General features: G+C 44.7%; 1 protein-coding gene across 1 annotated transcript; it reads right to left on the bottom strand.

Annotated features, from left to right (window-relative positions):
• Positions 1–17170: 17170 nt before the first annotated feature.
• Positions 17171–56238, bottom strand: CTNND1 (catenin delta 1). Its single transcript, XM_041004037.1, has 18 exons — positions 56150–56238; positions 43720–43836; positions 41622–41910; positions 37469–37621; positions 36518–37053; positions 32282–32745; positions 30854–31037; positions 29498–29615; positions 28614–28767; positions 27753–27821; positions 26899–27026; positions 26646–26796; positions 25624–25816; positions 25189–25303; positions 24365–24452; positions 18191–18253; positions 17765–17868; positions 17171–17387 (listed from the first exon to the last, which is right to left on the bottom strand). The coding sequence occupies exons 3-18, from the start codon at positions 41814–41816 to the stop codon at positions 17223–17225; spliced, it is 2880 nt and encodes a 959-aa protein (XP_040859971.1). The 5' UTR covers positions 41817–41910; positions 43720–43836; positions 56150–56238; the 3' UTR covers positions 17171–17222.
• Between the last annotated feature and the right edge of the window lie 15851 nt (positions 56239–72089).

Below are 72089 nucleotides of genomic sequence, written 5' to 3'. Positions count from 1 at the left end.
GGTCAGTTGACATTGCAAGGGCGAAATCGACATCTCAGAACCATCACAACCACCTGGACAGAGCCCTTGAGGCATGTGCCACATCGGGACTATGGGTTGATACAGGGCGGCTGTTCCCCTCCCCCCAAGTATTTGGGCAGGCGGGAGGCTAAGTATGGCTCTCTCCTTATTTCCCCTCTCCCCCCAGAAACAGGAAGAAATAGAAAATTCAGGAACAATGATCACACCCTCTTTTCCCTAACCCTAGATCCTTCCCACGGTGATCAACCTGTAAACATTATCTAAAATGAAGTAAATTATTAAAAATAATAATAACGATAGATGCTTCCTCTGGCCTGTTTAGGGTCCTGGGGAGTCATAGTCTTTTCACTTCTTACTTTAGCATATTAGTCCATCTGACTTGAAAAACCTCATCTGCTCCAACTGATAAAATCCAATTTGCCCTTCTAACTAACTTAGGTATCACTTCCAAAAAAACCTGCCCAAGCTAAGTTCACCCTCTTTTGAAAATTAAAAAGATATCACATTCACTTCATGAATTCACTAATTTACTGTCTCCCTTCCTGGAATGGGAGCTCCTCAAAAACAGGAATAGCTTTAGATCCTAGCATCTGTCTGAAGTAGTCACTGAACAAGTAGCTTCGGGATGAATGAATTACGAAGACCCTGAAGTTTCATTTAAGGAAAAGCGGTTTCATGTTAGTGGCACTGTGTTGAACGCAGGTTGCAGAACAAGTGGCAATGAGGTGACTATCACCAAAATACCAGTTGCCAGAAGTCAAGACACTCCATGGAATAAAAGGTGGGACCAGAGTTGAGTTACCACGTGTCCACAACCAGACTTTCACTCAGGTCCAGAGAGCACAGCATGGAGTCTGACTTCTCAAACACAGAGAAGACGTGATTGAAAACAGCTTGAGCCAGGCTCCTTCCTAGGAATTCCATCAGAAACAAGTTAGAAGCAGGTTGTAGCCTTCCAACAGCTGGTTAATACCCCCCTCTTGTCTATATATTTGTTTCCTGAAGTACCAGGGCTGTGATGGTTGGCAGATCAACCCCGATCATCAAACGAAATCTGGGTTAGAACAGACAGAGATGCCGTGTGGTGTGGTGCAGAGAAGAAGGAAGGACAAGATGTACACCACCTGTCCCTGTGAGCACACGGCAGCACAAGGTCCTTTCCCACCTCTTCTGGAGGGGAGGGACAAGGAGTGGGGCACGCTGAACCATCCAGGGATGGCTGCACACAGTGGCCATATCGTCTGCTCCCCCTCATCTCAGCACCAGGAGCTGTGGAGTGAGGCTCCCACCGCGAGGTCTCCTGAGGAAGTAGGCTATGTAGCCTTGGTCACAGAAATGTAACTCAGAGGCCTGCAGAGATCAGGTGTAACCAAAACCACAGCGCAGACTAAAACTGGTAAAGTAAGCTATGATGACGAGAGGAAGACAAATCTATGTGCCAAAGCGAAAAGATGTCCATGATCAATTTCATGGGAAAAGGTCAGTTACAGATTATGAATAGTAGGCATCAACTCAACCCATTAGAAATTAAGTCTATATTGTATAAGCACACAACGATATCTGGAAGGATATCTAGTAGTTAACAGTAGTTACCTCTGGGAAGTGACATCAATAGGCAGAATCTTCATCTCTCTCTCATACACTTCAAACCAGCATTTTTTTAACTGATGATTCAACAAGGTACTTAGGGTGTGTTCTAAGGGTGCTGATACTGTTGCTGGGGGTGGGAACACCTAGCTGCCGATGGTCTTTGCCAGCAGAGAGCACCTATGCGTCATCACCAACACCCACTGTGCCCTGTGCTTGGCATTTTATTGCACTAAGGATGAAAAGCTAATCTAGGAGGACCGGCTCCCAGCTTTTCACTGGAACCTCCTATTAGACTCCTAAAAGCCTGGGCTGATGTGGTAACAGGACTGTTGGTATCGGGGTGATCCACAGAGCAAGGACAGGAGTAAAAGGATATGTCAGGACTGTCGGTGCTGCCAGCGTTCCGAGACCCCTAACCCGAGTGGTCAGGACTCTGCTTTGCATGGAGGACTCCCTGTCGGGGCAAACTTGCATCATGTGGTGTGCTTCTACATGCCACAGGTTGCAATGTGGTTCTGTGCTATTGGCTCACCGCACTTAGGGCAACCATCCTCTGAGCAGAGAGCCACAAGGCCAGATTTGTGACTTGTTTTGTTTCTAACATTCTTTAAAACATGTATTTTTTTAAGATATATTTTTTTTATTGGAAAGCCAGATATACAGAGAGCAGGAGAGACAGAGAGGAAGATCTTCCTTCTGCTGACTCACTCTCCAAGTGACTGCAACAGCAAGAACCAAAGCCGATCCGAAGCCAGGAGCCAGGAACTTCTTCTAGGACCCCCATGCAGGTACAGGGTCCCAAGGCTTTGGGCCATCCTTGACTGCCTTCCCAGGCTAGCCAGATGGGGAGCAGGGTTGCTGGGACACAAATCAGCACCCATATGGGATCCCAGTGCATGCAAGGCGAGGACTTTAGCTGCTAGGCTACTGCACCAGGCCCTGTTTTTAACATTTTTAAATACTTTTTTTTTTTTTTTTTTAGAAATCTATTTGAAAGACAGAATGACAGAAAAGAAATATCTTCCATCTACTGGTTTACTGCACAATGACCCCAACAGCTAGGGCTGAGCCAAGCCAAAACCAGGAGCCAAGAACTCCATCCTAGTCACCCACGTGGGTGACAAGGACCCAAATATTTGGGATAGCTCCCACCACCTCCCCATGTGCATTAGCAGGATGCTAGATCAGAAGCAGAATAGCCAGGACTTGAACCAGCACTCAGATCTGGGATGCCAGCATCACAAGTGGAAGCTTAACTTGCTGTGCCACAACACGAGCCCCGTCTCCAGACTCGCAACTTACGACAGGCTTCCGGGTTGCACAGTATGGAGTTCTGGGTGTGGAGTGGCAAGAGATGTGCTGGAGGAGAAATGAAGGAGAAAGCAAAAAGAAGGATCAAGGAGGAAGCAAGAGGGAAGTCGAACAAGTGGGATGGTTCAGGACAGTCAGGCAGACCCAGAAGTAGGAGCTGGGCTGCTTTCCCTTTTGCCCGATCGATAAGGTGGTCTGTCAGGGTGTTGGAGCGTAGTGTTACGCCAGAGGGAAAGAAAGTCTAAGAGAAGACTCAATCCACGTCCCTTGGGCCCCAGGTCAAGGTCCAAAAATTATAGGAAGATTGGTAAGAAAATCAGCATATCATGCAAAGATTAAACAGCAAACACCAAAGCAACCCCTTCTGTTCTGCTGTCAGCAACTTCTCTTTAAACAGAGAAAAAAATGCAAGTTTCTTTTAAAAATAAAACAAAGACTTCTAAGCCAGGCCATTTAGTTTCTCAGGACCTCCTTTCCCGTTGTAAATACTTGTGTGCCACTCGGGTTCAAATCTAAATCTTTGCACTGTCACACTAACGCAGCCTAGGCTGCACACTCCTGCCTGAAAGTACTATTTATAGGTTGACTCTCAGTGCTGTGTCTAGAATCCAGGCCTCTCTGGAGTTCCAGGGCCGCACAGCCAAAAATGTTCAATGGGTCTGTCACTCAGACACATCAAACACTTTACTTGTATTTAAACTCCTTTTCCCCCACCCACTCTTCTGTCTCGGTCACTGGCTGATAGCAAATCAACCTGAAAACATCTTTATTTCTTTGCCCAGCCTTCACCTGACAGTCTGAAGAGTCTACCTTTGAATTTGAGAAGCAACCTAGGTAAGCGGCTAGAAACAGCACAGGACTTAGATCTGCCCGAGCGTGACCTAAGCCAAGACACTTAACTGTTTTCAGATTTCATTTCTTCCAACATAAGATGTGGTAAATGCACACAGAACTATGATGAATAGAAAAAAAAAAAAACCACGCACGTGAAGCCTTTAGCACAGAGCTAGTCCACAGATATTTGCTATTATACGTCCTTGTAATTCTTCTCTGTATATGATGAAGATGAAGATTAAGCGCCAGCGTTCAAAGTATGCAGAATGTCTTACAAAGGCAAGCTCTATAATCAGCTGTTAACTATCATTACTGGACAGGCCTGGAATTAAACTTTTCTCTCTCATTATGCCCTATGTTCTAAAGCCTTGCTCCTTCCCCAACACTCTGTAGCTAGGGAGATAGCTAATTCATCACTCAAAGCTCTTTGCCCTCACTGTGAAACCATTTGTCCTTGAAGTTAGAGACTGGAGCGCTCAGTGTCTCTCTCATCAGTGAAGGGCCTAGTGTTCAGCAAAGTAACCAGTAAACATATTTAGCTTTTACTCATTCTTTCCTTCAACTAAACCCCTTCATATCTTTCAACGGCTCTCCATGAATATTATTTTGCTGTCTCCCATAGACCCATTCGCACACATCATCTATTCATCCACTCACGCCTTGGTGTCTCGTGAGGAAGACTTCTGCCATTCTGGTTCAAAGAAGTCCATGCATCAGCCCAAGCACTACCAGACTTAATGAACATTTGTCCAAAATCTCATGCCTTATTAGCAGAGTAAGAACTCTTAATTCGGTTCCAAAGCCTAAGCTTAGTTCAGAGTGGTTTTATGCACAGCATTCTGAATCGGTTAGCTCAATAATCTATGAGCTAGATTTTAGAGACACTAACTCCAAAAGAAACCTAAAGGATTAAAACACTGGTACCTGAATGAGACATTAATAACAGAACTTGGTGCTAAATAAAAATGTAGGCCTTGCATCATTCGTGTAGAAACCCACTAAGCATACCATGCAGGAGAGATGTCTGCATGGGGTGTGTCTTTTTTGGTGACGTTCCTATAATCCAAACGTGGAATCATTATTCCTGAAAAATCCCTTCCCAGGGCCTAGGCAATGATTTATGACTCAGAACAGACCTTTGATCTCTCCTTTAGTGACTAAAGAAAGGTCCATCTCCCTCATGTCAAAGGGAAGCTTCCAGGCCCAGCTCTGTGAGGCTCCTCAGACAATGGATAGTTTGTACCAAGGGTCAACAACTTGGCCAGCAGGAAATCAAAGCTTTCTGTGCACACCTCTCTTTAAGCCAGACTGACCAACCCACAGACCAGCCTGCCAGGTTTCATTTCGATAACTTTGCTCTTATGGAAATTCTCAGACCTGTTCTCCCATGTCCCCACTCTTCCCTCCTGTTTCTGCACGTACTTTCAGCACTTGCACCCTGTGGACTGTAACATCGTAGATGGAGTAGGCCCTGCACACCTGATGACTTGCCTGCAAGCTGAGCTTGTTCCTGTTCCAACTCTCCTGTCATCTGCCTTCCCCCCTTCTACTATGTGTAAATCCTATGCTTTATCTCTTCCTCAGTGGTTGTTTTAACAAATACATATTGTTCCACAAGTCTTAATCAGTACATTCGAAAACTGGTATTCTAGTTATTCCTCAACTTACAAGCTACCGTTATCCAAGATGGTAGTTCTTGTTTACAGTCCAATCCTATAAAATACATGTTCCTTCTTGAATCTGACTTTCCATCTGTGATCAATTTTTCTTCACCTCAATGACCTTTTATGGGTGGAAACCTTGCTGGGTCTGCGAATGTTTTAATAAGCCTTTTCCTAAAAGCCAGTTTCACTGAATGTAACCTTCTATGTGATTTTTTTTTTCTCTTACCAAGATGAAGATATGATTTCAATGTTTTGCCTTTTGTTGGTGATGTTGAGTCATCCATCTGGGCTGTATACTTACACACTCTACTTTCCTCCAGCTGCCCAAAGCCTTTCCTTTGGTTTTTCTGCTTCTTGCCTTCATGTCTGTGAGTTATTTCATCAGTTGGGATTGGTTGAATTTCCTAAATCTGAGTTTTAGTGCCTTCCATCAAGTCCGAAACACCTCCAGTCATTAGCTCTGAATATTGCCTCTTGCTATGGCCTCCTGCCAAGGCTCCAAATCTTCCCACTCCATTACCTCTTTCATCCTCTCTCCTGTTTTCCAATCTTCCTCCTCTTTCTTCAGGGAAAAGTGAGGTGGAGTAGAAACATTATCCAGATATTTTACTGAAAATTAGTTTCTAACTCACTCTCTCCGTTCATTGAATCTAGTTCAGCTATCCATTGAATTTCCATTTCAAATGCGTTATTTTTCATTTCTAATTCAAAAAGTTTCTTCCCCCGAAAGCTGCAGGGTTTTCATCTCAGTTTTTAAATTGTTTTACTTTATTGATCAGCTTAATCATGTGACAGTGCCAATATCTTTAGATCGACTTCTGCATCTTTTCCCTATTTTTACCCATGCTGCTTTCCTTTTTTCTCCTTTTGAGTGAGACTGCTCATTTTCTTGGAACTTTACTTATGGGAATTGTTTTGAGGCTTTCAAAAAATTGTATTTGCTTTTGAAAATCACCCTGGCGCATCAACAACTGAGCATCACTTTACATTCCCCACACAGAGAGCCTAAATTTAGACTTCAACACCATAGAGGGTCACTTGCACTTAGAGTGTCTCGGGAAAGATACTGAATGTGCACCATGCACCTGGCACCAAGGCTCAGACAAGCTGAATCCTTCCTGGCTGCCCCTCCCATGGAATCCAATTCTTCACCTAACACTGAGGGTTATCCATATTCACACAGGAACTGCTAGAATCTTCATTTTCTGCTCCCCGTGCTCTGTGCAGTCAATAAAGTAGAAGCTTCGGGTCCGTTGAGTTTGGCAACAATGCTGAGTTAAAGCCGGCTTCAGCAGTTACCTCCCAGAACTGCAGCTTTTACTTCATCTTGAGGATCTGTGGATTCTTTCATGACTACTCAGCAATATGCTTAACAGCATTTTTTTCTTAACCTATTTACCCAGCATCTCAGTTGCTTCTGGTACAAGGATTTTTCAAAATATCTAATTCACCATACACAAACCTGAATTAATTCCAAATAGGCATACTGTACTATCTTAGCCCCAATTCCCACAAGAGTTGTACAATTAAAATTATCTTAAAGGTAAAGGGGAAAATAGATATGAGATAAAGATAAATAATGGGTTAGAAATGACTCAAGCTTTATCACAGATATCCTACAACCCATTTTTTTTCCCCAAAACACAAATGTTTTATGGCCTACCTCTAGTGTCCATTAGCATTAGTGCTATTAGAGATATTAAGGTAATAATTTGTGTTTTCAATGAAAGTAGAATGTCTAGCCTATTCAACAACAAAGACAGAAATGAACATGAAAAGGAATGTAGCAGTTTACAAGATATTTCTAAAGCACAAGCAGCCAGAGAACCCTTACAATTACAGCAACGGAGATACAAGTTCTTGACTCAACCCACTTAGAAAGCTGCCTTTCATCATACAGACTCAGATTATGAAGAAGAGAGAGCATTATTTTCATTTTTCATAGCTCACTCCCTACAGTTTCCCTTCCATCCGTGTGGAACAACTAATGAACTAATGCTTTAAGTGATATAGTCAAATTCCAGAAAAGCCAAGAGCTCTTAGCATTACATGAGGGGAGAATCAAGATGGCTGACTAGGGTAAGGACACATTTAAACAGATGGAGAAACATTAGCCAGTTTAAAGAGGAGAGGGCACATTCTAGGAAATAGGAGGACAAAATGACAGTGGAGGAGCACCTGGAAACTGATAGACACAGGAAAGCAGCGGACACAACGTGGTGTTGCAGTGACTGATACCCCACTGGCATTCAGCAAGCAACGATCTGAACTGCACCGGCAGCCAGAACTCCACCATCAACAAGGTGGGAAGGGGTGTTCACCGGGAGCTCAGAAAGTAAACCCAGACAAAGAACTGTCCTTCCTGCTGGTCTGGTCTGGTCAGGAGCAGGGATGTAACGGCATGTCACAAACAGGCGGTATAGGAACAAGGTAGGTTTCACAGCCCAGTCCACCCTCTAAAGCCGAATCAGGCGCCATTTTGTATAGGGAGGCTAAGGCTAAGGTCAGGACTGTGCATGCACTAAGCTGGGAGTGAACTTATTTCTGGCTCAGTGAACTATAACAATGTGGCATCCTATAGGTTCCACCCAAGATAGGCCCAAGTAGTGCTCAGACCTGACAGCCATCAGATCTAGAAATCTAGTAGTGGCTCATTAGATGCCATTTTGTACAGTGTGGAAAAACTTTAAGACTGCAGGGAAAACAATGAGCTGTACATGTACTGGACCCACACAGAAAAAAATACCAACTTTGGCATCATTCAGGTCAAAATAGGTTCTGGCAGGATCAACACCACCAAAAATCTAGTTATATGGGTCACCTGTGTCTCCCTCATCCTGGGAACTGCTCTAAAAAGTAGTAGGAAAAGGTTGTATAGACAATGGTGCAGCCTTAGCACGATATCACAGGAGGTAGACACTGGTGATCCAGGAGCTGGGGCTACAGAGACCATGGATGAAGTCTAACACAAGAACCCAGACCTGGAACTTGCTGGAGGGAGTGGCACAAGTGACTGTAAACAAAGAGATGTGTACCAATTACAATAAGTAAAATCGAACTGTAGACCTGTGGGTGACACAGCTTAGAAACCTGCCCCAAGGTGGAGAATCTAAGAAGTACAAGTACAATGACCAAGAGCAAAAGAGGAGACAAAGACACAGTGAATATTACTGAAGACTCCCCTGCAAAGAATCAAAAGCTTTTGCCAACCTCAGAGTTAACTGAGGAAGATATTGAGAAAATGGGGAGTGGGGGAAAGGATACAGAATTTAAAACACTTGTTATAAAGCTTCTTATCAACAAGAAGCATGTAATACAGTAATTCAAGAAATTTAAGGAACTTGTCACACAGCAAATGTATCAAATGAAAGCTGATATATCAGAAATTAAGAATACAGTGGAGCAAATTAAAAGTACAATGGAGAGTCTCCAAAATAGAATGAAGAGGCAGAAGAAACAAATCACAAAAATAGAAGATATTTTCTGTCACCAGGAGGAAATAAACAAAAAGCTGGAAGCAGAGCTGGGTCAAGCTTACAAAAAAATTGAAGAACTGAAAGATGCTATTAAAGACACGGGGGAAGTGGCCATGATGGCCATGGCTCGGGGAACCCTCATTCCGATGCAATGCTCCTCAACACACACTTGACCGTGTAGGCGAAGTCCGCAAACCCGACAATGACAAACAAGTTCACCATGGCACCACCCAGGCGTCCTGGTGCCAGCGGGCCTGCTGCAGCCCTGCCAGGTGAGGGCTAGTCACCAACACATGCCTATTGAGGAATGGCACCCCGTTCCAGCCGTGGTGCAAATACGCATCTGGAAATACGTTCCGTAGGGGCAGGCTCTGGGTCCTGCTCAGGCAGTCCTGTGCTTTCTGCTTCATTTCCTCCACACCATCGGGGAACAACTCACAGAAGAATTTATCTTTCAAGTTAAATGCTAAGCTCTGCACAGCCAGCTGTCTGTTCGTTAAGTCTGAGGTCTCCACACTGCCCAAAGTTGGGCCCTTCACCATGAAGCTCAGGAGCCCAGTCAGGACGGTGGGAATTATGGGAGTTCCAGAAGGTGCAGAAAGAGAAGCCAAGATTAAAGCTGCATTCAATAAAATAGTAAAGGAAACGTCCCTGATCTAGAGAAAGAATTGGGAAACAACATCCAGGAGAGGCATAGAACTCCCAACAGGGTAGATCAAAAGTGATCTTCACCATGACAAATGAAAATCAAGTTCTCTTCAATCGAACATAAGAAAAAGATCCTTAAATGTGTACGCGAAAAAAAATCAACTTGACATATGAAGGAATGCCGATTAAACTCACAGGAGATCTCTCACAGGAAACTCTACAGGCAAGAGAATGGAATGACATATTCCAGATTCTAAAAGAAAATTGTCAGCCCAGGATAACATATCCAGCAAAGCTTTCTTTTGTCTTTGAAAATGAAATAAAATTCCACAGCAAAGAAAAGTTCAAAGAACATGCCTTTTCCAAACCTGCCCTACAAATGATACTTAAAGATGTTCTCTTGACAGAGGAATATCAACTACCAAAGGCAAATGTGAAGAACATTCCAGCAAAATAACAGAAGACTAAATCAATGAACAACCCATTGCTAAAATGACAGGACCAAATTACCACCCATTCTTATTAACCCCAAATGTAAATGGCTTAAATTCATCAATCTAATGTCATAGATTAGTAGACTGCATTAAAAAACAAAGCCCATCTATTTGTTGCCTGCAGGAGATGCATCTTGGCAACAAAGATCAGTAGAAGCTGTATCTCATGGATTTTGACTTTTTTTAATTTAGTTTCATCTCTTCAAAACACTTTCTTCCTCATTAAATTCTTCAGTGACTCATAGATCATACAGTAGCATCATTTTCTTCAAGAAGGTTCTTAATTTTCTTTTTCATTTCTTCAGTGACACATTAGTCATTCAGTAGCTTGTATTTAACTTAATGCATTTTTAATTTCTTTTCTTCCTGTTGCTGACTTTTTGTGGCTTTCCATTTAAGGAGATGTACAGTAACCGTGTAATGGAGACTATCAAACCCAGTAGCATGTTATTTAACTTCATGACGTTGTAAATTTCTATTTTTCTTCCTGTTGTTGATTTTGTTTTGTGACTTTTATTTAAGGGGATGTATAGTAACTGTGTAATGGAGGCTATCATATCCAGATGTGAAGATACAATGCAGTATGCATCTCTACTTCCAGACTAAAGATGAACTTCCAATGAAACTGTTTACAATATGACAATAGGATGGACTCTCAGCCATTGTCCTTGCCCGCAATAATGGACATATGACTGTTTATGAAGAACTATACTAATGATATAGGGGAACCCAATGTGTGGGGGATAAGGCTTGGGGAGTGGGGTAAGAGAAATCCCAGAGCCTATGGAACTGTATCATAAAATTATAATAATTAAATAAAGGCAAAAAAGAGAATTACTGGGGGGAAAATCTTTGCTTCTCACAACCTATTTTTCCTTATGTGCCTTGTTGTAGGTTCTCCCTCTGGAGAGCCTTGGGATTCCCACAGACATCCAGACACAGTTTTCTTGGATTTGACTCATGGAACTACTAACTTGAAGAATTCCATGTAGCTAGAAATGATTTCAGCCCAAGTCAGTAATTCTGGGATTATTTGCGTCATGGAGGGCTCCAAGTAAATAAAACATGCATATGTATATATCCATACATGTATGTACTATGATTCATTTAGTTGAAAGGTCAAATGAGAGAAATTTTCCATCTACTGGATCACCTCAAAACGACCACAGCCAGGCTAGGCCAGGAGTTGAGTCATCTTGTGCTCCTTCCCCAGTCACGTTAGCAGGAAACTGAATCATAGAAGTAGCTAGCATTCCGATATGGGATGCCAACCATGTAAGCAGTGGTTTAGCCTACTGCACAATGCAGGGCTCAGAGTTAAGGGCTAATGCTCCCTCTCAACATTCTAGGCATTCACTCACAGAAAATGATTTCCAACACACATCTTTTTCTTACCACTGTCCCAGTACTTGTGTCTTAAGCAATGAATGAATTCCCTTGAGGAGTACAGACCCATAGCAGGTGTCTGAAAACGAAAGTTACATTAACAAGTGCACAGCTGACAAGTCTAGAGCCTCAAGCAGCACACATTTCTAAGATAATGAGTTCAACGAAATTATCTAATTAGCCACTTGTTCTGCTCTCCTCCTCCCTCCAGGCAGATGCTGATCCACTTGAAGACCTCCTGGCTGGGACAGTGACTAGCTAGCAAACAGAATGACCCACTGGTGAATCAAGTCAACATGAAGCATGACTCCTCAAAACGAATAGAAGCTGCAGGGGCATGCTGCCTGAGAGGAACAGTCCTTTTCTCTCACCGGGGAAAGAACTCAATTTCAAACACCTGTTAGCGTTTGTCTTTTCTCATTGTGCGTCTCCAACCTTTTCAAGGTTGGTCTAATCACACTGGATACAGCAACAGTTATCACCCAGAATTTAGTGTGAGGACAGTCTTTCTACGTCTACTTCATCTACTTCGAGTTCAGGGAACTCAGCCAGTATGCCAAGTTGTATCAACATAACCTGAGTGATCTACTGAGACTTCTCAGACTATTGAATCCAATTTTAGAAATGAAAACATGCCGAGGGCAAGCATCGTGGCTCAGCAGGCGTCTGCACTGGCATCCCATATGGGTGCCATTTCAACTCCCAGCTGCTCCATTTCCAATCCAGCTCCCTGCTAATGGCCTAGGAAAGCAGCAGAGGATGGTTCAAGTCCTTGGGCCCTTGCACACATGATAGAGACCTGAAATAGGCTCCTGGTTCCCAAACAATCCAACTCTGACAATCATAGTCATTTGGGGAATGAGCCAGCAGATGGAAGGTCTGTTTCTCCCACTTTCAAGTAAAATAAAAAGATTTTTAAAAGAAAATAAATGAAAGCTCGGCACAGTGGTCTAGCAGCAAAAGTCCTCGCCTTGCACGCATCAGGATCACATATGGTCACTGGTTCGTGTCCTGGTGGCACCACTTCCCAACCAGCTCCCTGCTTGTGGCCTGGGAAAACAGTCAAGGACAGCCCAAATTTGGGATCCTGCACCTGCATGGGAGACCAAGAGGCTCTGGCCACTTCAGATCAGCTCAGTTCCAGCCATTGTAGCTGCTTGGGGATTGAATCATCAGTCGGAAGTTCTTCCTGTCTCTCTTCCTCTATGTACAGCTGACTTTACATTAAAATTAAAAATAAATCTTACCAAAAAAAGAGAGAACCTGGCACAGTGGTCTAGTGGCTAAAGCCCTTGCCGTGAACACACCAGGATCCTGTATGGATGCCAATTCTAATCCCAGCAGCCCTGCTTGTTGCCTGGAAAAGCAGTCAAGGATGGCCCAAAGCCTTGGGACCCTGTACCCATGTGTGGGAGACCTGGAGGAAGTTCCTGGCTTCAGATCTATTCCAGCCGTTGTGGTCACTTGGGGAGTGAATCATTGCACAAAAGATCATCCTCTCTGAATATCCGACTTTGCAATAGATTTTTAAAAAAAAAATTTTTTTTTAAGATATAGGGCCTCTAGAAATCATTCTGTTTAGCATCTCATTTTAGATAAGGACATGAAGAGGTTTCTAAAAGATCATAATCTATATAGGATTGTGTGTCACAATCTCTGTGGAAGGGATCCATCTGTCTCTCTAACCTCAACCTCTACAACAATGCCTTATATAGTATATATAAGGTGCTTGGCAAATATTTATTGAATGAGAAAACAAACAGACCACTGAAGGCTTTGTAGCTCAATGCCAGTGAAAAATTGACCAGGAAAATAAAGGACTCTGTTGACCAGCTAATAGATTTTTCTAACTAGACATCCCAGGGCCAGTGCTGTGGCATAGCAGGTACAGCCACTACCTGTAGCACTGACTTTCCATATGGGTGCCAGTTCCAGCTGCTCCACTTCCATTCCAGCTCCCTGCTAACGCTCCTGAGAAAGCAGTGATGGAATGACCCAAACACCCACATAGGAGACTCAGAGAAAGTAGCTGCCTCCTAGCTTTGGACCATTTCAGATTGGGTCATTATAGCCATCTTGGGAGAGAACCAGCAGATTAAAGACAGCTCTGTCTCTTGTAGCAATCCCAAGTGTAACTACCTTTAACTTCTGTGGAAAACAAACTCTGAATAGTTTTTAGGCTTTATGGTTCATCTTTCCAGTCTGATACCATGATTGGTGAGCACAAATCAAGCCTTTAAAGCTACGGCTGGGGTCAGTGCTGTGTTATTGCAGGTAAAGCAGGTGTATTTCATACAGGCACTAGTTTGAATCCCAGTTGCCCCACTTCTGATCCAGCTCCCTGCTAATGTGCCTTGGAAGCAGCGGAGGACAGCACAAATGACTGGGCCCCCATCACTCATGTGAAAGACCCAGCTGAATCTCCTGGCTCCAGCCTGACCCAGCCGCAGCCATTGTGGCCATTTGGGGAGTGAACCAGTAAAGGGAAGTCTCTCCCTTAAAATCTTTAAACATTAAACAAAAGTAACAACTACAATGTTTAGATTTCATAATCTCACTTGCCAAGAATGGTTTCATACCCAACAAAATGAGACGGGACCATATTCAGGAACAGCTATATAATTTTAATCTAAAGATTTGGGCATACAGAAAGCATTTTACATAAATTCTCTTGAGTTTTTTTTTTTTTTTAAATTATGACAGAAGATGAGGGCCCCAGAAAAATAAGTCTCTTTCCAAAGGTCTGAATCCTCAGCCTCTGCAGTAAAGACAATCACTGATAATCCAAGTATTATCTTATCACTCACATATCTGGTAGGATATCCATTGTGAATTATCAAGTTTCTGGTAGGATGTCCAACCAAATAATATGGCTTATCAAATAAATAGGTCTATTGCTTTCTAACTAAAGCACTGCATACACCCTGACAGCAACACTGTGGCCCAGGGATCAAATATTTACACACACACGTGTTTAAGTTCTGTATTTTGCCTAGCATTAGAATGGCAGTTGGGCTTGGTAGCTTCTAGTCATCTCATGAGTGTTTGTTCAAGACGGTCATTTATTACAGTGGACTTCACTCAATGTCAGTTTTGTCAAATGTACCAAGTGAATTCCGGTGACTCAGGAAGTCACTGACTCTATGCTTCAATCACCTAGCTTTCGTTTGCAATAAGCTCCCCAAGCTCTATTCCTGCCACATTTAATTTTCAAGAATATTCTGAAAAACAAAAAAATTTTTTTTTCACATATGATTTTAAGAATATTTTTTGATTAAAAAGTTGGACTGAATTCAAAATAAACCATCCTGGTATAACCTCCTTCTGGGTTGTTCTGGAAAGAAAAAAAAAAAAAAAAAAAAAGACACTGACATATAAGGAGGTAACCAAGATGAAAAGAAGGGAAAAGATAGCTAGAAGTGAAGAAATGACACAGACCCCCCACATACACACTTTAAAAACTTTATTTATATAAAAAAACTCATTTGTTTTTAAAAGCATTAACAAGAGAGAAAGAAAATGAGAAAAGATGGAGCAGAAGGCATGCCCCTTAGTAGTGTTCAGTGAGAAAGTGGGATTTTTGGTTCTCTGAAATTGAATGCTTAGTGTTTTTATAAATCAAAGAAGGAAAGAAGGGAAAAAAAAAATAAAAAAGAAAGAAAGAAAGCAATGAAAGGTCCCCAAAAGCCCATGGCTGTTGTATTACCCACATCCCACCGAGAAAGAGAGCACCAGGAAAGAAGCAGAGGAGGAAGAGAAACCAAGAGTGGAGCAGGTGGGCTGGGGCAACTTCCCCTGTGAGGAGTGCTCTGGGGGTGGCAGAGAATATGAGGTGGATGGGAACAGGAAGGAATGGGAGGGGGGAAACAAATAAGGAATTTCAACATATGGGGAAAGGGGGGAGGAAGGTTGAGTTGTGCACTTTTCTCCTACCCCATAGCCTCAGTATGTAAGGGGAAGAGGAAGAGAGGGATAAAGAATTCCAGTTGCATTGAACAAAGTTTTCAGATTAAGGGGAGTAGAGGGCAAATAAGGATTAAAAACAGAACAAACAAAACAAACAAACAAACAAAAAACCCCGCATAGCAGCCGCTTCCTCTAGCCCAATCTGCTAATACACAGCAAAGCGGGAAGGGGCAATCAGGAAAAGATGGCTTCCCTACGACCCCTTCAGAGATGATGGGAACTTGTGGGCAGCCAAGGAGTAAGTGTCATAGCACTCACTCCTCCCATTAACTTCACTATGAGATTTATCAGAATGGGATTTTATAAAACCCCAACCCTATGCTGTTGAGCAAAAGCTTGCTATGGCTAAAATCAAAAGCTATGCCAATCCCCAATTGAGAATCTGAAGTTCTCTACCTCTTCTCTTCTATTTCTGAGGGCCAATAGTGGGCAAGAAAGCAACAAAATATAATCTGCAAAATCATGAGAAATGAGACTGCGGAGGTAAAGAAAGGCACATGGAAGGGAGGGAGGAGATGCACCCCAGGCCAAAGGCACAGAGAAGAGGCAAAGCCAGGGGCAACCCCCACCTTGTCAGGGTAAAGGGGACAAGAGTTATGTACATCAAGTCCTTTAGTTGGCCAACCAATCCAGGGAGAAGGCAGGGGACGATGGGACAAAGAGAAGGACAAGGGGAAACGGGACAGAGGGAAGCCAGCTCTGAAGCTTTCTGCCAGTTTCGGACTAACCACTTCACGCGCACTCCCACTAGCTCCTCCTAGAGGTTCCTCTTCTTTCCAAGATAGCTTTTTGCTCCTTCACAACCAAAAGTCTTCCTTGACATTCTCCTCTTTTTATGGCCTCTTGCAACTGGCCAGGCCACCTCAGCAGACATGTCACAAGGTGGGAGACGAGGGACACGGACAGCCTCAGTGGCAGCACACCAGAACTGGCATGAGGCTTGCAGGAGAGATGGAGTCTGTAGGTCTTTGATGGCCCCTGCCTCACCAGTGAGGAGAGCAAAATTCCTTAATCCCAGTTCTAGAAGACCTTCACTTACTCAAGGGCCCTTGCCAGGTGGTAATATGCCAATGTTGCCAGCCTTCTTTGCTTCAAAAACAGCCATTAGAATAAGGGAAAAGCTCACACTTCCTCTTCTCCAAAAGGGAATAAAGTCCCTTCCCCACCAAGGGGGAAAAAAAATCTTGATTAGGAATCATCAGTTTGTCAGATTGCTGGACACTGCATATATTGCATATAAGTTCCAATTCTTCTCCATTGCTTCCAGTGAATATTTCCACTCCCTCCCTCCACACAAGGCTAAGAGTTCAGGGAGAGTTGGCAAAAATAGCTAATCTGCAGCAGTTCCTCAAAATACGCAAATAACTGAGTGAAGCTTCTTGAAGAAATTGGAAGGAATGGGGGTGGAGGTGGGCAGGACATTTAAACTTCACTGGAAGAAGCTGGGAATTGATAGAAAGAAGGCAGCCACTTTGGGCTGAAAAAGCGGGAGGCAGCCTGGCAGTTGGCACAATAGTCCAGCGAAGAAGAAAAATCATCAGTCCATTTCACCGCCAAAAATAAAAGTACATATATTAGAAGCCTGGATGGAGCGGAGACGGTGGCACTAAATCTTCTGCTGTGGGGAAAACAAGAGAGAAAGCGGGTGTTAACACAGCTGAGAATAAAGAGACCCGAGACAGGACGGCTGGGTAAATCTGGAAGAAAAAAATCAACACACAATAAAGAATCAAGGCAATCAGCGGCTGCATGTCCCCACTTGTCAAGAGGCAGTGATCAGACACAGACAGAACCCCTGAGCCCAGCAAGGCTGCGAGCGCGCTCTGATGACATCAACATGATTGACACGAGGCTGACACACAGAGGCCTCCTTCCTCAAGTCTGATCTTGGGAGTGGCTGCAGGACATACCATGGGGGGGTAAGACACTTGGTGCCCCTCATCATCCAAAACCAACATATCCAACTCTTCCTCCAGGGATTCCTGTCCCTCGTCATGCTGTGAACACATGCAGTTTGTTAGTGCAACAGTACAGAAATGGGAATGTTATATGAGTGTGTGTCAAAGTCCACATACTCAACCCAAACAAGAGGACAGCAGGAGGACGTAACACTGAAAGAGGTAGACAGGAAGATAACACATGAGATCAGTCAGTGTCAGTCATACCAGCAACATTCAGACTTCCCTCCCTCCACCTTCACCACAGAATAACAGCCCGAGAAATCCCAAGAAAAGTCAAAAACCTCGCTTTTTACTGAAAACATCAACCGGAGAGTATCTTTCTCTTTATACTTTTTTTCCCCCCTATTTCACAGAATATACAGCTTCAGAATAGAATTCGCCTAGATGGACAACAGTATATAAAGAGAATTTACCATCAATGGTGTTCCCTTCAATGGCTCCATATCACCCAGATCCCCAGACCGATCCAGTGTTCTGTTATGGTCCCCTCTCTCATTCAGTGTGGAGTAATTGTTATCTAGTGAAAAAGTACATAGAAACACATTATCCTCTAAACTACAATATATATCCAGCAAGTCACTATAAATTAGTTTTGTTGGACACAAAAAGTCATTAAAGCCTGATGCTCCTTGAGTCTAATAGGAAAGACAACATACATAAAACGGAGAGTGTGACACGTAATGACAAAGATAACTGAAGAGATCTGTTTGCAAAGAGCACTGGAAATTAGCAAAGGGAGACTAAAGTAAACTACAATCCAGTACGATGAAGAGTGAGGATGCTAGAAAAACCCACAGACCCAAGTAGCTCTGTATCCTTAGCAGGCATTAATCACCTACCTAGTGATTTTGTGTTAGATCCCATATTGCTCATCTGAATCTCTTCCCGATCAGGTTTCTTATCTATAAGGAGTCAGAAAGTTATCCAGGTCAAAAACCAACCCTTTAAATTCTACGTACATCACAACAATTTCTCTCTGGTCTGTGGAAAATGGCAATGCGTAACGCCAGCCCCCAAGGGCCCTTTAAAAGCAATCCAAAGTGGCAGATGTTGTGGAAAAGTAGATTAACCCACTGCTTGGGCATCTGTGCCCCATGTCAGAGTGCCTGGTTAGAGTATCAGCTACTCATAGCTTCTGGTCCAGCCTCCTCTGATTGTATCTGGGAGGGTTCTTGCCACCCCTGTGGGAGACCTAGATGGAATTCCTGATTCCTGACTTCAGCCTGACCTAGCCCGGGTTGCTGGGCACTTTTGGAGTGAAACAGATGAAAGATTCTCCCTTTCTCCCACCTCCACCCTCTCTATGTGTGTGTGTTACTCTGCTTTTCAAATAAATATTAAAAAAAAACTAATAAGGCGCTAGCACTGGAACAGCTAAGCCACCTCCTACGATGACCTCATCCCACACTGCTGTACTGACCAGAGACTCAGCTGATCCACTTCTCTTCTTGCTTTCGGCCAATGCCCATGGAAGGCAGCGGGTGACGGCCCAAGAGCTTGGGTCCCTGCCACCACACAGGGGACCAGGATTGAGCTCCTAACTCCTGCCTTCAGTGTGGCCAAACCCTGGCTCTTGCAGCCATTTGTAGAGTGAACCAGAAGATGGAAATACAATCTCTCTTTTTTATTCTCCCTTCTATTTTATTTATTTATTATGATTAATTTTCCATTTATTTTTATTGCAAAGTCAGATGCAAAGATGAAGACGGAGAAGATTTTCCATGCAATGATTCACTCCCCAAGTGACCACAACGGCTGGAGCTGAGCCGATCCAAGGCCAGGAGCCAGGAACTTCTTCCAGGTATCCCATTTGGATATAGGATCCCAGGCCTTGGGCCGTCCTCAACTGCTGTCCAAGGCCACAAGCAGGGAGCTGGTTGGGAAGCAGGGTTGTAGGGATTAGAACCAGCAACTCCCCCTCCTCCCCATCTATTTCATAAATAAATCTTTAAAAATAACAAAAGCAGGGCCCAGGGCCATGGCCTAGCAGCTAAGGTCCTGCCTTGAACGTGCCAGGATCCCATATGAGTGCCAGTTCTAATCCCAGCAGCCCCACTTCCCATCCAGCTCCCTGCTTGTGACCTGGGAAGGCAGTCGAGGACGGCCCAATGCCTTGGGTCCCTGCACCCATGTGGGGGACCCAGAAGAGCTCCTGGCTCCTGGCTTCAGATCGGCAAAGCACCAGCTGTTGCAGTCACCTTGGAAGTGATTCATTGGACGCAATATGTTTCTCTCTGTCTCTCCTCCCCTCTCTATATACCTAACTTTGCAATAAAAATAAATAAATAAATCTTAAAAACATTGCTTTACACTTCCACAAGCCTTTTTAAACTCTGTCTTTACAAAACAGCTGGACTTTCATTTCTTCTTGTATTCACTCTATTATTTCAACAAAAAAGTCCAGACTCACACAGATAAGAAGCTGGAAAAGGGAGGACAATTTTAAGATTTTTCTCAGTCAATTGTGAATATTCTCCTGTGATGAACTACTAATATTTAAAAAGTAGTAGTTTCAGAGCCATCATTGTGGTGTGGTAGATAACATCACTGCCTACAACACACATATTCCCTCTGAGCATGGTTCAAGACCCTGTCTGCTCCACTTCCAAACCAGCTCCCTGATAAGACACCTGGGAAAGCAGTGGAAGACGGCCCAAGAGCTTGGGATCCTGACTCAGGTGGGAGACTCAAGAGAAGAGCTCCTGGTTAGAGCTTAAGGAGCCCCAGCCACCTGAGAAGTAAATCTTCCCAAGATATGAAAGATTTGTTTTTCTCTCCCTTCTCTATAACTCTTGTCTGTAAATATTTCAACAACACACACACACACACAATGAAGGCCAGCAGTGGCACAGTTCCCGGAACTTCCAGTTATGGCTCCAGCACCACAGAGGTGCCAGTTCAAGTCCCAGCAGCTTCACTTCTGATCCAGCATCCTTCCAGTGGCTCGGAAGGGTAATAAAGGAATATGCTAGTCCTTGGGCCCCTTTTCCCACGTAAGTGCCAAGACCTGGCTTCAGACAGGCTCAGTTCCAGGCCTTGTGGCCATATGGGGAGTGACCAATAAATGAAATACCTCTCTCTGTCTCTCCTACTCTCTGTGATCCTGCCTTTCCAGTAAAAATAAATCTTTAAAAAAAAAAAGCAGCTATTTCTTGTAGCAACAAATCATAAAATCAAAGAAACTCTTCATATTCTGTTAAATTAGAGTCTATCTACCTGGCTGGCACCCTAAGTAGATTAAAATACTCATACATGATTTTAAAACATCAGGCACTGGTTACTTCAAAATACTGCCTTGTAAAAATTAATGGCATACAAGGAGACCACGGGAAATTGGACTACCCTTGTACTTATTTGCAACTTTGGATCCCCACCCTCTCTGGCAATGACCATCAGGGTTGTGCTGGAGTCCCCCCACCACCCTAAAAATAACAACAAAAAATTAGAATAGACAGTCAGAGAACAACAAGGAAAGCTTAGAACCAGACAGGAAATTGTCAGCTTGGACTCACATATGCCTTACTAGGTAGGACACAAAGATTAGTTACACCTCACTAAGGTATTGAAGCTTTCTCTGCACACCCCTCCTAAAACTGTTCTGCACCTCAACTGTTGACATATGCCTTGTTAAGAGTTATAAGCCAGTTTGGACTATCCTAAAATCTGCCAAGTTCAGTAAAAATTATGCTTCAACACTATAAACTGCTAAATATAAAAATGAAAATAGACACAAGACAGCTGAATAGTACCCTATAGCCATTTTAAGGTGTATAGCAGCCAGTTGTATATAAACTAAAATTGAAATGTCAATGAAGTAGACACAGGATATGGTTAAGCACTTCTATTTTCTAACATATGGGTCACTCAATACCATGTCAATTAACTCCACAATGTTGTATATTGTTGTTATGTTTTGGCTTTTCATTAGACAGGATGATATTCTGCTAGCTCTAGCTTCAGACCAGAGATGGTCTCCCCAAGAAATTGTTGAATTTATCTGGACAATAAGATGCTGGACTCTATGCATGGTCCATGTTTGCAATGAAAGAATCATGACTGGATTTGATTTGTAATACTGCAACAAGGTGGAGAAATGTACCATGGGGGGAAGGCATGGGGAGGGGCTGGGAGAATCCCAAAGCTTGTGAAACTGTATCATAAAATGAAATGAGATTTTTGGAAAAAAAAAAAAGGTCTTAGATTGGTTAAAAAAAAAAAAATTAATGGCATAGCCAGAGGTCATGATTTTTATCTACAACAAGAGGTTAGAGGCCGTTGATTCAATAAACTCATGATCTTTAGAAAGAGTATGACGACTGAGGAAGAAATGCTTCCAGTCCATGTGCATGCCCTTTATTATCTATGATTAACTTCTCTGTAAATCTGGAACAATAAAAAATTATCTTCTGAAATAGTAAAGAAAAAAGCTATGCTGATATTTTAAATATTAACATATATTACATATCAACACAACAAAAATAAATACATTCCCGAAAATCATGATTCCCACTTAAAAGCTCAGGTGGCAGATACTTCCAACCATTGTCCTCAACAAATGCTAACTATATTTACTTCTGAGAAAATGTCTGTCAAATATCACATCTGAATCACAATTGGTCTGCCAATCTTTTTTTTTTTTTAATTTATTTATTTTTATTGGAAAGGCATATATACAGACAGGAGGAGAAATAGAGAAGATCTTCCATCCAATGGTTCACTTCCCAAGTAGCTGCAACGGTTGGAACTGAGCCAATCCGAAGCTGGGAGCCAGGAGCTCTTCTGGGTCTCCCTCGCAGGTGCAGGGTCCCAAGGCTTTGGGTCGTCCTCGACTGCTTTCCCAGGCCACAGGCAGGGAGTTGGATGCGAAGTGGGGCCGCCAGGATTAGAACTGGCACCCATGGGATCCCAGTGTGTGCAAGGTGAGGACTTTAACCACTACACTATCATGCTGGGCCCCTGCCAATCTTATTTTCAAGTAAAACTTGTGTTCTTGGAGCGGGCACTGTTTTGAGCTAGAAAAACCACCGCCTATGGTGTTGGCATCCCAAATGGGCACAAGTTCAAGACTCAGCTGCTCCACTTTCAACCCAGCTTCCTGGATGGAAATCCAGCTCTGTACCCACATAGGAGACCCAGATAAAACTTCTGGCTCCTGGCTTCAAATCGGTCCAGCAACAGCTATTACAGGAATTTGGGGAATGGATCATCAGACAAAAGATCTGTCTCTCCCTCGCTCTGTAATTGCCTTTCAAAGAAATACATCTTGGAAAAAAAATGGTGTTACTAAAGTGCAATAAGCTACTGCGTGCAGTATCAGCAACCCATAGCAGCTTGACAATTAAAATCCAAGGTGCTCGACTTCCAGCTCCCTGCCAAGTTGCTTGAGGATGCTGTAGAAGATGACCAAGTACCTGGGCCACTATCACCAACATGGGCTACTGAGAGTCCTAAGACTCTCGCTTTGACCAGCCCCAAGCACTGTGGCCATCTAGGGTGTAGACCAGTGGATGGAAGATCACTCTGTCATTCTGCCTTCCAAATAAATAACAAATCTTTAAAAAAAAAAAAAGTAGGGGGTACTCCACTTAAAAACTAGCTATCAAACAGTAACTGAAGCTCAGTCATACACATGCTTTCCCTCAACGCCACCATTTTCAGTATGTGACAGAATGCTTGTGAGTACTGTCTGTATCAGCAGTATGGAATATTAAAGAGATGCACAAGGGTAAAAACATGAAATTAACAGTTTCATCAAGCATATTCTGTAGTGAAAATGGTTTTTTGATGCTTTAAGCACCATGGCAGCAAAGACTACAACAAATGTCTCAGTTTGGTGACAGTGTCCAGATTTATGCCAAGCCACCAGCTAGCATTGCTGCTTCTGTACCATCTGCACAAACACCCACAGTGGAGACTCAGTGCAGTGGCACAGCCAGTTAATCCTCCATCCTGTAGTGCTGGCATCCCGTATGGGTGCCAGTGCATATTTTGGCTACTCCACTTGTACCCAGCTCCTTGCTTATGGACTAGGAAAGCAACAGAGCCTTGGGACCTTGCACCTGTGGGGGAGACCCAGAAGTTCCTGGCTCCCAGTTTTAGACTGAACCACCCAGCTCCGCCTATTGCAGCCATTTGGGGGAGTGAACCAACAGATGAAAAGCACTCTCTCCCACTCTCACTTGTTCTCTAACTCTGACTTTCAAGCAAAATAAATCTTTTTTTTTTAAAAAAAGTGGCCAGATCCAGAACGACAGCATAGGAGCTAAGTCCTTGCCTTAAACGTGCTGGAATTCCATATGAGTGCCAGTTCTAATCCTGGAAGTCCCACTTCCCATCCAACTCCCTGCCTGTGGCCTGGGAAAGCAGTCGAGGACGGCCCAAAGCCTTGGGACCCTGCACCTGTGTGGGAGACCCAGAGGAAACTCCCGGCTTCAGATTGGCTCAGCTCCAGCTGCTGCGGCCACTTGGGGAGTAAACCATTGAACGGAACCATCTTCCTCTCTCTATATCCACCTTTCCAATAAAAATAAATACATCTAAAATGGAGATCATTGTTATTTAAAACAAAAATGGCCACAGTGTGTGGACCCTTGGACCACATTTCCTGGGCTCAACTGTTACTGAGGTCAAATCCAAGCGTCATTCAGGTCACAAGGGTCATAATGTACCCTTCATGCAAAAATAAAAATTTACAAAACAAAACACATTTCATCTCTTAAAAGAAAAGGTAAGTGTTCTCTTGGCAAAAGTGTTTAAAATATATATATAACCCAAATCAGTGAATATCTCTGGGTAACAGAAATGCATCTCATGTAAAAGTGGGGAAAAATACCTTCCTGTTTCATTTTGATTTCTAATGCTGGAACTTGCCTGTTTCTGAGTTACAACCTCAGAGCAAAGTATTATTCACCTTCCTCAAAAGACTAGCGCATTCAAAAATAATTATATACCATAAGTTAGTAAGCCCAGCACGAGTGGTTGCAAGGACAGGGGCTGGCCCCGGGATACTGTACCTGCTTTCTGGTTGCGATCAATGAGAGGGAGAGTGCTGTCATCGTATGAATGACTGCTCTGGCTTCGGGAAGCATGATTCAGGTTCACCTGGAGGCACACACAAAATGCAATAAATCACTAAATGCTGAATCCACCTGTAACTTACTCCTTAAGGGGCATAAATCTCTGGGTTCCTACTGTCAAACGTAACTCTTATTTTCTGTTAACGATCTTTCTCTATCTGTTTGAAAGGGAAAGCCACAGAGAAAAAGAAGCCTGCAATAGCTGGAGCTGAGCCAGGGCAAAGTCAGGAGACCAGAACTTCACTCAGGTCTTTCAAATGGGTAAGAGACCCAAGGATCAAATGTACCAGATGAAAATCTGGTACAGTCTCGGGACACTAGCCGGAAATTGAACTGGGAGCAAAGGAACTAGGACTCAAAAACTGGCACTCTGATATGGGATGCAGGCGTCCCAAGTGGCGGTTTAACTTGCTGTGTTACCATGCTCATCCTTTTGATACAATTCATGAAGAAGCCAAGCTGTAAGAGTTGAATACTCTACATAGTAAAACAAATTGATACTATGGCTTCCATTTATGTTTCACAAAGTCATACACTAGAAGGAAAGCATCTTGGAAAATGACAAACTCTCTAAGTGTAGCACAATTGGGAACAGTCACAAAGGCCATCATCATTACTCATCACTATCAACATTCTGAGGACATTATAACCCAGAGAGTAGAGTTGCTTCAGAGGAAGAATAGAGATAATAATTTCTTTACTAACTGAAAAAAATCAAAGCCAGAATCATTACCCTAAAACCAAGAAAAACAAGGCTGTACCTGGAAGTCCGATTTCTTCCACCCTTCCTTCTCCAGTGGCTTGCGCAGTTCTTTATACCCCCAGATTGTCTGTAGCACAAGTGCTGCTGCTCGAACTTCTTTTTCTGAACGATTCCTTTTGAGGAAAGTAATACCATATAGGAACTCAGAATCTACACCTTCTAATTGGAAGGTAGGAATGTAAGTCGCAAAATAGGCCAAATAAGTTTTTTACTAAAAATCCTGTACTCTGTTGAAAACAACAAGACGGCATAGTTCGATATCATATCAGAGTAAATCATCAATTGCTGGGTCAACATTAAGACAGAAAAAGCAAGCAGCATTATTTCACAAGTAAGTAAATAAAAACCTAAGACAGCAAGGCAGGAAAGCCCCTCTGCAGCCACTCCCTTGTCTGCTCGAATTCCTCCAGCTGTGATTAAGTAAGCAGCTCACCCTGATTTGTTGATTAACACCAGCTTCTCGATGCCCTGTGTCTCTCGGAGCTTTTTGGCGGCCTCCAAGTTCTCGGCAATGACCTCATTGATGGTGTTCAAAACAGAGACTACAGTGTCTTCGGAGAAATTCCAGGAGGAATTCTGCTGCCCCCCAGGCAGATTCTTCACCAAGTTAGGAATAGCATGTTTACCTATGGGAGTAAGACATGAACAAATAACACTATTTGATGATGACAAATAACACTACAATCTTTCAGATACTCTTAACAAAAATAGAATGTTGAATACTAAAATAATTCAATATAAAAGAATCATTTTGAATTTTAAAAAAAGTAGGTAATCTGGGCTGCACCTCTAACTTATTATTTAATATAAACCCATATAAAATTACTTAATTTCCATGACCCTCAGTTTCCTTATCTGACACGCAAAGTTACTTCAAAGCTGTAAAGGTTTAAGTTTGTTCTGGTACCAAACAAGTTTTAAATCTAAATGCCAGTTTCTCCTAATACATATTTCCCCTGGATTATTTTTGTATTTTAAAAATGACTAATCTTTGCAGGAACCAGCATGGTGGTGCAGCAAGCTAATTCTCTGCCCTAAAGCACTGGCATCCCACATGGGCACTGGTTTGTGTCCTGGCTGCACCACTTGCAATCCAGCTGAGCTTATGGCCTGGAAAAGCAGCAGAGGACCCAAGTCCTTCGGACTTTGCACTCATGTGGAAGACCCAGAAGAAGCTCCTGGCTCCCAAATTCAGATCAGCTCAGTTCTGGCCACTGTAGCCGTTTAGGGAACGAACCAACAGATGCAAGACCTTTTCCATCTCTCCTTTTCCCTATATAAAATCTGTCCTTCAAATAAAAAAGGCTTTATGAAGACTCAGCAAGGGCAAAAAAGTAGCATTCTATTTTTGCAGCCCTCACTTCTTATCCTTTCAAGAACTAATGAGCTGTTATACTCACTAACCCTTGAATTCACAAGCTGTGGAGGGCTACAGTCTTGCACTCAGTTCCTTACCAATCAGCTCTTTGTTACGGGCATCCACAGCCAGGTTTCTCAGTGCTCCAGAGGCAGCTTTCACGACTCGTTCATGTTCATTGGTCAGTAGGTCAGCTATGGCAGAAAGAGCCTTCTCCTGACGCAGAGCAGACCGGATATAACGACCATACTAAAAACGCCACATGGAAAGAGGTAGAGCCAATTAAAAACAGTGGCCAACTAGTTACTTAAGTTCTCCCATGTCCAAATCCATTGTCTAAAAGATTCTCACCGTCCAGCGCCCAGCGCACAAGTTCTGAATGGCTCCAGCTGAGGCTTCTAGAATAGCAGGAGTCTTGCTTTCCTTGAGAAGGGAGATGTATATGCGTATCACCTCTGGCTGAAATAAGAGCTCATAGCCTATACAAGGAAGGGCAAGGAGGTAAAGGACACTAGTCAACGCCTACAGTCCAGCTCTGGATGCTCAGAATCTGAGATTACTGTTCTGGGTCGATGGCCTTTACCATTCATCCCCCTAAACTCTCCCATCCATTCAGGCCTGACACCATGTCTTCTTAACTATGAATCCATGCTAACAGGAGCACAGATACTCAAGTCATCACATTCAACTCCTTCTCCTTTTTCCCCGCCTCTTCCCTCCCACAGTGTACTCTGGCCCTGGTCATTCCATAGATTCTTCATTCCAAATAAATTATATTTTTAACTTGGCCCAGTCATTCTGCCCAGCTTTCCCATTATTAAGTAAAAGGGCCCATTACACACATAACATTTAACATTTTCATAACCATGGAAACTTTGTGAACTTCAGACCCACTGTACTAATGAATTAAACAGCGAGAAAGATTTCTTGTAGCACCAAGGAGTAAGCCCCAAAGATAGTAGGAGCCACTGAGGGTGACCATTAGGAACTTACCTCACTCTCAAGGAACCTGAAGCATTGCCTCAACAAGCATTCCTCTGTAATTACTGCTATCATACTAGTTTCCTAATGATTTTATTCCCAATCCTTAAGTAGAGAGACTAACAAACACATCGCCTGCAGTCTGCTGTCAGGCTCCTAGCACCACGTATCAGTGAACTATGCTTTTGAGATTTCCAGAGACAAGGAAGGAGAAGACAGTCTACCTCGAGCAGGACTGGTCCTTTTAGGGAAATCCACTGTTTCATTTACAGGCTCCTCGGGGGGTTTCTTTCCTGTGGAGACGAAAAGAGAGGAAAAATAAGAATTAAAAGCTTAAGATAGGAACATTGCAGCTGACAAATTTTTCATTCTTCAGTCAGATTCTTTGGGTCAGGGATGCATCAAAGGGGGTAGGTTCCAGTTTGTCCCAACAGGAGGCTACACAGAAACAAGGACAGAAACAGGCAGCAGCAGGTAAGCAAGAAAGACAGCCCCCATTGCTGCTGTTACCCTGAATCCTGAAAACAGGGCCTGCTGCCCAGGAACGGCATGCCAAGAACCACCAGCTCAGAAGAGCTAAGGTCTTCCTCAACTGAAATTTCCCGACATGCATCCACAAGGAAGGAAGGGTTAGGCAAGGAAATAACTAGGGAAGCTAAAACCAAAACATGCAAATTAGAAGTAGGCAAGCGGCTTAAAAGATTCCACTCACCTCTGGAGAACCACTCATCTTCCAGTGTGTCACCCAAGGTAGCAAGCAGAGAAGAGAAATCAAAGGAGAAAAATGCAGGACAAAGATGTCAATAGAGTCATGGACAAACAAGCAGGAAAGCACAGAAGAAAAGATAAACACGGGAAATACAAAGGAGGAATGGGGGAGAAGGCCGCGGATAAGTTGAGTTCTCACTGCTCAATACCCAGTCACCAATACCTAAACCACCACTACAACCACCAGAACACCACCACCACCACCACCACCAAATGAACAAAGCATACAACACAGGAGAAGCAGCACCACAGCAAAAAGACACCCTTGACCAACAGACTTCCACTGTTAGGCAAAAAAACAAGAAACCACAACTCACCTTTGCCCTTCTTGGCCCCAAAGCAGCTGGCAGCATGTGGCCCAGTATTGTTGGCAACGTTGGGAGGTGCCTCCTGATAACGCTCTGCCTGTGGGATCTCCCGGTGAACTTGATAGGACAAGTTTCGAAGGAGGCAAACACAATTCTCCACAAGCTTAGGGACACAAGACAAACGGCTCAAACAGAGAAGTGATTTGCCACCAAATACATTTTTCTATAATTCAAGTATTAAAATAGCAATCTTCAAAAATATAGCCCAATTCTTCACCCCCCAGATTTCATTAAAAGGCTATAGTTTGTGGCTGATGGAAGGTCCAACAGCATTTATTGCCTCCTCCCACTATTTGGTGCACCATGTAGAAAATGTACAATACTGGAAGATCCAAGCAGCTTTAAAACATATAGATGAATGACATTCTAAACTGTCTCGGAGCACTGTAAGTTAAGCCACTGCTAACAACACCAACATCCCATACAGGCAACACTCTGGGTCCCAGCTGTTTCACTTCTGATCCAGCTACCTGCTAAGTTGCCTGAAAAAGCAGAAGATGGTCCAAGTCTTTGAGCCCCTGCTACCCATGTGGGAGATCAGGAAGAAGTTCTGGCTCCTGGCTTCATGCTGGCCCTGCCTATTGTGGCCATATGGTAAGTGAACCAATAGATGGAAGATCTCTCTCTCTACATCTCTCCTCTCTTCCATAATTCTGACATTCAAATAAATAAAAGAGAAGAAAGAAAAGATAACAAAAGAGGAAAAAGAAAAGAAAGCATCTTCTTCTAAAATGAATGCCCACTGGAACATCACCCAAAGTCTTGAAGGACAGGTCTGCACCACATTTACTCCAAGGTTACAGTGGGTAGAACTCACTTGACGATTAACTTACCTTGCTGTCTGAATCCTTCTGTCCAATCTCAGCCTGAACAATGAAAATAAGGGCATCAACCAAGCCATCACATTCCCGAAGCTTCCGGCGAGCTTCACTCCTCTCTGAGCTTACATTCCTAAAGGGAATCCAGGAAAATATTCAAACAACCCAAATCCCAATTGTCTCTTAGCAAGCCCTTCAACATCTATAAACTTCCTCAAAACCTCCTCTAGTCATTGAAATAAATGGTGAATATCTATTGTAAGGTACTACAGTTGACAGAAATTTAATTGATAGTCCCAAACCCAGAAACTCTAATAGCCCTATAGGTGGGTTAGAGGTTAATAACAGAAACAAACAACAGTAATTCAAGATGAAATAAATGCTTCTTGATTGGAAATATAAATGAGGCATGAGGGGGTACATTTGAAAGGAGGAAAAACTATATTACATTGATAGAATATACAAATAAATTACATAAATGCAATTTGCATGCGGGGTAAATTTCAAAGAAGGAGATTATACTGCATTTATAACATACACAAAGAAGAAATCAGGAAAACATACCAAAAAAAAAAAGGCATTTGCATGTAGCCTACAAATCATAAGTAAGGAAAAAAAAGGCACTGGCAGATGTAAGAAATACTTTCTGGGCTCAGCATGGTACCCTAGCAGCTGATGTTCTCAACTTGCACACACTGGGATCCCATATGGGCGCCAGTTCTAATCCCAGCAGCCCCACATCCCATCCAGCTCCCTGTATGTGGTCTGGGAAAGCAGTTGAGGATGACCCAAAGCCTTGGGTCCTTGCACCCACGTGGGAGACCTGGAGGAAGCTCATGGCTGCTGGCTTCGGATCGGCTCAGCCCCAACCATTGTAGTCACTTGGAGAGTGAATCATCAGAAGATCTTCCTCTCTGTCTCTCCTCCTCTCTGTATATCTGGCTTTCCAATTAAAAAAGAAAGAAAGAAATATTTCCTTCCTTATCCATACCCCTCCCTCCTAATACTGTACTCCTTTTGTTGCATTTATCACAGTCTGACACAAAATATAGCCAAGAACAGGGACAGACACATAAGCCCAGGCCCAGTCAGGCACCTTGTGTGGTAGGTCCCGACACATTTTGATCAAATGAGATGAAGTCCAGAAGTGGCACAAAAGAATGAGGTATAGTAAATAGCAATCAATTGATATAAGCAGATGTGTTGAATGTGTAACAACTCAGCAGCAGCAAACAAGGACAGGATGGAAATACAATACATTATGCAAATATGAATGGAGGTTAAACAACAGGCTAATGAGTCTTTATTTTTGAAGAAATTTAAGTTCATCTTCCAAAACTCAATCTGCACAATCAAAGCCACTACCATTACCTAAGGCAGCCAGCTGTGTTGGTGAGCACCGACTCCCACTCAATATGGCGCGGTTTACAATCTTCGTTAGGTTCTCTTTCCCAACCAGAATGTGGGATGATTACTTCATCTGTCAAAGCGTGCAGTGCATGGTCCACAATCTCCATTTTGATTGAGTCATGGGATGAAAGATTCCACAGGGTTCCTAGCAGGAACACAAAAGCACATAAATATCAAAGAAAATGCCCTGTTTCATCACTTCCCAGTCTTTCCCAATGACCAAGTACCCTGTAGTAACATTTGAGCTTCTGTCTGTGGCCCATACAAACATATATTTCATGAAATAAACGTTTCATAAAACAATACTATCTTGTCTATCTTTCCCACAGTTTCACAGTCTGAGCACTAGACATTTCTGGACAGATAATTCTTTCTTGTGGCCACCTGCTCTTTCTGCTGCTGGATTCTTCACTGGCATCCCTGGCTTTTACCCACTGGACGACTGAGGTAGTCTCTACTGCTACTGTCAAATTATGACACCCCAAAATCTGCTGACATTACGCATGTCCTGGGAAGGCAAAAACCACCATAAACTTAAAACCAATGGTCCTTGCCATTTTTCTTTCCTTCTCTTGGAATGCTACTTATAATTCACAAAATCATGTTCAATTCATAATAACAAATCACACCTCACAACATGAAAAATCACTGTTCTAATTAAAGCAAGTACCAAAAGCTCAAATGTTCACATGGGCCAGGCAAGTAAGTCAAGAGAAACAGATATTTTTATTTGAGGATAGGACAGAGATCAACTATCCAATGGCTAACTCCCCAGATGCCCACAAATGGTGGAGGTTGGCCAAGGACAAAGCTGGGAGCCAGGAACTCAATGCAGGTGCCCCACCCAGGTGGCAGGAAGCCAGTCACCCGCGTTATCATCACTGCCTGCAGGATTCTGCATCAGCTGGGAGCTGGAGCCAGCGCTGCGGCCAGGAACCTAACCCAGGCTTAATCACTAGCCTGCATTCCTACCCCCTGCACACTCTGTCTTAATTACCAGATCATGGATTTTAAAACCTGACATTTAGCTTCCACATGGGGAGAACGTCCTATGTGGCAGCAGTCAGTCACAGAGAACAGAGCACGTTATCAATTATGGTAAAATGGAGAGCACTTGCTCCAAAATCAGCTCAGAATAAATGAATAATGCCAGGCTGGCAAACAGCCCCATTCTTAACACCACCACCTGCTCAATGGATGCCAGAATCTGGAGCGGTAAGTGAAATCTTTTGAATACTAACATTAGCAAATTCTAAAATTCAAAAACCCTGATGCAGACACATTTGTAAATTGAATCTGATCCAGTTCACAACTTTCATTAACGTTTACCCTCCAGCTCTCAAAATCTTTATACAGTTACAGTGACCCTGAGGTAGCAATTTTCCTTACCAGTAATGACTTCAGTAAGGTCCATGTCACGAGCCTTTCGGAGCAATCGCACAAGGGCAGGGACACCATCACAGTTTTTTATAGCGATTTTGTTATCTTGGTCACGGCCAAAAGAGATATTCTTCAGCGCTCCACAGGCTCCAAGGTGTACCTCCTTTTTCGGGTGGTCTAACAACCCCACTAGCACTGGGATGCCCTTGAGTCTCCGCACGTCGGTCTTCACCTTGTCGTTGCGGTAGCATAAGTGTTGCAAGTATGCAGCTGCGTTGGATTTGACAGCATCCAGGCGAAATCCTAGCATGGCGATCACCTCGGGCAACTCTGGCTGTCTCCAATTAGCAGGGGGTGGCCCTCCCTTGCGCAAGCTATCCAAGCTTGCCAAGCTTCCTCGCTCGTGCTGGGCCAAAGGAGCCCAATAGTATTGATCCGAAGGCACCTCCTCACCAATCATATCTTCATAGCTCCTGCAAAGTTTTGGAAGAATCAAGAGAAAAAAAACATACATCAAATCTAGATTCCTGAAACACTCCATGAACCTTTACCTCCAAGAAAACATAAAGCTGAATTACACTGCATAAATGACATCCTGATCAAATTCCTTTAGAGGGACAAGAAAAATTAAGGTAATTTCAAATGTACCTGTAATTGGTTTAAAGCTACCTTCTTTTGTTCTATGAAGTTTGGTGGCTCAAATCCTTAAAAGGTATTTAGTAAAGCTGATTGCAGAGAAAGAACCAAATCCTGGTAATTACCATTTACTTTTCAACAGCTACTACCTTCTCTAGATAGATTAAAATAAAGCTTCCTGAGTGAGCAGTTGTGGTAGTGCAGGTTGGGTTGCCACCTATGGTACCAACAACCAATACAGGTCCTGCTTCAAGTCTCAGCTACTCCACTTCTGATTCAGCTAATAGCAGCAGGTCCAAGTGTTTGGGCCCCTGCACCCATATTAAAGACCTAGATGGAGTTCCTGACTTCTGGCTTTGGCTTGGCATGACCCAGCTCCAGCCATTTCAGCCATTGGGGAGTGAACCAGCAGATGAAAGATCAATTAGGTCTAGCACAATGGCTTTGTGGTTTAAACCTTTGCCTTGCACGCACGCGCTGGGATCCCATACGGGTGCCAGTTCTCCACTTCCCTTCCAGCTCCCTGGTTGTGGCCTAGGAAAACAGTAAAAGATGGGCCTTAGGACCTTCCACTCGTGTGGGAGACCTGGTAGAAAAACCTGGCTCCTAGCTTCAGACAGGCTCAGCTCTGACCATTGCAGCCACTGGTAAATCTGACTTTCCAATAAAAATAAATAAATCTTTAAAAAAAAAAAAAAGGCCCATCTTTGAGTCTGACAAGGTATACACTTGAACATAAATTTTCACAGTTCAGCCCAATTTCTTATCTACTACTCAACAAATATTTGCCATGACTTTCACCTTCCATTTTTCTAAAGGCAATCTTTTCAACTGTATGGAAATATTACATGTAGGATGCCTAGCCAATAAGAACAAAGACAAAGCAACGGAAGGTGAGGGATTTTTAAACCAGTCTTTGCTTCAGTACTACCAACCACCACTAGAGGGTGAGTCTATCACACTATTATTTATTCATAAGCACCAGGAAGAAGGAATCCATCCCGTTCTCAGTGAGTTCATCTCCGCAGCGCCACAGGAGAAGCTACTGTATGGAACTCTACAGATAAGACAGGTGTTTGTTCCACAAACCACTCCTAGTGCCACCAGTGACTCAAACAGGCAAAGCATTTATTTAAAAAGTAATATTAAAATCAACCAGTGTTATTCTAAAATAACATTAAAACAAAATACAGGTTTTATGGCTAAGTCCTGAAACAGGTTGGGTTTGTTTCTCCATACAAGAAAAAAGAATCAAAGGATCAGGAAAAGGTTAACATGGAATCTTTATCAGTGGATCTTGTGCTTTACTGGGTTCTTCAAGCTCTGTTCTGAGCACCTATTCCTTTTGTTATTATTTTAATATAAACATTACAAAAGCAATTACCATTCCAGATTTTGGTCACTTGGGAGACTTCTGTCTTTCATGTCCTTCTAATGTAGACAATAGATGAGGACTTTTTTTTTTCATTGTTGTATAAATAACAAAGCTGTATTCAGAAAGATCAAATGACTTGCTTAAGGGCACATAGCTAGTGGCTGAGGAACAACTAGAATCAAGATAATCACTGCTTTCTTTTGAGTTTGACCTTGTATTACTCTTCTAGGGCTGGAACAGGAAGCAGCAAATGTACTTGATGGTCAACAGGTTTAAGTCCAATGCAACAGTGGAACAGTTCCAAGAACCAGGCCCCAACCCTCTCTATGTCGACTACTATAGGAGGAAAAAAAAAGACCTAACCACGCATACTCAGTTGGGTCCAATTATACTTTACTAATGAGGAAGTCAGGAAAAGCAGACTTACACTGGAGCCAACACCCTGGGCAGACAGCTTCAGTGATGGGTGTTATTCACCACTGCTCCAGGTTGCACCAGCTGAAGTCTGGTACCCCTCCAGGAATAAAAGGTGAGTCACATGGGAGTTGGATTAGCTATCCAAGACACCTGAAAGGTGAGTGACTCAGTCTTAGATAATAGGGCTTCTACCCCTGTACCCACCCCAGTTCAGTATTAGCTAATCCTACCTAGTATATGAGAAAAAAACACAAAGCCATTTACTCTAAAGGTCCTGACCCCACATACATAAAACACATAAAACACAGCCATCATTAATTCTAAAGCAGGGTTTATAGCTCACAAACCAAATTTATCTTTATATGAACTCCAGAGATAGAGAATGGTTTTATTGTTTTTTTTAAAAAAGATTTTTTATTTTTATTGCAAAGTCAGATACACAGAGGAGGAGAAACAAAGATCCTCCATCCAGTGATTCGCTCCCCAAGTGACCACAACAGCCGGTACTACACTGATCCAAAGCCAGAAGCCAGGAGCTTCTCCAGGTCGCCCGCGCGGGTGCAGGGTTCCAAGGCTTTGGGCCGTCCTCTACTGCCTTCCCAGGCCATAAGCAGGGAGCTGGATAGGAAGTGGAGCTGCCAGGATTAGAATCGGCAACCACATGGGATCCCGGCATGTTCAAGGCGAGGGCTTCAGTCGCCAGGTCACCACGCTGGGCCCGGTTTTATTACTTTTAAATAATAAAAATAATTTTATTTTTTTATAGTGGCTAAATCCTCGTCCTGCATGTACCAGGATCCCATATGGGTGTCAGTTAGTGTGCTGGCTGCTCCACTTCCCATCCAGCTCCCTGCTAGTGGACTGGGAAAGCAGTTGAGGATGGCCTAAAGCCTTGGGAGTCTGCACCCACTAGGGAGACCTGTAAAGAAGTTCCTGGCTCCTGGCTTCGGGTCAACTCAGCTCCAGCTGTTGCGGCCACTTGGGGAGTAAACCAACAGATGGAAGATCTTTCTAACTCTCCTTCTATCTGTAAATCTGACTTTCCAATAAAAATAATAAATACAAAAAAAAAGGAAAAATTGATAAGGATTATTACATGAGGCCCATAAAGCCTAAAACAGATCCTTTAATGAAAATCTGCCAAACCCCTTCCAAAGTATTCTTCTCAAGGCAACATCTATCAATCTGCCTTTTCACACCACAAAAGAATACCTAAGAACTGCTCGGTGGCCTATCCAGTGCTGGTAACATAACTCTCCATGAATAGCACCCATTTCATTTTATGCTCATGTGTAAGAACCTAAGCACCAAGTTCACAGGGCCCATATGAGGTCAAGGTCCATTTTTAACACTAGATTAGAACCACCATGAGAAATGTTACATACACCTTTCTCCCTTCTAGTTCTGAAAACCTAAAACTCGACTCCAACCAAGAGCTGAAGAAACGGCTGGAACCAAGAGAGAGTATTCCCTGGGCCCAGGCAACAGGCTTCTCTTTTGTGGTACCACCATGAAGAGTCATATCTTAGCCAGAAAGAACAGAAACTGTGGGGTAGAATCAAAGTTCATTCTTTAGGACACAGACCAGGAACCACCACAATCATTTTCTACAATCAGGAAGCATGACTTTGATAATGAAAAGACAATAACAAGTCAAGGTGCAGTGAAGTCGGAAGCACTTCTCACCAAACAGGCAGGTGGGAGGGGAATCGGAGGGGAGACAAAAGAAGGAGCCAAAAGTGTACCGATCCACCAAAGATGGAGAAGGAAACACCCTTGTTTGGGAAACATCTTTACCCTCCTCTAATCTTGCCTACCTGAGACGTCGGCGAGGGTCAGAGGGTGTTGCAGTCCGACGGGCAGTGCCGTAATCGGACATCAGGCCGTAATCCAGGTCTTCATAGCCCATGCTTCGCTGGTCATCCTCTAGCCCATAAGGTTCTGGATGAAAGCGGTGCAGATCCACACTGCTCCCACCCACCCGAACCTGAGGCTGGGGCCCATACACATCCTGTCTACTTGGCGCCCGGTAGCCTTCCATGGTGGGCCTATACCGCTCCTCAATACGGGTCACCCGGGACAGACTGCCATAGTTGTCACCACCACCCGGATACCCATCTTCATAGTGGCGGCTATATCCATCAGGAGGGTAATGGAAGTTCCTGGGAAGGGTAGCAGTGCCTGCTTGGCCCACGTAGGGACCAGGGCCACCATTGCCATTCTTGCGGAAGTCACGACCCAAAGTCTGGATATAGTTGTTAGACACTGATGCAGCATCCACAGGCATCCCATCTGGCCCCACGGGGACTGGCTGTACAGTTCGTGTTGTCACGGTCTTCACGACTTTCTTGACCTTCAAAAAGAAGCAGGAAAAACAAATGAAGTAAATAGTAAGCTTGAATCCTAGACTGCCCTAAAGAAAGACACAAATCCCATCTCTAGATCACATTACACAGAAATTTCTCAGCCTATCATCCACCTTTCTTTCTTTCATTCCAATTTACAGAAAGTTTCCAAGCAGGAAAATGAACCTGGCAGTAACAACACCTACAAAGGAAGCGAAATATTGACCTTGTTTCATTCTCATTCTCACATTCTCTCTCTCTCATATATATATTCCATTAGGTTTTCCTCATCTCTTCTCTGTCTGGTTAGAGGTCACCTGCTATCATTGGCACGCTCCTTCATCCACCCTAAAGATGTGCTAACCCGACCCCCAACAGAGACCACAGGAAGACATCTCCTGTCCTCCAAGACCTTATGCTTACTGTGGTCTCTGTGCGCCGAGTGGTCCCATCATCTGAGGTCTCCACGGAGACAACAGACATGGCTCCTTCAGGGTCCTCCTCAGTGTAGGTCTCCACAATCTGCCCCGGCTCCTGCATCCTGGGGATTGTGCTATACAGAAGGTGACTGTGATCCTACGTGGAAAAGAGAAAAATGGAAGAAGTTACTATTATTAAGCCACATGTACCAACAATCCATCCTAATAAGCAGTGGTCCTGGAGCCGGGGACTCTTCGTCTCATGCATTTTTCCATAGCCCGTTGGGTTTGCAGAGATGCAGCTGCCATCTTTCAAACTTGTACAAAAGGACAGTAGGGGGTGACTGTTGTGGTACGCAGGTTAAGCTGCCACTGACACATCTGCATCCCATGTCACAGTGCCTAGTTCAAGCCCCTGCTACTACTCTATGCTTCTGACCCAGCTTGCTGCTAACATGCCTGGGAGACAACAGAGGATTCAAGTGCCTGGATTCTTGTCACCCACAGGGGAGACCCAGCTGGAGCTACTGGCTTCTGGCTTTGGCCTAGCCCAGCCCCCACTGTTGCCAGCATTTCGGGAGTGAACCAGTAAATGGAACCTTTTTCTTTTTTTCTATTTTACCCTCCTCTGCCTTTCAAATAAATAATTGATCTTATAAGAACAAACAGTATATGTAACTTTCCAGGTAAAGTCATTTAAGAAACATGAAATGAGTTAACTTCAGCCACACTGACATCCCAGTGACTGAGAAAACAGATTTAGCTTTCCAGTTCTGGCCATCTAAGTGACATGAGCTGTGTTCACTACACTTAGATCTACATCTAGTTGACCCTTTAAAAGAGCAGCTCACACAAACTTTTAAGATAAATCATCAGCAAGTGTTTCAGGTAGTAGTGGTTAAGATATTGGCTCAACTGGCTAATCCTCGCCTTGCAAGTGCTGGCAGCCCATATGGGTGCCAATTCATGTCCTGGCTGCTCTACTTCCCAACAAGCTCCCTCCCTGGAAAACCTGTCAAGGATGGCCCAAAGCCTTGGGACCCTGCAACCAGTTGGGAGACACAGAAGAGGTTCCTGACTCCTGGCTTCAGACTCAGCGCCAGGTGTTGCAGCCATTTGGAGAGTAAACCAATGGCTGGAAGATCTTTCTCTTTGTCTCCATAAATCTGCCCTTCAAAAAAAAGGGGAGCGGGGGATGTGCACATTCCTTATCAGAAGGCCAGCCTGGATTCACATTCCAGCTGTTTCCCTTTCCCGTATCTGGCTAACGCACAGCCTAGAGGCAGGAGATGCTGCATGAGGCACTCGGTCCCTGCCATCCAAACAGGAGACACGAGTTCCTGCTGCTAGCCTCAGCCTAAGCAAACCCCAGTTGTTATGCACATCCGGGGAGTGAACTAGCACACAGAAGATCTCTGTCTCTATGTTTGTCTCTGTCTTCAAAATAAGTAAAATTAAAATTAGAAAAAAAGAGAACCCAGAAAACCCCCTTAAGAGCTTCCTTTGACTTGTTCTATGCTAACCTCCAACTTAGCAAGGGTTTTCTGCAACAGAACCATTTTCTCTTTCGATAAGGAATGTCAAACCTAGAGATCAAATAGGGGGGTGGAAAGGATGATAATAAAATCCAAAGGTCATATATAGCTTACACTTCCAGTTTCTTATTTCCCTAAGTGAAATTAACTCATCAGAAGCTGCTTACAGTGTACCAGGCATTTCACAAGACAACCGTGTGTTCGTCAAGGATAAGGAAGTTAAACCTAAAGCCAAAGGAATGACATGGGGGTCCTCTGAGTTTCAAATCTGAAAATTTCTCTTAGTGAAGGTCAGCATTGCCCACAAACTGGCCATTCTGAAATACAGCCCACAAGAAGACAGTTTATTTCGTGTCCTTCTTTTGCTCCATGAAACACAAATATCTTTTTTTTTTTCCCCCAAACAGGAAAAGGGTTTTCAAGAAGATATTTGTGGCCTAGAATCCTTGGGATGGTACTCAGAAAGAAGCATATCACTCCAGGTCTTAGCATTTGGCTCACAGTGGCAGTCAGGCCAAGAATTCTGGTGGGCTTGTAGAAAAAATGACTGTAAGCTCCACCAGGAGACAAAGAAGGTTTTGGGTCAGTTTTGTTTACTGATACATCCCTAATGCCTGGAGCAGTGCTTGGCACATAACAGACAACAACTAATTGCCAAATAAATAGCAGAGACTCAGATAAGCTTCTCTGCAGGTAACCTTGTGGAAAGCCATGAGAATACATAACAAAAGTTGGAAAGGTTATATTGGGGGGTTTTCCAAAAGCTTTCTGTATTATTCCATGGATATTCATGCTATAATACTACTGGAAACTCCCCCACTGCAGGCATCTTTAAAAGAAAAGAAAAGAAAAAAGAAAAGAAAAGAAAAGAAAAGAAAAGAAAAGAAAAGAAAAGAAAAGAAAAGAAAAGAAAAGAAAAGAAAAGATATGAGTCCTCCTTTCCTAGCACGAGAAAACAGATACCCCAACACTCCCAAAACTGTATCAGCAGTGACTGGAGCAGTATTCCAAAATACCAACACTGAGGGCCCTGCGCGATGGCGCAAGTGGTTAAGGTCCTCAACCTTGCACGCCCGGGATCCCATATGGGCACCGGTTCTAATCCCGGCAGCCCTGCTTCCCATCCAGCTCCCCGCCTGTGGCCCGGGAAAGCAGTCGAGGACGAGGACGGCCCAAAGCCTTGGGAACCTGCAGCCGCGTGGGAGACCCGGAAGAGGCTCCTGGCTTCAGATCGGCATAGCATCGGCCATTACGCTCACTTGGGGAGTGAATCAGCAGACGGAAGATCTTCCTCTCTGTCTCTCCTCTCTGTATATACGCCTTTCCAATAAAAATTAAAAAAAAAAAAATACCAACACTGAGTTGTTCTGTCCTGAGCATCATGAATTATTTTAATGATAATATGGCACACAAAAACAGACGTGCCTCCGTTTCTTAATACAGTGAGATCCAGCCACCTCAAGAGACTCTTCCCCTGCCCCTTCCATTACAGAGTGTAATGCTACAGGGAAAGGAAGTTAAACATTACTTTCAGGAAGAAGGAAGGGTGTGGTTTCATAGCTGGGCAGAAGTTAAAAATACAAGCAAGAAAGGAGAAACCATGTATTGTATGCTGGAATTCCCCACCAGCTCCAAGCCGAGCAGTCCTCCTCTCCCCTTTCAATACACTGACCTCATCCCTAGCTTTATCTGCCTGCAATTCACCACAAAACATCTTAGCAGGAGACGTCTTCACTACCTTAAACAATAATCGATAAAAAAAGACTAAGGAGAAAAACCACTATTCCAGATACCACTCAGAGATCAGAGGGATCTCAAGATGTAACACCTCCCGCCACACACTCACACACACACACACACACACTCACACACACACACACACACACACACACACACTCACACGCACACACACACACTCACACGCACACACACTCACACACACACAGGGACAGATTACATACATTACCGTCAGATCAGACTAGAAAACCACTGGAAACACCTACTTCTCATTGCCAACACCAGCTCTCCAGGTACATCACACAGTTGCCAACCCAGAGACCACTGGCTCCTGCGGTTCTCAGCACGATGATCTCTCTCCAACTCTAACCAACAGAATGAACAACGATCCCTCCCTCCAGGATATAATTCACTGAACCACCAAAAAGAGCACAAGGGACCATAAGGAGCAGGAACACACAATTTATAGACACTGCCACACCTTCTGAGAACGGACTGTGCCCTGCAAGAGACTCAACTGGAGCTAAGAGCAGAAGCCCAGCTTCCAATTACTAAACAGGCATTTATTTTGTTGAGCTTTTGATACCAAGAAACAAAGAAAAAAATCAAAGAAAACAAGCAATCTGAGTATAGCTCCAAACTATATACACTATCTACAATTACAGTGCACAGTCTCCTGTGCAATTACAGGAACTGCATCTCAACCCAGAAAATTCACTCAATGAAGCACAAAAGGAGCATTCCTCGTCTCTTTATTCAGTATTTATTACCCCTTGGAAAGAGTAGGCAGCATGGGCACTAGACAGCCCATCACCAAGAGGAACCATAGCCTTGCTGTGACCAGGACAAACTCCTACCTGCAGATCTGATGGAGAGAGGGGTTACCTGATGCCGGCGGGTGAGAGTGCCGTTGGCCATGAGTGGGCTGGCATCTTGCGGCGAGACCCGGACGCGTTCCAGTTGCGCCGAGACGTGGCGCCGTTCTTCCTCCAGCGCCCGGGTCAGCTTCTCAAACTGAGCCTCTTGCTCCTTCACAGAGGCCAAGATGCTGGCGGTCGACTCCACCTCTGAGTCATCCATGAAGGTAAGGGGCAGAGCCGCCACAGAGCAGGGTAAAAGGGAAGGTGGATCACAGAGGGAGGAGAAAGGAGGGAGAGGCCTCCCTCACTTCACACTATTGGGGAAGGGCAAGAGAAAGGAGAGAAAAGGTCACAGGTCAGAGAAGACAGATGAATGATTAAACCCAGAGCCAAAGATGCCCTCTTGCAGTTTTATTGCAATGCAGGAAGCAAGCCACCACCAAGCCTGGGAGCCCATCACCAGTAAACACCTTTGCCTGTTAACCTCCTCCATATCCCACCAGAAGCGACTGAACAAGGGGCAACCAGACAAGAGTCTGCACTGCACTGCTGGTAGGACAGGGAGAAAGTGCCTCAGTGCTGTGGTCAGAACATGCAACTAGGTTAGTTTTCCCTAAAACATTTTGCTGCTGGGTGCGGCATGATGGCCCAGTGGCTAACCCCTCGCCTTGTACATGCCAGGATCCCATGAATGCTGGTTCATGTTCCAGCTGTTTCACTTCCCATCTACCTCCCTGCTAGTGCCCTGGGAAAGCAGTGGAGGACAGTCCAAAGCCTGGGGACCCTGCACCTGCGTGGGAGACCTGGAAGAGGCCTCTGGCTCCAGATAGGCTCAGCTCAGCCACTGCGGTCACTTGGAGAGTGAACCAGTAGATGGAAGATCTTTCTGTCTCTCCTTCACTTTGTAGATCTGATGTTCCTCAATAAAAATAAATCTTTTTTTTTTTTTAATTGTTTTGCTGCTGTCATCCCAGTGAAAGCTGTAAGTCCGTGGTACAGAAAAGCCCTCATTGTCCTGCAAGGACAAGCCACTTCTAGAGACAATGGAGCAGGACAGAATGTCTCCCAAACCTGAACACTGAAACTGCTGCACACAGGTAAAATACAGTAAAATAAAATGTCATGAAAGAAATGGAAGAAGCAAAAAACTCCTCACCATCAAGGAAGGGCATAAGATTACAGCCTCCGTGTTTACCAGTTATGAAGCAGCCTTTCTACTTCCTGAAGCTGCCCTAAGTGCCACCATGAATGGAGAACGAACAGCAGAACCACAGAAAGCTCATTACCTGTAAAACAGCACTATTTCTGAGGATCTTCACCTCTTTGAAAAAAGGAAAAAAAATCACTAACCTCAAATTCTGAAATTTTATCTTGAAGTAGCTCACATCCTACCTCAAGATATCAATACTTTTTTTTTCTTTTAAAGATTTATTTACTATTGTTGCAAAGTCAGATATACAGAGAGGAGGAGAAAGAAGATTCACTCCCCAAGTGGCCACAATGGCCGGTGCTGTGCCAATCTGGAGCCAGGAGCCAGGAACTTCCTCCAGGTCTCCCATGTGGGTACAGAATCTTCCAAGGTTTTGGGCCGTCCTTGACTGCCTTCCCAGGCCACAAGCAGGGAGCTGGATGGGAAATGGAGCTGCCAGGATTAGAACTGGCACCCATATGGGATCCTGGCATATGTGAGGCGAGGACTTTGGCTGCCATCGCACCATGCCAGGCCCCAGATATCAATACCTTTAACTTCCCACATCTCGATAACCATGCAGAAAGTCCTAAATAAACTTCATACCCCTTAACTTGTTCCAAATCAGCGTAAACATCTTGAGGGTTATTTATGACATTTACATAGCAAATAACAGGTAAGTAGAAATGAAGTTTCCCATACTCTTATCAAACAAGTTGACTAGTAAATGAATAGGCATTAAAGTGACACCATTGGACTTTATGAGTTTTTCTCTTACAGTTACAGATTTTATATCAAATCCAAAAGTACACTTTTAGGAGGAAGGTTTTAAAATAAATCTTCTCTTGTATTTCCCACCTGTTTATCAATCCTTAAGAAAAAAAAAGTCAATTAAAAAGATTTTCATTCTTAATAAACACATTTCCATACACACCTGTTAAGAGGTCGTAATTGATTGACTTAACACAGAGAACTGCCCAGTCTAGATTCAAAACAATCATGGAAGAAGCATCCCAGCCACCACAGCAAGGAGGAAGCAGGAAGGAGAGAGCTGTAGAAATATTGGGAAGAAAAATGAGAATGAGAGGAAAATAAAATACACCCAATCCATTAAAAAAAAAAAAATCCCAGAGGAGCAAGGGTAGGTATTAAAATGAAAGGGAAGCAGTTCAATTCACAATAGCTAAGATATGAAATCAACCCAGATGTCCATCAAATGGTGACCAGATAAAGCAAATGCAGTACATACACACTATGAAATATAATTCAAGATAATACGATTCAAGAAGAAAACCGTGTTTCAACAAAATGGGTGCACCTAGAAACCATTATGCTGACTGAAATAACCCAGGCTCAAAACAACAATACCCTGTTGTCTGAGAGGTAGCAAAACACATATAACACACAAAAGAAAACAGGAATGACACGGTCACTGTGGAACAGGACTTGTTTTCAGCCCATGTGGTCTACCTACACTTTGCTTGTTGAATATTATTATTAGTGACAAATCAAGTCCATGAGTCCAGAACAGATTAAAATTATGTCTGTAAACACTGACAGAGGGGAGGGGAGGCGGCATATCAGGGGAGCAGGGAAGTGAGGGAAGTGTGGCCCTATTGCTACTACACCAATGGGATACACAAACTCTGTTTCCTTTGTACTAATAAAAAAAATTTAAAGACCAAATTAAAATATGAATTAGTTACTTAGTTGACAAATGCCCTATGGACACTGCTGAGTTCATATGCCTGGCCCCTAGATGTAGTTTTCATTAACTCTTTTTTTTTTTTTTTTTTGAAAGATTTATTTTTATTGGAGCGTCAGATATACAGGGAGGAGGAGAGACAGAGAGGAAGATCTTCCATCCGCTGATTCATTCAAGTGGCCACAGCGGCCGGAGCTGAGCCGATCTGAAGCCAGGAGCTTGGAGCCTCTTCCCACAGCAGGGTCCCAAGGCTTTGGGCCATCCTCGACTGCTTTCCCAAGCCACAGGCAGGGAATTGGATGCGAAGCAGGCGTGCTACCACACCAGGCTCTAAAACTTAAGATTCTACAGCTAAGTTGGAGGTTCTCTGACTTTTATAGAGATACAAACAAGTAACAACACAGCTGGAAGTCCATTTACCTCCTGTTCCCAGTGACCAAGTTACAGAGAGAAGGTTGCTGTCAGAATGCCCTCCCCCCTCCTTTCCATCCCTGAGGCAGGAACCTCCAAGCCCAGTCCCAGCATGCCCACAAAGACATTGAGAAACCAGTGCAATAGTCACAGTGTTGAAGACAAGTGGGGACTGGCCCAGGCTGAGCCTTCGCTTCCCTTGCCTTTCCCACGCTCCCCAGAGCCTCACCAGGCACCAAAGCTTGGGCCTGTTCTGCCTTACAGCATATACAGCACTCAGCAAGCAAAAGTACTTACAGGAAACTGATTAAACAGATGCCCAATAAATTTCTGAACTAGCTGATTCTTTAAGTCCAAGTGTGTGGTATCCCTCCCCCTAAACACCTCCTCCCCCAGCACTAGGCTCCTGCATCATTTATCCATCAACTCCTGTCATGCCTTGTGGTGCAAATCCTATTGCTACTTTCTCACCTTCCCATCCTACATTCCAACAGGCCACTCAGAGGTCTGTAGTAAGTATTCCTGCGGCCAGCTCAGGCAGGCCGATTCTCTGCCAGCATCCCTTAGGCGCGCCAGCGTATGTCCCAGCTGTTCAAATCTGTTTTTTGATTTGTAAAATATTTTACTTATTCTTATTGGAAATGCATATTTACAGAGAGAAGGAGAGACAAACAGACCATTTTCCATCCCGCTGGTACATTCTCCCCCAAGCAGTCCCAACGGCCGTAGCTGAGCTGATCCGAAGCTAGGAGGCAGAGGCTTCTTCCAGATCTCCCACATGGGTTCAGGGTCCCAAGGCTTTAAGCCATCCTCTACTGCTTTCCCAGACCAGATGCAGGGAACTGAATGGGAAGTGGAGCAGCCAGGACACAAGCCAGTGCCCATATGGGATCCTAGAGCATACAGCCAAGGATTTAGCTACTAGGCTATTGAACCAGGCCCAAAACAAATAAATCTTTTAAAAATAAATAAATCTCTTCTTAAAAAAAAGTATCCTTATATGTTTATAAACGGGAGGGTGAAGACATTGTGTCACAGTGGCTAAGCCTTACCTCTCAAAAATGGCATCTCCTATCAGAGTGCTGGTTCTAGACTTGGCTACACTTCCAATCCAGCTTGCTGCCGATTTGCCCGGAAAGGTAGCAGAGGATGTGCCAAACACTTGAGTCCCTGGAACCTATGTAGAAGACTCTGGCAGGGTCTCGGGGTTCAGGCTTCTGGCTTTGGCAACGCCCAGGCCTGGCTATTTTGGCCACCTGGGGAGTGAAACCAATGACAGAAGGTCTATCTCCCTCTTCTCCTCCCTGTGTGTGTATGTCACTGTCTTTCAAATACGTAATAAATGAACCTTAAAATAAGTTCCTCCTTCATCCCCGTTTCCTCATTCTGCATACCTGCCCTTCCCTATGATGAACAATGACCTTTGAAGCCCCACACTGAGAGGATTTTGAACTCAAAATTCTGGTTCTGAACAGGCTGGCAGTGCAGCCATCACTGCAGCAGGCTCTGCCCTGTAATCTTCCTCCTCTAATAAAATCGCCGACTATCACTACCATGCGCATGCGTGCACTCACCGCCTATGCAGAGACTGGGCCCCAGTGGCCACTCCCTGCACCTTTAACTTCAATTCGACAAAGAGGGTTAGGAAAAAATGGAGGGGAAAAGACCAGGGTACAGACAGTAATTTGAGAAACATCAGCTTCCTCCATCTTCGTGGTTTTAAGCTCACCACGTGGCACTAACTTGGAGCAGAAGACATACTTCAACAGAAAGCCAAGATCTGACTCTTTGGGCAGAAGAAGCTGTCGCAGTTAAATCCCTGCTGTGTTCTTTTCTGAAAGGGGCCAAAACCACGAGCCCAGTCTAACTCAGAGCTGCTCTAAAGATCAGGTGAGATAATGCATGCTATACAAATATGAGGTATTACGTTATTCCAAGAGTTAATTTCTATCTTCCAAATACATTACTTCATGGTAATGTCTCAGCCTCAAACTATCTTGTGAATTAGTACATGAAATTACCTGAATCAAGAACATATCTGGGTTCTAAGGAGTGGATGAGCTGGTTTCCCTACTTCAACACTACTTACTAGGCGGTCCCACCTAGACCAGTGTTTCTGGGACAGAGGTAGTTTTTCTAGTACATGGTAGTCATCATAGCACTACACATCTGATACAGCAAGGTCTTCATTCCTCAGAGGCCTTCACAGTTTAATAAGAAAGGAAATCTGAAAAGAACTGAAAAGTACTAAATCATTTATTATTTCTGGCAGTCCTTGCAAACAAGCCAGGAAGAAATCCTTGCAAAACAAGGAAGGAAGCTATGGGCAAATGAGAAAACAGACCAATCGGTGTTGAACTGCTGAAGGACTCAGTCAATACAAGTTCTACATTTAAATAGGTCTATGCTTGATGCTCTACACAGGCCTTGTGGTCAAGTTCAAAAACAAGTGAGGTTTAAGTATAAGAATGATCCAGCCTCCCTTCCCTGCAATCTTTTTGTTTCAGGTTTATTTATGTAAAAGTTAGAATTAAAGAAACAAAGAGAGCTATCTTCCATGCACTGGTCAGCTCCCCAGATGGCCGCAATGGGCAGTGCTGAACCAGGCCAAAGTCAAGAGCCAGGGACTTCATCCGGATCTCCCACTTGGATGCAGGTACTCAAACACCTGGGCCATCTTCTTCTGCTTTTACCAAGCCATTACCAAGGAGCTGAATCAGATACAGAGCATCAGGAAGATATGGGACAACAGGCCAAGCCACAATACTTGTGCCTATTTCAAAGCTTTCTTCCTAAGCACTACGGAAAAGCGGAAAAGTTCCCAGGGCCAGCACAGTGGCATAGTAGGTTGAGTCTCAGCCTATGGCACTGGCATCTCAAAGGGACACCAGCTCAACTCCCGGCTGTTCCACTTCTGATCCAACTCCCTGATAATGTGCTTGGAAAAGCAGCAGAAGATGACTGAAGAGTTTGGGCCCTGCACCCACGCAAGAGACCAAGCAAAAGGTCCTGGCTCCTGGCTTTGAAACAATCCAGCTCCAGGTGAGGCGGCCATGTGGGGATCAAAGAGCAGATGGAAGATCTCTCTCTCCTTCTGCCTCTGTGATCCTGCCTTTCCAATAAAAAAGCAAATCTTCAAACAAGAAAGAGACAGAGAAAAGAATGAAGGAAGGAAGGAAGGAAGGAAGGAAGGAAGGAAGGAAGGAAGGAAGGAAGGAAGGAAGGAAAGAAGGAAGGAAAGGTTTCCATTCTTCTTTAAGAAAAAGAGGTATCCAATAATGTCTAAATACAAATGGGAGAATGGAAAAAATGGTAGGAGAAAGAAAGCAAGCGAGGGAGAGAGGAAGCAGTCAGGCAAGCTACAGCAAACCAATAGGCTCAAAACTAAAGAGGCAAAAATGGTTCTTCCCCATGTGTACACTTCACAAAAGATTGTGCTGTAGACGAGTCTGCCAAACATGAACTGACTTTGACAGCTGGGGTGAGGACAGTCTCCCGAATGCAGTCCAACACCTTCCCAGGTTTACCACCTAACAGTTCTCACTTTAAAAAAAAATAGACAATGAAGGGATTCCTAAAGTGAGAAAAGAGGCAAAGTAAAGCCTGTCATCCCTTTAAAAACTAGATTTTGTGAGAACAGCTAGTTTTACTTTTAACATGACACAAGTCCTATGCTACTGGATCCCACCCACACCCCAAAAATCTTTGTGCCACATCCCAGCATCTCTAGCAGGTTCCCTCATACACTGACAGAGATAAGAAATTTAGTCTCGGGCCTGGCACGGTAGCCTAGCAGCTAAAGTCCTCGCCTTACACACTCCAGGATCCCCTTTGGGCGCCAGTTCTAATCCCAGCAGCCCTGCTTCCCATCCAGCTCCCTGCCTATGGCCTGGGAAAACAGTAGAGGATAGCCCAAAGCCTAGGGACCTTGCATCCATGTGGGAGACCCAGAAGAGGCTCCTGGCTTCTGGCTTCACATCAGGTCAGCTCTGCCCATTGCGGCTGCTTGGGGAGTGAACCAGCAAACAGAAGATCTTGCTATCTGCCTTTCCAATAAAATTCAATAAATCTTTTTAAAAAAACAGTCTTGGAGGTTTTTTGTTTTGTCTTTTAAATTTATATTTGGAAGGTGATTGACAGAGAGACAAGGAAGCACAGAGGTCTTCCTTCCACTGACTCATTCTCTAAATGGCTGTAATGATCAAAGCTGAGCTGATCCAAAGCCAGGAGCCTCTGGGTCTGGATTCTTCTAGGTCTTTTATGTGGAAGAGAGCAGGGGGCCAAGGCATTGGGCCATCCTCTACTGCTTTCTCAGACCATAAGCAAAGAAGTGGACCACAAATGAAGCAGCTGAGACACAAACCAGTGCCTAGATGGGATGCAGGCACTGCAGGCAGAGGCTTAACCCACAACATCACTGCTCTGGTGGCAGGAATCCAAACAATTGGGTCACCTTCAACAGTTTTTCACAGACCAACATAAGGGAGCTGGATCAGAAGTAGAACAGCCAGCCCGGTGCAGTAGCCTAGCGGCTAAAGTCCTCACCTTGCATGCACCAGGATGCCACATGGGCACCGGTTCTAATCCCAGTGGCCCTGCTTCCCATCCAGCTCCCTGCTTGTGGCCTGGGAAAGCAGCCGAGGACGGCCCAAAGCCTTGGGACCCTGCACCTGCATGGGAGACCAGGAAGAAGCTCCTGGCTTTTGGCTTCCAATCAGCTAAGCTGCGGCCACTGCAGCCACTTGGGGGAGTGAATCATTGTACGGAGCATCTTTTTCTCTCTCTCTTCTCTCTATATATCTGACTTTCAAACACACACACACAAACACACACACACAAAGTAGAACAGCTGTGTTATGCACAGGTACCTATAATGCAAGTCAGAATCAGAAGTCTTATCCACTATGCCACAATGCCTCAAACTACAATTTTTTTTAAGATTTATTTTTGGACCCAGCATGATAGCTCAAAGCCAAGATCAGATCCAACAAGGACACAAGTTCACATCCCAGCTGCTCCACTTTCCATCCAGGTCCCAGCCTGTGACCTGGGAAAGCTGTTGAGGGGGGAAGGGCTTAAGCCTTAGGACCCTACACCCACGTGGGAGATCCAGAAGAGGCTCCTGGCTCCTAACGTCAGATCAGCTCAGCTCCAGCCACTGTGGCCACTTGGGGAGTGAACCGGAGGACAAAAGATCTTTTTCTCTGTATATCTGCCTTTCCAATGAAAATAAATGCATCTTTTAAAATAAAGATTTGGGCCATCCTCTACTGTTTTCCCAGGTCATAAGCAGGGAGCTGGAACACAAAACAGTACCTATATGGGATCCTGGCACTTGCAAGGTGAGGATTTAGCCACTGAGCCACTGTGCCAGGCCCCCTGAAACCAAATTCTTAGAAGAATATATAGGATTTATAAACATATATAACAACCCTGGCTGTTACCAGCATCTGGAGAGAAAATAAGTGGTTTTAAGTATTTCTCTTCTACTCATTAAACAAAATGAAAAATTAACAATTTAATGTCAAGAATTACAGGGCTAGCATTGGGACACAGCAGATTAAGCAACAGCTATACAATCTGAAAGGCTGACTTACAGAGAAAAAAAGACTAACAGAAATCTTGTATCTGCTGCTTCACTCCCCAAATGGCCACAAAGGCAGAGCTGACCTGATGTGAAGCCAAAAGCCAGGAGCTTCTTCAGTTTCCTGTACAGGTGCAGGGACCCAAGCACTTGAGCTATCCTCCCTGTTTTCACAGGCGATAAGCAGGGAGCTAGGTCAGAAACGGCGCATGACACATGAGCCAGTGCCCACGCAAGATACCAGTCCCAGAATATGGGTTTGGGAATCTAGTAGGATTCAAGTCCCAACTCTATGGGTTTATCAATCAGCCACATGATTTTGGGTAAAGCACCACTTTGCACTCTAATTCCCAGTGTTCTTGTCTATAAAATGGAAATATGAAAACACATAGAAGGGGAGACTGTAGCACAGTAATAATTTAAACCACATCTTCGGACAGTGGCAACTTACCTCAGAGTGCCTGGTTCACATCCCAGTTACCCCACGCTTCTGATCTAGCGTCCTACTAAAGCACTGGGAGAAATCCCGTGAGGACCCAATTACACGGGATACGCGGATGGGCTTCCTAGCTCCTGGCTTTAACCCAGGCAGCGAACAGCTAGGTGGAAGAGCTCTCTGTCTCTCCTTCTCAACTCCAGCTACCAAAGAAAGAAAGCAATCTTGTGTGTGTGTAGGCATACATACACACACAAGGAGACTGACTTACGGACTAAATGGGACAGTCCATGTGAAGTGCTTAGGAAAATGTCTTCATGACACCCAGAAAGCTGTTAGCATTACAGCAAACACGGTACTAGATGTGTGTTGTCAGTAGGACTGGCTTATAAGTAAACCATGTGCTGTCTCCATGCCTGGTTTTCCTGTTTCCAGAGCCCTGTAAACCATGGCAATTTTCACACACCTGCAGGAAAAATAAAGTAAAACCCCATTTTCGGAAACAAAAGACCTGGGGTCCAAATCTCACCTTAGTCAAAAACTAGCTAGAGGACCTTGGAAAAACTCCAATCCCTACAAACTTAAATTACTCTTCATGGTTTAGTTTACATGAACTAATAATGTAAAATCACAGGCGGCTTTCACTATTTTCTAGGGTTCACTGATCAGAAGGTCAGCTGTGGCAAAGAGCCAATTCTTGTCCCAAGATGTAGAATTCCAGGGCCCAGGGCCTGGCACGGTAGCCTAGTAGCTAAGGCCCTCACCTTGTCTGCGCCAGGATCCCATACGTGCACTGGTCCTAATCCCGGTGGCCCCACTTCCCATCCAGCTCCCTGCATGTGACCTGGGAAAGCAGTGGAGGACGGCCCAAAGCCTTGGGACCCTGCACCCGCGTGGGAGACCCGGAGGAGGTTCCTGGCTCCTGATCGGGCAACTCCAGTCATTGAGGCCACTTGGGGAGTGAAACAATGGACAGAAGATCTTCCTCGCTGCCTCTCCTCCTCTCTGTATTTGACTTCTCTCTGTATATATGACTTTGCAATAAAAATAAATAAATCTTTTTTTAAAAAAAAGATTGTAGAACTCCAAACTTTATCAATTTGGATTTTGTAAATAAATTTTATCTTCTGTAACCAGTCCCAGTTATGAAATCAACATTGATGATACAGATTCATGCTCTCCCTCTTTTTAAACAAAATTTCATTTCTACATCATTGCATTGATTTCAGGTGGATTTTTTAAAACCACAATGAAATGTCCCTTCCCCCCGTTAGAATGGCTATTATCACAGAGAGTAACAAGTACTGCTATGACCACTGGCATACGTGTGTGCTGGGCAGGAGGGCGAGTCGGACTGAGCTAATCCACAGTTTGCGTGGGTATACACGAGAGCAGGATGCAGGACCAGACTGCCGCAGTTGTGGACACAAGCAGGAACCAGGGTTGGGGGCAGGCCTGGAGGGAGCTGTTGAGGGTTGCCCCAACTAAGCTGCAGTTTCCAGTGGTGGGCATAGGACTGGGTTTCTAGGAGACGTTGGTGTGCATGGGGAATGGGGCTGGGCAGCTGCATTCAATGCTGTGTGCATTGGCTGATGCAAGTGATGGTTTCTTGGGAAACCTTATTTGGCAGCAAGAAATGGACCCCTCCCTTCCCCACTTTCCTCATCCCAAATCAAGAGAAAAAAAATGGAAGTGTTTTTCCCACCCTCCTTCCTCCATGCCTCAACACTCCCTACCCTAATACCCTAACTGGTGGCCCACATGAGCATACATCTTTCTCAACTATGTAAATATCATCAAAAATGAAATAAAACCTTTTTTTAAAAACACTGCCATGGATGTGAGAAAAAGGGATCTCTCACACACCACTGGTAGAAACATAAACCAGTACAGACACTATGGAAAACCCAAAATACAACTGCCACGTGATTGAGCAACCCCACCACCAGGTACACAGCCATAACTTGAGAGAATTACAGCAGCGACACCTCACCATCGACAAGCCAGGGAATCAGCCAAAGTGTCCACCATTAGATGCACAGATAAAGAAAACTGGCACATAAACACAATGGAATACTATCTAGCCTTAAACAAGATTAAAACAAACACTGAAATCCTGTCATTTGCAGCAAAATGAATGGAACTGGAGGATATCATGGTAAGTGAAATAAGCCAAACACTGAACATCAAATACCACCGGTTCTCCCTCATAAATGGGAGCTTTAAAAAAAAAAACTCATTATGAACAGAATACTGCCTACTACAATACTGGAAGCTGAAAGGAGTGGAAAAAACAGAGGGAGTTTGGATTTAAAAAAAAAAAAAAAAAAAAACTGTAGAGGGACCAGCGCTGTGGCTTATCCTGTTAAGCTGCAACATCCAGCCCAGCAGTTCCAGCCCTGATGCTCCACCTCTAATCAAAATCCCTGCTGACATGCCTGGGAACCCGTGGGGGATGCTTCAAGTGCTCGGAGCCCTGCACACACGGGAGACCTGGAAGAAGCTCCTGGCTTCACAACGGCTCCAGCCGTGCATGGCGGCCATTTGAGGAGCAAGCCAGCAAATGACAATCTCTGTTTCTCCTTCTCTCTCTGTAACCCTGCCTTTCCAATAAAAATAAACAAATCTTTTTGTTTAAAAAAAAATAAGGAAAATTGGATATAGCTTATACGTTGTGATATTAATGTTAATAATTTTTACAACTACACTATTTTGCTTTATAATTTTAAAACTATTCAGAAATAAGTTTTTTTTAATATTTACTTTTATTGGAAAATCAGATATACTAAGAGAAGGAGAGACATAGAGGAAGATCTTCCATCTGGTGATTCATCCCCAAGTGGCCTCAGTGGCCAAAACTGAGCCAGTCCAAAGCCAGGAGCCAGGAGCCTCTTCCAGGTTCCCACATGGGTGGAGGATCACCAGGCCTTGGGCCATGCTCAACTGCTTTCCCAGACCACAAACAGGGAGCTGAATGGGAAGTGAGGCCGCTGGGATTAGAACCAGCACCCATATAAGATTCTGGTGCATGCAAGGTGAGGACTTGAGTCACTAGGCTGCCACGCCGGGCCTATAAATAAATTTTTTTAAGTGTGCCAAGGAATGGGTCTTCGGCATGGTGGGTAAGCTGCCATTTGGGATGCCAACAACCCATCTCCAACCCATATATTGGTGGCTGGGTTTAAATTCTGGCTCCACATCAAACTCCAGCTTCCTGCTAACATGCACCCTGGCAGTCAACAACAGATGATCTGCAAGTTCTTCAGTCCTACCACCCACACGGGAACGCTGGCTAGAGCTCCAGTTCCGGACTTCTGGCTTCAGCCCGGCCCAGCCCGGGCTACTGCAAGCATCTGAGGAATTACGAGTGGTAACTCTCTCTCTTAGCAAAATAAATAGCAATTATTTTTTAAATGCTAGGAATAAAGTCACAAGACTGCACTGTGACACTGTGACACAACAGATTAAACAACCACCTGTGATGGGGGCATTCCATGAGCAATGATGGTTACATTCCCAATTGATCCACTTTCCATCTAGCTCCCCGCTGTTGCACCTGGGAAAGCAGTGGGAAAACGGCTGAGTGCCTGGGCCCCTGTCACCCACACAGACAACCAGGACAGAGTGCTTGGCTCCAAGCTCCATCAGGTCCTGGTCATTGTGGTCACTTGGGAAAGAAACCAGCAGATAAAAGGTATCTGCGACCCTCTAACAATGCCTTCCAAAGAATTAAATAAATACATCTTTTTAAATAAAATAGTCTCATGGTGCCAGAGCAGTGGTATAATAATTTAATCCTGTGCCTGCAGTGCTAGCTTCCCATATGGATGCTGGTTCATGTCACAGCTGCTCCACTTCCAACCCAGCTCTGTTTACAAAGTAGGAAAGCAGTTGACCGATGGCCCAAGGCCTTGGGACCCTGCACACATGGGAGACCCGGAAGCAGCTCCTGGATCCTGGATTCGGACCAGCTCAGCTCGGCCATAGCAACCCTCTGGGCTTCCAATTAGGGTGGGAGACTCTCTCTTGCCTAATCAGATATCCACATGGGTCTGTAACTCTTTATTTTTATAATAAATATTAAAACAAAAGATAAGTTTAAAAGGTGCAATACTTATAATATTCTAGAATTTCAATACATGACTTCAATAGAGTCTTCTAGAAACTAAAACATTTCCCTTAACTGACATTTGCCCCTTAATTCAAAGCAATTATTCCACAACACACAAAGTTGTCATTCTGCTTCTAAATCAAAGGAATATGATTTTGTCAACAGTTGTTCTGTTGCTTATCAAGGAAGAATGATTGTACTGGAGTCCAAAGTCTACATGCCTCACCGCACTCCACCCCACCCAGGGAACACTTCCAGGCTAACCTCAAGTCCCGCAGCCAATCCGCACCAAGATCAAAGACTGCACACACTTCCACGTCTCATCTCCTCTGAGCCCTGCTTCAAGTCACAAACCCGCATTCTGGGAAATCTCCTGCCTTACCATCAGCAGTACCTCTACTTCAACCCAGGTCCTGCGCCTCTGGTCAGAGCATCCAGAAGGGTCCCCAGAGGGGCCTACCTTCACAAAGTCTCCCTGTGCCCCCGGCCAAACCCCTGTCCCCGAGAATCTTTCTGTTCAACTAAGGGAGTCTGGAAAAAATCACTCTCCTGTTGGCAGTGTCAAAGACAAGGGATTCAAGATAAACATGTACAAGGTTTTCTCTTTTAGATACTCTGGTTGAAAGAAGGCTTGGTGGACAGTCTGCGGACCAGTAAGGAACCTTGATTTGTCTATGGCACTCAAAGTTTTCCACTGGGATTTAAAATTTTCACCGTGTCTTGATAGAAAAAAGAAATCCACACCGCCATAACCTCCTAAATTCAGAGACAAAACATTTTTCTTCCCTTCCCCTGCACCTAAATATTCTGGAAACCCCCACACCATACATAGTAAAATGGCTAAACACTGGGTTTGGGGTGAAGCAAAGAAGGGTGTGGCTCTGAGCTCCCCAGGGGACCCGGGGCTGAAAGGGTTTGGAAAGAAACAAAACCTGCTTCTTTCCAGAGCTGCCCGCGCACACGCAGGACTGGCAGAGCAAGTCCTTCGGGTCTCTCAGGCCAGGGCGCCGCCTCCTTCTCCTCCCCCCTTACCCGTGTGCTTCTCCAGGCCTCCGCTGGGACAGATAACATTAAATTTTCTCTCAAATTTGAGAGTCCGGAGACCACAGTTACTTACCTGGATCCTTTTGCAACTTTGCCAAAAGCGGTGCACACAGCCTTATAAGGAGAGAGCGGGCTTTAGGGAGAGGCTGCTAAGTTAACAAAGATAAAAGGGAGGGGCAGTAACACCGGGGGAGGTGTCAGGCTGGAGGAAGGGGAGAGGCCAAATGCCTTTCTCCTCCCTCCAAGAAGGAGAAAAAGAAAGCAAGGTCAGACACACACAGGGAAATAAAAGTCTAACTGAAATAAAAGGGTGGTTTAATTCTCACATACTAAAAGAGAACTTAGAAAATTAACTGGAACGCCTTATACTCTTCCCCATTTTAGGCTACCAAAAAAAAAAAATTCCTTAACCTAATAATTTACAAGAGGTCACTCAACTTTTCAGCTCACAATCCTTTTTTTTTCCCCCACAAGCCATTTATTTGAAAGGGAGAGACAAGAGATTTTCCATCTGTTGGTTCTCTCCTCAAATGTCTGCAGCAGCCCGAGCAGGGCAGGGTGAAAGCCAGGCAGCAACTGCACCGTGGCCGGCAGGCGGCTGGCAGGATCCCCAAGCAGGCTGAGCCACCACCTGCTGAGCCACCACCTGCTGCCGCTCTGGGCATTAGCAGGGAGCCGAGCACGAAGCAGAGAACACTCCAAGCAGTGTCCTCCTCAGTGATGGCAACTGCTGCACACCACAAAACCAGTGCCCGGCGTTTCTGTCTAAGCAGGCAACTTTTCATTAAACCCATTTGCTGTCTGTGATGCTCTCACCATCTCTGACCATCATCTGAGAGTAACTTGGAAAACACAAACGCATACAACTGAGCCATTTTTACACAGTTGCACTTCTTCAAAATCTTGAGAAAAGAGTAACGAAACATCCATTTCATCAGGTTTTGGGGCAGGCAATAGGGAGAGAAGGCCTGAATCTGCCAAGAAATCAATCACATTAATCACTATTATATTAGTCAAATTAATTATTGATCTCCCTTAAAAGTTACCAAACAGAATCCTCAACACTCGCCAAGGATCTCCAAGGCCTGGTTTTTAGAATGAATAAACTACATATCATGGTATTCAGTATTTTTCCCAAGTTCATCAGCTAGAAAATGGTACAACCATATATCTTGGATTCAAAGTGCATATTCCTGAGCCCAGCACAATGGTTCATTGAATGGCTAAGTCCTCGCTTTGCAAGCACTGGGATCCCATACGGGTTCCAGTTCATTTCTCAGCTGCTCCACTTCCCTTCCAGCTCCCTGCAATGGCTTGGGAAAGCAGTGGAGGATGCTCCAAAACCTTGAGCCCACAGCCACTTGGGAGACGCCCCTGGCTTGGGATCAGCTTAGCTCTAACCATTGTAGCAATTTGGTCAGTAAACCAGTGGAAGGAGGATCTTTCTGTCACTCCTTCTCTCCATAAATCAAACTTGCCTTTCCAATAATAAATAAATATTTAAAAACAAAACAAAAAGTATGTATTCCTGCTCTCTGATAGAGGAGAAGGAGTATGAATGCTTGCTGTGGTAAAAAGTTATCCTAGGGCCCGGCACGATAGCCTAGTGGTTAAAGTCCTCACCTTGCACACACCAGGATCCCATATGGGCACCGGTTCTAATCCTGGCGGCCCTGCATCACATTCAGCTCCGTTTCTGGCCTGGGAAAGCAGAAGAGGATGGCCCAAAGCCTTGGGACCCTGCAACTGCGTGGGAGACCCAAAGGAGCTCCTGGCTTCGGACTGGTTTCAGATTGGCTCAGCTCCAGCTGTTACAGCCACTTGGGGAGTGAACCATCAGATGGAAGATCTTCCTCTCTGTCTCTCCTCCTCTCCATATATCTGCCTTTCCAATAAAACTAAAATAAATCTTTTTTTAAAAAAAAAAGTTATCCTAATACCAATAGAGAAGCTCAATAAAAGTAAATTCCTTGCAGGGAAGGAAAGAGAAGGCAAGAGAAGACAAGATAGAACCAACTAGATCTTTGGGTCTTTACTCATTTCTGGGAAAGAGCACATGAAGACGCTCCCTTCCATAATAAAAACAGGGCTGGGCCCGGCACGGTGGCGGTGGCGTAGTAGTTAAGGTCCTCGCCTTGCACGCCCGGGATCCCATATGGGTGCTGGTTCTAATCCCGGCAGCCCCACTTCCCATCCAGCTCCCTGCCTGTGGCCCGGGAAAGCAGTTGAGGACAGCCCAAAGCTTTGGGACCCTGCACCTGCGTGGGAGGCCTGGAAGCCAGGAGGCTTCAGATCGGCATAGCACTGGCCGTTGCGCTCACTTGGGGAGTGAATCAGCAGACGGAAGATCTTCCTCTCTGTCTCTCCTCCTCTCTGTATATCTGCCTTTCCAATAAAAATAAAATAAAATCTTTAAAAAAAAAAAAAAAAACAGGGCCAATGTTGTGGCGTAACAGGTAAAGCCACTACCTGCAAAGCTGGTATCCCATGTGGGTACCAATTCAAGTCCCAGCTGCTAATTGTTCCACCTCTGTTACAGCTGCCTGCTAGTAGCCAAGTGTTTGGATCTCTGCCACATCATGTGTCCAACCTACATTAACTCCTGGCCTCTGGCTCTGGCCTTGTCCAACACTAGCCCTGTGGCCATCTGGGGAGTGAACCAGGAGGTAGAAGAGGTCTCTATCTTTCATTCTCACTCTCTCAAATAAATAAATAAATCTTTAGCAAAAAACAACAACAACAAAAATACAGGAAGAGGGAAGATGTGAGGCACAGAAAAGTACTTAGTGCTTGGTACCAATCAGCTACCTTTCCACTGGCCTGTTCTAGAGATGTGGACGCATGCCACATTCTGATCACCTCCACCCAAAGAAAGAAAATATAATCACAAACATATCTACTTTTTTTTTAAAGAACTGAATTTTTATTTAAAAAATAACTATATATACATATATATGACATGAAAGTCAGAGGGTCTGGAGCAATGGCTCATTGGCTAATCCTCCCCATTCAAGCACTGGGATTCCACAGGAGCACTGGTTCATGTCTCAGCTGCTCTAGCTCCTTGCCTGTGGCCTGGGAAAGTAGTAGCAGATAGCCCAAAGCCTTGGGACCCTGCACCCACATGGGAGACCAGGAGGAGGCTCCTGGCTTTGGATCAGTTCAGCTCTAGCCATTGCGGCCATGGGGAGTGAACCAGCAGATAGAGGATCTTTCTGTCTCTCATGCTCTCTGTAGGTCTGCCTTTCCAACAGAAATAAATAAGTAAATCTTTAACCCCCCCCAAAAAAAAAAGAGAGAGAGAGAGAAAGATAAAGAAGGAGAGAGAGATAAGACAGATCTTCCATCCGCTGGTTCACTCCTCAAATGGCCGCAGTGGCTGGAGCTGGGCCAGTCCAAAGCAAGGTGCCTGGAGCTTATTAAGGGTCTCCCACATGGGTGCACGAACCCGAGCACTTGGTCCATCCTCCGCTGCTTCCCCAGGTGTGTTAGTAGGGAGCAGGATCAGGAGTGGAGTAGTGGAACTCTGCTGGGTCCCAGACAGCATGCCAGTAGAGCAGGTTATGCCATAATACCAGTCCCCTGCTCTCAATTTTAATGTGACATCTCACTAAGCCAAAAGTAAAGACCAGAGCTGGGGCGGGAAATCGAAGGAGCTAGAAGCAGGGGAGACAGTGCTGGCCAGCACCGGAACAGAGGCAAGGAATTGTTCTAGTGGTATGTTAGCAATCTGCCTCCAGGGCAGCTGTCCTCCTGGGCAATCAAAGGCCGGTTTGTGTGTGTGAGCTTAGGAACTAGCCAGCTTGGCAAGAAGTTGAAAGCTCAGGCACCCAATCTAGGAAGTGAGAAGAGAGGCATGTTTCACAGTTGGAATGGAGGGCAGGGATAACACAAAAGAGAGAGGAGAGGAGAGGAGGAGGAGGTGCTACAGGTGCTCGCTCAATCCTGGGGGAAAATTCCCAGGAAACTGCAAAATGGTTTGCTAGTTACATGCAAAACCACCTGTTAATACTGAAATCAAAGAACAAGTCGATTTCTCCTACGCTGATCACAGTACAGTGCCAACCGTAAGAATGGGGTCTAAAATTAGGGCCCCAGCAATTACCTGCTTTTTTCTCTCTCTCTCAGATTCAACAAGTTATCTGCAATATATATGTAGGGAAGATTTGTTAACATCTATCTCCTCAAATCCCTTTCATAATCAAATCCCACAGATCCATAAATAACAACAGCAAACACAAAACTCAGTAAGCTCCCCAATACTGAGAGATCAAGACCATTTATGTAATAACTCAAGCGCTAAGATGCAAAAGGCCACAGTCAGAATTCACACTCCCTAATCCCACAGAGCAGCCAGAGGCTCTGAGACCCATTAGACACACAAAGGCTGCTCTCTTCTCAGTGGAGCTCCGCCGCGGAGCTGCTCTCCAGGGACAAAGAGATTTCACAGGAGAACCACAAAGACCTCGCCCCTCTCCATTCCCCCACTCCCAGCTTTCTCACTTCCTGTCACAGTAGCACCAGACCACAGTCTCCCAGAAACAAACAAATACAAAGTGCTGGATTCTGGGCTGCAGGCCAACTGCATTCCAGGGCATCCTGTCTACCAATCACCAGTCAGAGCTCCCACTTTGCCCTGCTCAGTTCCTTATCATGTTCGGGAAAACAACCCTCCTCCCAGCCCAAGCCAACACTGCACAGGACAAAGCTCAGACCTTTAAGAATCAGCAGAAAGATACTGCATATGGATTTAAAGAGTTTGCAGGAGGTGAGGAATTTTTAGGATTCCTACTTGTCAAGTATATTCACTTTGGAGGCACTGCCCTGGGATTATAAGGCTACTGCTGCTGTTAGGCTCAGCACAGTGACATGTGACACAGGCTCAAAAAGCCTGGAGATCTGCTCACAACCTAGATTCAGTAAATGGAATATTTGCACTTGAAAAACTACTTTAGGATTCCTCTCCTCTATCACCTTAACACACATTTTCACTGTCTTCAACATCTTCCCAAATCTTTTCTCTACAAGCAGAGTCTATTCCTAAGGCAGGCCCCACACAGAACAAAGGCAGCAGACTCCACCCTACTGTGGCAGTTTATCAGGTGCTGGGAGCAAAGTCCCCTGCTAGCCTACTAGGAATTAATTGCACAGTAGCCCAGAAGGCAGAGGTCAAGACAGCAACCTCAGTTTTTCACACTCACAGTATTATGAATTAAGTCGAAGGATATAGATTTAGACCCCAATTAGGACACAAAGCCTTCCTCTCAGCACCCACCAGCACATGGGAGAGGCAGGCTTGGAGGCAAGCTAGGCTGGGCTAGGCAACACCCATGAGCAAAAGCTGGGGCTGAGGGCACACCAGGCTGGACTGGGCAGCCACTCACACATGTGAGAACCAGGAGTGGGAGCAGCATGGTAGGGGCTATTTGGGGTCACTCTAACCAGGGAGGTATGCACAAAAACTGAGGAGGGAGGGAAGGAGAGAGCAAGGGGGCAGGAACAGACCAAGCAAGGGTTCTTTGGGGTCACCCCAACTAGACCGCAGTATCTGATGGTAGGGACGACAGCCAGGCCTGGGGGCAGGCTGGGCTGGGCTACAATTGACTAAGCTGCAGCACCCACTGCTACATTCATTGGCTGGTGGTGCCGGGAATGAGTTAAACCTAACCCTTCATCAACTGGTGCACACAAAAGTGAGGTCTGAGGACTTCTCAGGCAAGATTTCTGAGGGGGCTCCCCAAATAGATCACTGCACTCGAACCCCAACCACAGGAAAAACAACAAGGACATGTGGTCCAAATGCAGAGCACACGTTGCAGGATGGGGCCACCCAGCTGATGACTGCCACACAAGAACAGAATATATCCAAATGCAAACAGAAAACAAGACAGCCAGCATCTAAATCAACAGGATTTCAAGCACCTCATCAAAGCATGGAAAGCGGGGCAGGTTGAACAATACTACTGGACAGGCTTTGCAGCAAGTACCCAGGTCTGTGGACACACTGGGGTAGACATGGTCAGCCAACAGACGTTAGAAAGAATCTCACCTCTGGTGGTGCAGCAAAGTGGACAACTTCTCAAAACAAGACCACTCAAGTAACACCCACAGAACATTCTTCCCCACATCCAGCTCTCCAAAACAACAAATGACCATCTCCACCACTGGACACTGACATAGTCTGACAGCAAGGAGCAACGCATTCCCCTCCGGTGTCACCTTGTCCCTCACTCCCACAGACATACAAGAAAATACTGAAACATTGTCTCATCCACCTTCCCCCATCCCGTCAACCCTCTCTAACTTAATGAGAGACCCACGAGTCTGCAACTCCCTAACTCATGCAATCAATACTGAAATTTAAAAATAGGGCCCAGTGCAATGGCTCAATTGGCTAAATCCTCCCCTTGCAAGAGCGGGCATCCCATATGGGTGCCAGTTCATGTTCCGGGTGCTCCACTTCCCATACAGCTCCCTGCTTGTGACCTAGGAAAGCAAGAGGATGGCCCAAACTCTTGGGACTCTGCACCTGCGTGGGAAACAAGAAGCTCCTGGCTTCGGATTGGCTCAGCTCCAGCCGTTGCATCCATTTGGGAAGGGAACTAGTGATGCAATATTTTTGTCTCTCCTTCTCTTCATAATTCTGATCTGCTTTTCCAATAAAGATAAATCTTTTTTAAAAATTGTTTAAATAAAGGAAAAGACTTCCTTTACAATTAGGCTCTCAGTTGACTCCAAGAATAAACAATATCTTTTCCATTACCTTGTACAACCCATTGGAAATTAGCCACAAATACCAGAAGCAAAGATACAAATAAGTGGTCAGACCCTATTTGCCAAAGATACTTTTTTTTTTTTAAGATTGACTTTTATTTTTATTTGAAAGGCAGAGTTACAGAGAGAACGGACAGGGATCTTCCTTCCACCAACTGGTTAAATACCCAGATAACCACAACAACCAGAACTTGACCTGTCTGAAGCCAAGAGTTTCTCCCAAGTATCCCACATCGGTGCAAGGACCCCACGGACTTGAACCATCCTTTGCTGCTTTCCCAGGCCATAGATAGGGAAGTGGACTGGAAATGGAACAGCCAGAACTCAAACTGGTGGCCTAGTGCCATGCCAGTGACACAGGTGGCAGAAAGCTCAACCTAGTACACCATGCTGCCGGTCCCGGCCAAAGATTCTTAAAATCCGAAGATGGGGATCATGGCATAGCAAATTGAGCCTCCGCCTGTGGCATCAACATCTCATATTGGCACCAGTTCAAATTCCAGCTGCTCTACTTTCAATCCAGTTCCCTGCTAATGCACCTGGGAAAGCAGCGGAGAATGGCCCAAGTCCCACAGGAGAATCCAGAAGCAGCTCCAGGTTCCTGGCTTTGGACTGGCCCAGCTCAGACCTCTGTGGCCATCTGGAAGAATGAACCAGATGGAAAATTTCTCTGTCTCTCCCAACTGCCTTTCAAATAAAAATAAAATTTTTATATATAAATAAATATTTTTAAAAATTAAAAAAAATCTGAAGATGAAACACCTTTTGCCCAAAGGCTCAATTCCCGCAGACAGAACATGCAACGCCCAGCAGAGCTCTACACAGGGACACTGCAGGCAGCTGGTGATCAACTAGCATCTCTCAGCCTTTCTCCTTTCTTTCTCCCCGCTTGTCTTGGACTTGCTTGAAGTACTCTGAACTAAACCCTGAACTAGGCAGCACATAATCATAAGGATCTAAGTCTAAAACAGTACAGCTTGCAAAGATTTAATCTTTATTTGGGCTTTGCACAATAAGACAAAGGAGCAAGGCAGAAAAATATACAACAGCCATTCCAGAACTGGACAGAAAAGAATATTCAGCAACACTTCTACTTTAGAACAGAACTTCAAAGCAGGATCTAGCCACTGAAAATCCTATCACTGAAGGTCATAAAAACAAAGGTTAAAGTCTCTTACCTAGCACCAAATCAGATCCCTTTTCTCTCAACAATATTGAAAAATCAATTACAGTTGCCAGTATTCTTATCCAATTCTTTCATAAAATTATCATCAATTAAATACCGCAGTGTGAGATGACTACACAAAATAAGATGGGAATAGCAGCATTTGTTGGGGTTAGGGGTGAGTTTTTTAAGCTACTACATCAAAAAAGACAAAAAAAAAAAGATGGGGGCTGTAAAAGACGCACCCCAAAGAACTGGACACACCCCATATCAAGGCAGCTGCTGCGCCTCCAAAGGACACTTGGGCTGCTCCGGTTCTCAGAATCAAACTGAACAGGTTACACAGAAACACAGACACCCGGGCTGCTGAGCAGACTGCTGAGCGAGGGAAGGAAACCGGTATAGCCGACCAGTTACAATCCCACCAGAGTTCCCATTTCTAATTGTCCCATCTCTAGCTGTCTGCAGATGGATTTAGAAAACCCAAAGAGTATGTAATGAATGGGTGAGGATGAAGTCCCTGCATGGAGCGCCCAAGGCTTAAACTCAATCCCTGCTAATGGGTGGGAGATTGAAATTGTTTCGCTAACTTCCCCGGTATCTACGGTATCTCTCTCTCTCTCTCTCTCTCTCTCTCTCTCTCTCTCTCCAAACCAGTTCCAAAACTCAGAATCAGAGGGAGAGAAACTAGCTTGATCGGATTAGCTACATTCCACCTAGCCAACACAGCCCACAGGACTAACAGTGCTTGGGAATCCTCTCGCTACTGAGAGCTGCCTGCAGAGGCTCCCAACACATCCAGTTCCTCCACCACCCCCAATCCCCCAACATTCTGAAGGGTAATTGAGATGGCTTGATGAAGGCACCAGCTGTTTCCACCACTCTCCCTCCCTCCCCTCCTGAGACCACAGTTCAAACACTTCATACAATTGACTGGTCAGTAGGAAAGAGAAGCCTGGACTAAAATAGCAGGAAGAGCGCCAACTGGCCCCACTTAGAAGGAATGCTTTCTTGGCTCCATTTAAAAATAAGAAGCCTTTGTCATCCACTCCCCTCTCCCATAACCCTGTTGTTTCTCCTTTCTATAACCTACCTCTGGGTATCTAATACATTTAAGCTTATGGCCTGCACTTCTTATTTTCAAATGTCAGGGAATGCAGAGGTGTGTATTAAGACTGAGTGTTAAATAATGTCTGCGAAATTGGAAGGCTTCCTGGACTGCAACGGGCAAATTTAATAAGGGGAAAGGGACAAAGCACACACCGCACCTGTCTACTTATTTCAAGTAAGAAGGGAGCAAACTTGATGCAGCTACACCACACTTGCACACTGAACTAAAAACTTTCCAGGCATGGGGAGCCAGTGAGGAGAATTAACAGGGCCTGCCCCTCCCCCACCTTTATTCCAAGTTGGCCAGAGTTAACCAAGGAGGATGGAAAGGAAGCCAGCAGTTCCTTTCCAGACAGGAAGTAGCATTGGCCCTTCCTGTCATGTTTTAAACAAATTGTCCAGCTGAGTTTCAATGCTAACATCCTCTCCTGATTTGCTCCACAATTTCAAAACGGAGAGGGGAAATGGAGATACAGCCTAACAGTCTCCCTCATCCTAAAACGCAAGCCCGCTTTACCATAACAAGCGTTTGTTTAATCTCCCAGTCAATAGAACACACAATTGCAAAGTGATACAGGATGCTTAGATGTATAACTTCACTTCAAATAACCACTTTCTTGCCATGCCTATTACCATGAACTAGTTTTCTAGACTAATCACCCACCTCAAAAGTAAAACAAACATTTAGTGTAAATCAAATGATCAGGTCTTATGGTCCTCAAATCTTAAGATAAACATCCCCTGAGGAACTTTATGAAAAAACACAGTCCCCCATACTTCAATTTCTGGTGGAGAAGTCTGAAAAATCAAATTCTTTATTTGAAAGGCAGAGGTTTTTGTTTTTAAGATTTATTCATTTTCAGGCCCAGCATGGTAGCCTAGCAGTTAAAGTCCTCGCCTTGCACACACCGGGATTCCATATGGGCGCTGGTTTCTGTCCCGGCAGCCCTGCTTCCCATCCAGCTCCCTGCCTGTGGCCTGGGAAAGCAGTTGAGGACAGCCCAAAGCCTTGGGACCCTGCACTCATATGGGAGACCCAGAACAAGCTCCTGGCTCCTGGCTTTGGATTGGTTAAGCTTCGGCCCTTGCAGTTGTTGGGCGAGTGAACCACCAGACAAATGATCTTCCTCTCTGTATATCTGACTTTCCGATAAAAAACAAATAATTTTTGAAAATTATTTATTTATTTTATCTGAAAGGCAGAATTACAGAGAAAAGAAGAGATGGAGAGAGAAAGAGACCTCCCATCCATTGGTTCACTTCCCAAATGACCCCAACGGCCAAAGCTGAGCTGATCTGAAACCAAGAGTTTCTTTCAGATAACCCATGTGGGTACTAGGCCCCAAGGATTGCTTCTCCAGGCCAAAAGCAGGGAGTCGGATTAGAAGTAGAGTTTCCAAGATTAGAACTGGTGCCATATGGGATGCTGGCACTGTACGTCGCAGGTTAGCCTGCAAGCCACCATGCAGACCTCCAATTCTTATATTTAAGACTTAACCTTAAGAGAAAACTGTCTCACTCACCAACACCCCCTTCTGAGGGGCCGTACTCAAAGATATCCCTGTTTGTACTGCAGACTGAACAACCCAAGTAATGCCCTAAACCTTTTTATTTAATTATTTATTTGAGAGGGGAGAAGGGGAAGGTACGGGGAGATCTTCCACCCACTAATTCCCTTCCCCCAAAATACTGAAAAGGCCATAGCTCATCCAGGTCCAGGTCAGAAGCCTGGAACTCCACTCCGGCTTCCCAGAAGTGACAGGCACACAAGCAAGGAGCTGGCTGGGAAGCAAGGCAGCCAGCATATTACCTAATGCCCAGTGTGAGCTACCAGGACTGCACCACAACGCAAGCCTCTATCCAAAAAATCTTGTTAGGTCTTCCTACAAGAAACAAAGAGTTGAGCCAGTATTTGAAACACTGGCTCCATACTTTTCCCAAAATAAATCTAAAACCTTAAATCTGGCATTAAAGACTCTAGATAATTTCAGCCTACTTCACACAATAAACATTTATTTCAAGGGCAGAATTACAAAAAGAGAGAGACAGAGAAATCTTCTGTCAGCTGTTCACTCCCCAAACGGACACAAAGACCAGCGAAGGCCTAGCCAAAGCAAAGAGCTTCATGGGGTTTCTCACATTGGGTGCAGGAGCCCAAATACTTGAGCCATCTTCCACTGTCTTCCCTGGAACAGGCAGGTCATAAACTACACCGGGCACGAGATGCCAGCATTGTAGGCTGAAGCTTAATCCACTGTGCAACAATGACAACAATATTTGAAATAGAAGAAAGCAGTGTTGTGGTACAGCACATTAAACCACAGCCGGAAACAACCAGCATCCCATATGGGCATTGGTTGATGTCCCCACTGCTCCACTCTTGATCCGACTTCCTGCTAATGTGCCTGGGAGGAAGGCAAAGAATGGCCCAGGTGCTTGGGCCTCTGCCACCCATGTAGGGGACCAGAATGGAGTTCCTGGCTCCTGGATTCAACCTGGCCCAGACCCAACTGTTATAGTCATTTGGAGTGTGAACCAGTGGAAGGAAGACCAATCAATCTCTCACTCTCTCTTCCTCCCACCATTACCATACCTTACAAATAGATAAGTCTTTTTTAAAAAGTTAAAAAAGAAAAAAAAGAAAAAACCTTACATTTATCCAAGCAAGTCATTTTATATTACGGTCTGAGTAAGTGCAATGAGTGAATAGCCAAGGTCAGCATTGTAGCACAATAGGTTATGCGACTATTATGTGACAACCACAAACATCTGAACCATATCAATATGTATTCAAAACTACATTACCAAACCGTTATTTAAAGCAACTTGAAATTGATTAGATCTGGGCATGGCATGATGGCTGAACTGCCTAATTTTCCCCCTTCAAGTGGCAAGATCCCATATGTGTGCCAGTTCGTGTCCTGGCTGCTTCTCTTCCCATCCAGCTCCCTGCTTGTGGCCTGGGAAAGCAGAAGAGGATGGCCCAAAGCCTTGGGACCCTGCACCTGTGTGGGAGACCCAGAAGAAGCTGCTGGCTACTGGCTTCTATTCATCTCGGTTCCAGCAATTGTGACCATTTGGGGGTGAACCAGCAGATGGAATATATCTCTCTCCTTCTTTCTGTACACACAGCTTTCCAATAAAAATAAATAATTAAAAAATAAGGGGGTGGGGGCGGCATGGTGGCCTAGGAGCTGAAGTCCTCACCTTGAATCTTACTGGGATCTCATGTGGGCGCCAATTCTAATCCCGGCAGCTCCACTTCCCATCCAGTTCCCTGCTTGTGGCCTGGGAAAGCAGTCGAGGATGGCCCAAAGCCTTGGGACCCTGCACCTGCGTGGGAGACCTGGAAAAAGTTCTTGGCTCCTGGCTTCGGATCGGCATAGCATCGGCCGTTGCGCTCACTTGGGGAGTAAATTATCGGATAGAAGATCTTCCTCTCGGTCTCTCCTCCTTTCTGTATATCTGACTTTGCAATAAAAATAAATCTTTAAGAAAAAAAGGGGGTGGGGGGAAGGCCCGGCACACTAGCCTAGTAGCTAAAGTCCTCATCTTGCATGCACCGGAATTCCATATCAGTGCTAGTTCATATTAAGGGTGCTCCACTTCCCATCCAACACCCTGCTTGTGGCCTGGGAATACAGTCAAGGACAGCCCAAAACCTTGGGAACCTGCACACCCATGTGGGGGACCCAGAAGAAGCTCCTGGCTCTTGGATTCAGATCAGCTCGGCTCCAGCCATCGTGGCCACTTGTGGAGTAAGCCAGCAGACAAAAGATCTTTCTTCCTATCTCCTCTTCTTTCTGTATATCTGACTTCCAACAATAGGTGAATAAATAAATCTGTTTAAGGAGAGAGGGAGGGAGGGGTAGAGGGAGAGAGGGAGGGAGGGAGAAAGAGAAAGGAAGGAAGGGAGAGAGAGAAGACAGAGAAAGAGAGAGAGAGAGAGAAAGAAAGAAACAAACAAAGAGAGAAAGTCTTCTTTTTCACTTGTCCTCCTGCCACTATGGCAGGGGGTAAGGGTCCTTTCTATCTCAGAGCCCCCTCCCGTCACTAGGACGTGAGTCTCCTTTCTCAACTTTTCCAACAAATCCTGCTTTAAAACTAAAAAAAAAAAAAAAAAAAAGGAAAGAAGCTAATTAATTAATTAATTGACAGATCTGTGATTGTCTGAAATATTTCAGATCCAAGGAGAGACAGTTACGTGACCAAAAAGGGGAAGGGGAGAAGGAAAAATGTTTTCTGATTGAGATCATCTCCTAACAGGATGACAACTACACATAAGTATAATTAAAGGGAATAGGGCGAGAGATCCCAAACAAGGAGAAAGACAGAAACTCATTCAAGGACAAAGGAGCTAAACCAGAAACCAGGAGAGGGAAAGTAAGGGTGATTCAAGATACAAATAACCTGGTCATCAAATATCCTCTTACCTTCCTGCAGGGGGTTGCCGCAAAACATCAAATCACTACACCAGTACTTCTCTCTTAACTCCATCAGAATCACCCAGGCGAATGAGGCAAATACTTCAGTGTGCGTTCTAACAACCTTCATGCCTAACTAAGCACACACGTGGAAAGGGAAAGGACACAGTCACCAGGAGCAATCATCTCTCAAGACAGAAAGCGGGACAGGGAGACCCATGAAGTGGTTCCCAAAGCCATTAAATCCCAACGGTTAGGGCCTTAAGGACGCCAGAGCAAAAGGAAAAGCAGCTGATAAAAAGAACAAGCACAATATTTGGTCAAGAACATAAACGATCCAACAAATGTACTCCAAAGGAAACCCGACCAGGAGTAGACGGTAACCCTGTTCATAGCAAACTAACTATAAAAGATATGAATGCGGAAATGCATTTCTCCAGGGAAGAAACACAGACAGGCTTATTCTATTACTGCCCTAACATTATCTTTTCCTGAGATAAGGTCCTTCACCTATGCAAAATCTGCTCTTAGGCAAATCTGCCTCAGGGAGCCTCTGCGATGGGAGGCGTGAGGCTACGGCAGGTGCTGCTTCAGCTTACGAGTAACACAAAAAACGGGCAGCAACTGGCGTGTGAGAGACCTGAACCAAGGAGGTGACCCAGCACACACGCAGGTCTGACCTCACTGCGCTTTCTCCACGCGTGCGTCTCCCGCCGCCCTGCTCTGGGGACACGGACACCACCCCCCTACGTCTCTGCATTTCCACTCAGATCCACAGGACTCCTTCTCTCAGTCCTGTGGCCACTCTCACGCATCCCTCACGCAGGTCTTTCTCGGTGCTATCGCCACATTCGAACATGCATGCCCTTATTTGCATAGTCCTATCTGTCTCTCACAACTGCTACACAAGCTGCGCGAGTTCAAGTGTTGAGTCTATTTGGTTTATCACTGTTAGATTCGCTGCTCGCCAAATGTTAGACTCACCGACCACCAGGGAAAGAATAACTCATCCGAATATATGAAAAGAAATGAGATGGCCTTTATTTCAGGGAACTACGGGTCACGGGCTTCCCTTCCCCGTGCAGCAGACAGAGACATGAAGGAGTGGGCTGCAGAATAAAAAGAGTGCGGGAGAGACGGGGAAGGGGCCTTTAAACTCTCCTTGACAGGAAGCCGAAGGGGGGCGTCTCGGCCCTTATTGGTGGGGGGATACGGGTATGTGCCCCTCATTGGTGCAATGGTGATCTCGCTGCCTGAGGGGCCGGCGAGAATCCCGCCATCCTTTCCGGGTTTGGTTGGAGGCAAACTCCACCCTTCTCCGGCCATCGTGGTAGCCATCAATTACTACATACCAGAGCACGGCACGACAGACTATCAAAATTCTTTTAAACAGATGAAGATATTTCTTCAGGAAATACAGAAAGTTTAGAAAAATAAGTCATGTATCTTTCATTTTTCTGTCTTCAGTATTTTTCTTTCGGAAGAATGTATTTGTTTATTTGAAAGGCAGAGTGACAGGAGAGAGAGATTCTGCATGTTATGATTCACTCACCTAATGCCTGTGACAGCCAGCACTGGATCAGGCTGAAACCAGGCAAAGGGGGCGAGGAACTCAAGAACTTGAGCCAGGCTCAGCGCAGTAGGCTAGTGGCTAAAGTCCACACCTTGTATGCACCAGGATCCCATATGGGTGCCAGTTTGTCTCCCAGCTGCTCCACTTCCTATCCAGCTCCCTGCTTGTGGTCTGGGAAAGCAGTCGAGGACGGCCCAAAGCCTTGGGACCCTGCACCCATGTGGGAGACCCGGGATAAGTTCCTAATCGGCCACTTGGGGAGTGAACCAGCAGATGGAACATCTTTCTCTCTGCATATCCAACTTTCCAATAAAAAAATAAATAAATCTTGGAAAAAAAAAAAGAACTTGAGCCATCATCAGCTGCTTCCCAGACACATCAGGACGCTGGGTTAGGCCATTTTCCTGTCTAATTGATCTGTGCCTACACTGAGGGTCTCCTGCAGCCCTGCGTGCCCACGTGGCTGACCTTTGGCACAGCGGACATCAAGCGGCCAATCTATGCCCTAATTTACAAAGTAGCCAACGAAAAGCACCACAGTGAAGAGGTTACAGAACTTCCCCATTCCAACAAAGAAGGAAAGAAATCAGATTGGCACCAAGACTATTCTATTTTAAAAGTGTACTGAAAACACAGAAGCTACTTTATTTCAGTGAGATTTGCCCCACTCACAATGAAATGGAAACTGAGGTGCTTTGATAAAAGCACTGAAAAGTCGACCCAGTTTTCTGAATAATGTCTAATGTTCTCTCCCATCAGAACGTATTTCGGTTTCTTCCAATATAAGCTCCCTAAACCAAAAATCTGCATGCAGCGAGGACTTTGCCTGTGATACCACATTCAGATTCAGAAAAATACGGGAAGTTCACACAAAACTGATAATACACAATGAGGCAAGTACATTTCCTTTGTTCTACTGTCAACTGAATCACAGTGAGTAATTCATTAGAAAATATAGATGTGATCT

Source organism: Ochotona curzoniae, unplaced genomic scaffold (assembly GCF_017591425.1).
Source record: "Ochotona curzoniae isolate NIBS_2020 unplaced genomic scaffold, NIBS_Ocur_1.0 scaffold_3171, whole genome shotgun sequence".
Lineage (NCBI taxonomy): Eukaryota > Metazoa > Chordata > Mammalia > Lagomorpha > Ochotonidae > Ochotona > Ochotona curzoniae.
Note: the sequence above shows the minus strand (reverse complement) of the source record. Positions and strands in the feature narration are given on the sequence as shown.

Coding starts and splice junctions, on each gene's coding strand:
- CTNND1 (XM_041004037.1), bottom strand. CDS start 41,816: ATGGATGACTCAGAGGTGGAGTCGACCGCCAGCATCTTGGCCTCTGTG. Junction 37,054..37,468: donor CTCGGCGCACAGAGACCACA/GTAAGCATAAGG, acceptor TTCTTTTTGAAG/GTCAAGAAAGTCGTGAAGAC. Junction 24,453..25,188: donor GGAAGAAATCGGACTTCCAG/GTACAGCCTTGT, acceptor GTGTGCCTCCAG/GTGAACCTGAATCATGCTTC.